The 71,044-nt window shown below is 39.5% G+C and overlaps 6 protein-coding genes across 6 annotated transcripts; 2 read left to right on the top strand and 4 right to left on the bottom strand.

The window, feature by feature from the left end:
* Window positions 1-12,405: 12,405 nt before the first annotated feature.
* On the bottom strand, window positions 12,406-14,962 carry LOC104433311 (clavaminate synthase-like protein At3g21360). The gene is made up of 3 exons (XM_010046001.3): window positions 14,522-14,962; window positions 13,636-13,889; window positions 12,406-13,048 (listed from the first exon to the last, which is right to left on the bottom strand). Exons 1-3 carry the CDS (start codon window positions 14,888-14,890, stop codon window positions 12,703-12,705), a joined length of 969 nt encoding a protein of 322 aa, XP_010044303.2. The 5' UTR covers window positions 14,891-14,962; the 3' UTR covers window positions 12,406-12,702.
* Window positions 14,963-26,978: 12,016 nt separating this feature from the next.
* On the bottom strand, window positions 26,979-29,364 carry LOC120289778 (clavaminate synthase-like protein At3g21360). The gene is made up of 3 exons (XM_039305125.1): window positions 28,935-29,364; window positions 28,015-28,268; window positions 26,979-27,422 (listed from the first exon to the last, which is right to left on the bottom strand). Exons 1-3 carry the CDS (start codon window positions 29,301-29,303, stop codon window positions 27,077-27,079), a joined length of 969 nt encoding a protein of 322 aa, XP_039161059.1. The 5' UTR covers window positions 29,304-29,364; the 3' UTR covers window positions 26,979-27,076.
* Window positions 29,365-35,086: 5,722 nt separating this feature from the next.
* LOC104433309 (protein CHUP1, chloroplastic) lies at window positions 35,087-40,890 on the top strand. The gene is given in 10 exon segments (XM_039307543.1): window positions 35,087-35,628; window positions 35,816-35,907; window positions 36,042-36,794; window positions 37,258-37,276; window positions 37,279-38,630; window positions 38,717-38,848; window positions 39,295-39,476; window positions 39,740-39,851; window positions 40,197-40,340; window positions 40,636-40,890. Coding segments are annotated over 10 exon segments (3,000 nt in total). The 5' UTR covers window positions 35,087-35,513; the 3' UTR covers window positions 40,735-40,890.
* Window positions 40,891-41,055: 165 nt separating this feature from the next.
* Window positions 41,056-41,903, bottom strand: LOC104435573. Its single transcript, XM_010048297.3, has one exon. It carries the CDS (start codon window positions 41,853-41,855, stop codon window positions 41,385-41,387), a length of 471 nt encoding a protein of 156 aa, XP_010046599.2. The 5' UTR covers window positions 41,856-41,903; the 3' UTR covers window positions 41,056-41,384.
* Window positions 41,904-49,107: 7,204 nt separating this feature from the next.
* Window positions 49,108-58,850, top strand: LOC104433308. The gene is made up of 14 exons (XM_010045997.3): window positions 49,108-49,603; window positions 51,459-51,549; window positions 51,670-51,754; window positions 51,980-52,049; window positions 52,434-52,503; window positions 54,401-54,470; window positions 55,121-55,166; window positions 55,259-55,508; window positions 55,623-55,828; window positions 55,927-56,001; window positions 56,759-56,819; window positions 56,981-57,061; window positions 58,190-58,269; window positions 58,590-58,850. Exons 1-14 carry the CDS (start codon window positions 49,464-49,466, stop codon window positions 58,672-58,674), a joined length of 1,410 nt encoding a protein of 469 aa, XP_010044299.1. The 5' UTR covers window positions 49,108-49,463; the 3' UTR covers window positions 58,675-58,850.
* Window positions 58,851-59,240: 390 nt separating this feature from the next.
* LOC104433307 (leucoanthocyanidin reductase) lies at window positions 59,241-62,912 on the bottom strand. Its single transcript, XM_010045996.3, has 5 exons — window positions 62,501-62,912; window positions 62,266-62,406; window positions 61,668-61,905; window positions 59,829-60,032; window positions 59,241-59,716 (listed from the first exon to the last, which is right to left on the bottom strand). The coding sequence occupies exons 1-5, from the start codon at window positions 62,690-62,692 to the stop codon at window positions 59,460-59,462; spliced, it is 1,032 nt and encodes a 343-aa protein (XP_010044298.1). The 5' UTR covers window positions 62,693-62,912; the 3' UTR covers window positions 59,241-59,459.
* Window positions 62,913-71,044: the final 8,132 nt, after the last annotated feature.

The following is a 71,044-nucleotide window of genomic DNA, read 5'->3' as shown; positions in this document are numbered from 1 at the left end:
TGAGGGACACTTGCGACTAGGGCAAGTTAGGGTGAGGCCTACCTCCACCTAAGGCCACATCCGCTAGCTATTGATGAGGCTTGATGGAGGGAAATAGAAAAATAATAAAAGGAAAGTAAAGAAAAATGATTTGTAAAATTTAAACAATTGCAAAAATTGTCAATGTCATCGCTAGTCATGCCACGTAGGACATTTGTCGCTAGCTATACTGTCACGTTAGCAATTTCTAGCCAAAATTGGATAGAATGACTAAATTGGCAAATCATCCAAAGGTTTAGGACTAAATTAGCATGATTTGAAAGTTTAGGACTAAATCGGCAAGTTGTCAAAAGGTTTGGGGTTTAATTGGCACAATTAAAGATTTAAGACTAAATTGGTTGCCATATAATAGATTTATGACTTTTTTTTTTTATTTCCCTCATTTGTCTATGTTAACACGGCCAGTCTATCGAAATAATTCACCTTTGCCCCATGTTAGTACCATGACCTTGTGGCTGGAACTTCTTCATTTTGAGAAAGAAAACCCTATGTTTTGGAAATCCTTCATTGAAGGAAACTTCTTCCTTTCTTTATGTGAGTGGCGGGTTTGCATAAATTGCTGTGTGTCTAGCAATTGTGACCCACACAAACAAAATTCCTAGCAAAGCACAAATTTTCTCCATGGTACCAGCATCAACTCAAGCAGTAGAACAATAGAACAAGAAAATAAATTGGATATCAAATTTATGTTATTCGATCAAGATAACCTATATTTATGGAGAGAGCAGTAAATGATAACATTATAAATCAAGTAATACAATGAAAATTATAGTCATACTCAATTCACTTGGACACTTTCAATATTTACCAAGTATCAATTGCATTTAATAATTTACTGTTTAGCCTTATAATTCCTCACGAAATAATTTTTCAATCTTCCAAAGAAATTAAACAAATCTTACACAAGATTTAATTGGCTTTGGCACTTAAATTCAACTTGCAAGATATGTGTGCACGCGCTCGAAAATTTAAGTTGGTCGTTTCCCCTTTTAATTTCCTGGACTGACTCGAGTAAAGATTCGTATATTTCCTTTTTCTTGTTTAGTTCAGACCAAAATTCAAACTCGTCCTTAGAGGTCAAACGATAATCCAAGTCCAATATGGACTTTCCTATTTGAGGAATCCACATTCGGTGATCTGAGAATATACGCTGGACTTCCGGTAATTTAATTTCGGCTTGGATTTTATTCAACAGGCATAAACTCGGGACATATTCAGACAATTTCTATCGTTGCCACTCATATCCGAGAAGACATGACTCCGATGCAGGACAATGGCAGAGGATGAGGGGAGGCGAAGAGAAGAAGAACTAGGATATGGGTGAGTATTCTAGATAAATTCCTCAAAATACTAGGACATTTTGGTCATTTTTAGGTAATGCATGTGTTGTGGCTAGAGATGATCGGTTTGAGTGTAGGTGGTTCCCACCCTGGAACCAGAAACTCATTAAGAATCGGTTTCACAAAATTGAAACTGGGAACTGGTCAAACGGTTTCATGGACCCACTCGAACCGGTTAGATGGGTCCATGGAATCGTGCTACTAGGAAAACCTGCAAGCATGTGCTAGTTCAAGATATATTTTGGAATGGTTCGTGCCCCGTGAAAGTATTGGTTTTAGCTGAGTTATAAATCCATGCATCTCATTTGTCACACCTACCAATCCTCTAGACCATGCGTCTCATTTGTCACACCTACTAATCCTCTAGACATTTCTGGCTTGTTTTTCCAAGGGTCTAAGGGTCGTTCTCTTGCACCTTTGGAAAAAAAAAAAAAAAAAAAAAAAACAGAACAGCACGAACTACTCTATGGTCCAGCTCTTGATTGCGTGGCCGCAAATCTTGGAGCAATCAACATTCATGCAATGGAATTAGGAATTCTCATTGTTTCAGTGCAGCGGCTATCTTCTTTTGGATGAGCTGCGCTGAAATTTTGACCCAGCGAGAGCATATTGCGAAATCTAACATAATGGGAAACACAGAAAGGAGTATAAGGGTTAAGAACTGAATAACAATTAAGAGGCGGGTGAGGCTAACTACGAGCGAGGGCCGGAGATGAGCCCACGACCGGAAGAGGCTAGGCGACTGACAAATGGAGAGCGAGATGAGGCAAGAGAGTTGAAGGCATGGGAGTGAGATGAGGAGTAGAGGAGGTGGAGACTTGGGTTTCTTTCTAATTTGACTCTGCGGACCGACAAGTAAAGTGAAAGGCATGAAAGACTAGAGAGATACTGAATCTGAGAGAGCTATAATTTAGTGTATATATATATATTTGTCTGGTCCAATTGGACAAGTAGGTGGTTCCACGACTGGAACTAGGAACCGAACCAATCCCAGTAAAAATCGCTGGTCTGATCTGGTTATAAGGAGTTTTCGACTCTTTTACGCATGCCTAATTGTAGTTACTCCCTAACTATAAAAGATCCATATCGATAATGGGGAATGACCAATCAAAGCTTGGATAATGTGAAATTGCTCGACAATCGTTTGATTGCTTTAAAACATATTAAGGTCTCGAGCCTCGTGTATGGAGCAAACAACGTAGGGAGTACCACCCCCTTTGTGAGTCCAACAATGCTCAATTCCGGATTTAGTTAGGGATACCTTGGATACTGGAAGGTCGTAGACCAAAAAAACTAAAAATTATTAAGGTCAATAACGTCTATTCACAAAATTTAAAAAAATTATCCATCTTTCAAGAGGTCACAAATTCGTTTTATGTCATGAGTGAACCTCTAAATTCCTCGTTTTATATTGCCTAGTTGCAGCTTGTATCTCATATAGAGAGAAATTCGGCATCTTAGTGAGGGTGAGGTACCGAATTCTCCGTGGCAGGTGCGAGACCCTTCTAATAACAATCGAAAGGGATCCCTGTCTATAGCGTGTACCTCGCGTTGAGAGAAATCTGGTATCTTAGTGTGCGTGCAACGATTGGCTTGTCAATTTTGAATCCTCGAATCACGGATGGTGTGGAATAATTATGGTACAATGCCAAATATTACATGGTGGGTACGATATCCTTATGATATCATTCAACGGGATCCTTATACATCCAAAAGGATCCCTAGGTTGGCCCCCTAGCTCTTTTGTTAATATAAAAATGTACCCAGTGTGTGCACGTGGCAACTTTCGTCTTTAAATATCTGTTAGGGGATTCAACTCTCCTATCCAACTTTCCTTCCAATCTCTTTCGCACTTAGTCACGTCGAAGCATGTTGCCATAATCTCCTAGCACAATTACCTGTCAAAATCAAGTGCGATGTGAGTTCGGGAACTAAAAGTCCAACCAACCGCAACTTTCTTAGGCAATGATTATCGCAACAGTGGTGTATTTTACTATTACAACTCGTATTTAGAAAGTATATAGAAGACTTAGAATCCATAAGATAATACATGCGTCTCAACTTTGTCAATCATGTAGCGCTAAACTAGGGAGTGACGGGATTAGTTTAGGTTAAGAGGACCGGTTGAGGAATGAGATCAGATAAGGATCAAGGAAGGAATAATTTGGTTGACAAAATAGCTTAAACACATAATATTTTAAAATTTAAAGAGGCGTCCTTCATAAGAAACGTAGGACTAGGGCGTAAAAGAACGGTGGTGATGAGGATGGAAAACTAAAATTTCATTCGATCTCATCGCTTGGACTTGGGGCCCAAGAACTATCCAAATCAATAGAAGAAAATTTAAATTTAATGATGAATTGGAGACCGAAAGCTAAGTTTCATTTCACAATTTGAAAATGCATCTCAAACTGGAAATTCAAAAAAAGAAAAAGAAAAAAGAAAGAAGAAGAAGAAGAAGATATCGCCAAGTTGTCCTAATTAATTGCACTATCTAATAGATGCAAACATCACAATGAACCATCTGATCCATTATATGGAAAGTGACTTTTACGCATTACATGTATCAAATTTCAATGGAGTTTTTTTTTTAACTTTTTCAAATGAATCTTAATAGTTTTTCAAGGCAAAAAAAGTTCAGAGGAAAATCTCTTAACAGTAAGTACTAAATATTGACATGTGAGAACGAAAAAAATATTTTTAGAAAAGTTGAAGAGAAGATTTAAAAAAAAAAAAAAAAAGTTAATAGAGCTATGGATACTACATCTATTTTGGAATATCTAAATTAATAAGTAGTAAAATTAATTCTATTGAGAATTTGAAAGTAATTATATGTATGATTAAGTAAATTTGACTCTCTCATACATGATATGCAATTTGAGATATTTATAGGAACTCGCAACAGAATATAACATAAAGAGTAAAATTATTTCAACTTTATCCAACACAATACTTATTCAAATACTATATAAAATGCTAGCATAAGGGTGCCGTTATTGCTCGGAAACGACGGTGCAATTTCAACCATTACTTTCATTTCAAGAGGAACTGACTATGGAACTTTTGTAAATAATAAATTAATAATCAAAGGGAGCCAAAAAAAAAAAAAGTCCAAAAAGGAAAATTAGAGCAATTTTTTGTTTCTTTTCATCGTGATCAAACATGTTCTCTCGATGTCGAGCCCATCTTCCTCTTTGGGAATTTTTATTGTCCGGGACAACTCTTTTTGCTAATCTTACGATATTTAGTACTTAATTGCTATGTAAAGCCAGAGTTATGGGTATGAAATCCACGCGACACATGGGGCAAACATACTAGTTCTACCACAAAGAAAAACTTTTTAGGGAGCTACTTCAATTAAGGGTATTATTTCTAGCCAGAATTAATGACGTGTTATAATTAGAAATACTGTTGGGGCAATATTGAGGATGATGCCTAGACGGTGTAGAACAAGGCAGTTATTCAAGATAACCTAAATCCCGATCAACTTCTAATCACGCATTTAATGGCTAATGAACTTGCGACGATTTCCGGCCATTCTTTTAACTATCGAATTCCATTAATCGGTATGACCCATATATTTACCTACTAAAATTAACGAAAAGGGGAGCCACAGGTCATTTGTGATGTTATCAAATTGGAAGGTTTAGAACTTGGTTTATGGCACTTCAATATTGACCGGCATTGAATGGTTTTCTGCGATTGGAGAGAACTTTGATCAATTTTAGTCGTCCAATTTCTTCAGAGTTGGTGTAAATGCATCTGGCGATTAATGAGAAATGCGAAGGAGATACGGTTTTAATGGGTCAGAGATCGGTGGATGCGGATGGTTGAAATTTATGGCTGATAAGTGAGTTTTGGACCTGGTTTGGTTGTACGGAGACGAAAATCTAAGTATATATTTGGCTCTGAAATTAACGGCTCTTCGAAGTTTGACAATGCGACAAGGTACTGACGTCCTAGTAAGGGAAACCCCCACGGGGGCCCGGCCACATGGGTTTTCAAGGGTAACCTCACCTGGATTCTCGCGACGCCTTCCCCTTGAAACACAGAGGTGTGTGGTATAGGGAAATGAAGGGTTTCCTACCAAACGGGAGGAGGTGGCCGGTCTAAGTATATATTCGGCTCCGAAATTAACAGCTCTTCGAAGTTTGACAACGCGACAAGGCACTGGCGTCCTAGTAAGGTGTCGCTCTAGGACTCTACAGACGGTCCCAGCATGGCAGCAAGTTCAAGAGGTGCCATAAATAACAGCCTCGCCTAACATAATTTTGGAAAAATCATTTAATCAATTATAGGTTCATTTTACAAATATCAATTCAATTCTTTTTTTTTTTTGTCAATTTAATTGTAAACCTCTATGTGAGATTCCAATATAGTCATTTTGACCAATTTTTGCTAGAAATTGTTAATGTGATAGTGTAATATGTAGGAGGCTGGTGATGATTAGACCACTGCGTTGGCGATTTTCTAATGAAAATAGACTAGAAGGATTGCATTATAATTTTACATAAAGGTTTGAGATTATATTGATAAAAATAAAAAATTTAAGATTGGACTAACATCCATACAAGAGACTGGGGACCGATTGGTAGAGGTGTCAAAATGGGTCTTAAACCCATATATGACCCATTTAAATGATAAATGGGTCATATATGGGTCACTTGTTTTTGATAAAAAGTAGTTAAATGGGTTTACTTTGATAGGTGGGTCTTAAGTGGGTCTTAAGTGGGTTTTAAATGGGTCTTAAATGGGTTTGATTTTAAGTGGGTCTTAAGAGAAAGACTCTTTCTTCTATTTTTAACTTTACAAAAATAATTTTTTACAAACACCGAAATTATAATTATTTTTTATTATAATTTTCTTTTATTTGTTTATTTTTTTCTTGTTATTTTCTTTTCTTTCTTCCTTTTTTTTTTTTTTTCTTTCTTCTTCCTCCTGGTCGCGCCGACCAACCAACCGGGCGAGCCTCAAGCTCGCCCGGCGTCAACGAGCTCTAGCTCGTCGGATCTAGCAAGGAAGAGGCCTTGCCGACGCTTAGCGAGGCTCGAACCTCATCGATCCGGTGATACTCGAACTCACCGGCATTGGGCGAGGCTCGAGCCTTGCCAGATTTGGCAAGGTGCGAGCTCGAGCTCACCCGACGCCGGCGAGCCTCGCCAGATCCGGCGATGGGCGAGCTTCGAGCCTCGCCGATCTGGTAAGACTCGAGCTCATCGGTGTCGGGCGAGGCTCTAGCCTCGCCGATCCGGGCGAGCCTCAAGCTTGCCGGTGTCGAGCGAGCTCGAGGCTCACCTGTGGCCTGGGCCGTCGGCCGTCGTCGTGGCCAGCGACCGGCCAAAGAAGAAGAAGAAGAACCAAAAAAAAATTGTATTTTAAAAATAAAAAAAAAAATTAATTAAAAAATTAATTTTTAAAAATAAAAATTAATTAAAATTCGATTTTTAAAATAATTATTTTAAAAATTATAAAAATTCTCCATTAAATTTAATACTTGATGATATAATTGGGGAAAGTTGGTAAGTTGCTCAAATGAAGAGTAGTAAATTCACATAGGAGTTTGGTAAAATTTCAAGCTTTTGTAAAGAACTTCATAAAAGCGATACTACTAAACTATACAAAAAAAAAAAAAAAAAAAAAAAAAAAACTCCTTAAAAGTGTCTGCACCGATAAGTTATTAGGAAATCAAGTGATCATTAATTTTTTTCACCAATGATATTTCAAACTTATCAATTCCTTAAGAAATATATACAAATGAAAAAAAAAAAAAAAAAACAAATCAGTTCTTTTAAACGGGATAGTAATTATGAAGAGTTAAGCTCTCATGTTGAAATTTCGACTGATGGGAAATATCCATATAAGCATAAAACTAGCTCAGCCTTTATAAGTTCTTGCATAACGATAGAAAATCATTTTCACAAGAAAGTTGAAAAAAAAAAAAACAAACATAAATGTACCTCACTAAGCCAGTCATGCATGAGTTCAAAAGGCCGATTAGTAGCTCCCTTTAGATAGTTCTAATCTTTTTCAGACACATTCATTCGGTGCAAAACATTTATTGACATTGTATATAGATATTTCAATAGCTAGACTAAACCGATCAATTCATTGGTGAAAAAGCTTCACGAGTTAGGTCGAGAGAAGGAGCGCCCTTCGACCTTTCCTTGTACGAGGAACCCTGAATTAGATTCTCATTCCAAGTAATGTTATTGCCTGCAACGGGATTCCCCTTTTCATTGTTTGAATGACCAAAAAGTTTGACATTTTTTTCACCAAGACTACATTCATTTCACAGAAAATAACTTTTAGGAAAGCGTTTTCCTGGTTTTCTATGTTTGTTAAACAGAAAATGAATTGATTAGGGAAAATATTTTCCATGAAAGGAAGAAAGTGTTCTAAGATAGAAGAAAATATTTTCCACTTTTAAAAGAGGAAAACATTTTACACGCCTTCTTTCACCTCACTTTCTTTCATTAAATATATTTTCCTTTTATTTTTTCTTTTATTATTAATTTTTAAAATCAATTTATTATTATTTTTCTATATTTTTTTTTTTTTTTTCTTCTTCATTGGCCGATCGGCGATTATGGTGGTGGTCGGTGGTTGGACATAGGCGAGCCGGCCCTATGGCGAGGTTGAGCTCGCCCAACACCAACGAGCTCGAGCCCTACTAGATCCAACCACCTGGGGAAGCTTGAATCTCACCTGAGGTCCCCAAAGTCTTGCTTGAGGTCCCCAAAGCCTTGCCTAAATGGTCGATCTAGCGAGGCTCGAGCTCGCCCGTGACTGGTGATCGGCCAATGAAGAAAAAAAAAGAAGAAAGAAAAGGAAAAAAAGAAGAAGAAAAAGAATAAAAATATAATAATAAAAACTATTGACATTGGTGTATGGAGGAAAAGATTTTATTTACCAAATAATGAAATATATTTTCTAACTCATTTTCAAGTTTCAATGAACACAAAAAATATAGTGATTTTTTTGAAAAATGACTTTTTGAGATATATTTTTTAAAACACTATATTTTTCGTAAAATGAGCTGAGCCCAAGTTATTCAACCGTTTACGCACACATACAAAGCCAGCCAAGTCTACTACTTATGTAATTTTAATAGAGTTCCTCGATCACGTTTCTCACGACTTTGGAGAAAGAGAAACGCATTCCTTGCCACATTCTTGAATAAATCAAGAATATTATAAGTTCTGTGGAAAAAGAAGATTTCTGTATGATTACGAGGAAAAAAATGGAGAAAGGGAAAGTGATGGGCCTCTTTATTCAAAATCATTGGGAAATGATTCTATGGCTTTCTTTTTCATGTAGTGAATTACTCACCTTACATGGAGAGGTGCATTTCTTTCATTATCTCCTAATCTGAGACAGTTAGGAAGACCCGACGATCCATTGAACATTTCACAGGACCGGTAAATCGATTAAGTTAATGTCTTTGACCAGTGCAAGCCTTCTAATCCAGAGCAATTTCTACATAATTAGTGGAATTTGAGCACATGACATCTAGTTTTTGCATTGAAAATTCCCTAACGTTTTAATCAATTGCGTAAATCCTAGGATTGGTTTCAATGGTAGGTTTTTAAAGTGCATTTCTGAGATGTCCCAGTTGTCACCTTTAGGCTGCGTTTGGTCGTCCAGATTTCTAAACGGGATAGGACTGGATAGGATAGAATAAGAAATCCATGGATTTCTTCATATCCCATCAACTGTTTGGTTGGTGGACTACGGATTTAAAGTCGGATATCCTTATATCCTATCCAATCTATTGTTTGGTGAATTACGGATTTAAAGTTGGATATGCTCATATCTTATCCAATCTATCGTTTGGTGAACTACGGATTTAATTTCGGATATTTTAAAAACGCTAACATTAGGCAAGTACAAATTTGCAGGTTTAATATTCACAAAATCATCCAAAACAATATATCTTTTTCAAATTAACAGATTCTCATTGAATTTCATGATTACGCATCGTAATCCTTTGAAATAATCTTTTGAAGCATAGTTTCGTATCATTCTACAAGGATGATAACCCCGAAACAGTTGGTTCTTGGTGGGCGAGGGCAAGAACTAGAGTCGCCAAGGTACATAAAAGGCAATCTTTTGAAAGAGCCCGTTTTGTTTTCCTACAATTTGCATCTCTCATGCGCGGTGGTCGTGGGAAAGGCGTTGGGGGAGGGAGGGGGTTGGAGAAGGGAGAGAAAAAGCACGGCAAGACAGGAACAATTGCGAATCTTTTGAGTCAGCCACCATAGGAATATTGTCGATTCTCCACAATTATTTAATTATCTCACGGGAGAGAGAGATGTAGTAGCCTTGGAAATCTGGGTATTGAAGAACAGAACCAAGAACGAACAATTCGCGTTGAAGATATCAAATATTTTGCACAAAAATAGAAAGGCCTTTATAAATCTACAAATTCAAAACTATCAAGAAGACGATCTCCAATCAACCAACAAAAAAACCTAGAACTACAATTTGACCTACATAAGCTGAAACATAGATGAAACAGGAAAACAATCCACAACTACTTTAGAAATCAACGTTAGAGAGAGAATGATTATTTACCTTTGAAAATTCGTCGCTTTCGTAAAATTTTGATGAGAATCGAAGAGCTATTGAGGAGAAGGCTTCAACGTCGATACTTTGGAAACAGAGAGTTGTCTGTGGGTGAACGACGGAGAAAGAAAAAAAAGCGTAGGGTTTTATGTTTCGGATAAAAGAAATCCTATCCGACCTTATCCCATCCCCCTCGGATTTTTTTATCTGATCTATATCACTTATATATCCAACTTTATCCTATCCTAGACAGCTACTAAACACAGGATAGGATAAAACATATCCTATCCTGGTTTTTATCCGGTCGACCAAACGCAACCTTAGAGATTTAGATTGAGATATGTGAAGTTATCACGCTATCTCGCATTCTTTTCGCGGTCAAATTTTATATGATTTATTAACTCGTTGCAGCCTTGCAAGTCCATCGTATTTGCCCTTCTTCAATCATTTCTTCTTCCCTTTTTCGCCCTAATCACAATTTTGACGGCCAAAAGCTCTTTTTCGGGCTGATTATATTATTTGGAAAAGCTCAAAGTTGACTAAGTTTCATTCATTAAAGTAATCTGATAAAGGTACCTTTTAAACGCAAACTTCATCTCTTTAGGACAAGCTGATCAACTCGCATATTCTTTTTATTCCTTTTGGATCAAAATTTTGGAAAACTAATGCATTGGGGTCTTATGTAAAGCGATTAGAAAGGAGAGAGGGCTTTGAAGTAGGGTTTATATGATGGCTTTGTTAATTGTATTATAAGTTTTTAAATTGTGACTTCTTTGAAGTTGGACTTTATAAAAATTAGGTACAGAATATTCACGATATGCATGTGACATTATAAAAATTTAAATTTAGTTCACTGAGAAGATAATTTTTAGCGTGCAAGATAAATTTCCCAAGCTGTGTTTTGGGAGGTTTACCCTTAAGAAAATTGAAAAAGCAACAAGGATAAACTCACTGAACTAAATTCTCCATACTTCCAGAGACATAAGAGTATTCGAGTTATAAACCCACTGAGCTAATGCAAAATTGGCCTTATTGAGAAAATCGGCCCAAAAGGAAAAAGGATGAAGACGCGAACTTCAATTTGCGACAAATGATTTTAATTGGTGAGGCCGTTTTAGGGTTAGGATGAGTATTTTGGATTCTAAGACCAGGTGGACTAATGCAAACTTGGGCCATATTAAATTAAAAACCGAGGCAGTGAAGGCCAGAAACATCCACGAGCAAACATCCCCCTTGAAGACCTGAAACTGGTAACACCATTTTAGTGGTTATGTAATAAAGACGAGGAGGAGGAGGTAATAATTGTATATTATAAGCGGAAACAGTACTGATAAAAGGCAATAGAGCGGTTTTTCATTCGTGCGGTGCCATATAAGTTTTCAGCTAGGCTTACTTCATCAATATTCCTCTCGTATTTAGACATGGAATTGTGTAACTGAGATAGTGCTTTTATTCTTATTTTTACGGTTTAATAAAATATGTGGATAAAGTGAATTAGAAACCTTAATATTTTTATTGCCCTTAAAAATGCGATTGGGTCATGAACTTTCGTATCATAGTATAACGTCTTGAAACTTGCCAAAATTATGCAATCGAGTGTCTCATTTAGATCCGCTCATGTCATGTGAGTAAGAATCTGAGGCTACCATTTTAATTGTTCTCTCTCCTAAATGGTTGTGAGACACTAATGGTGCCCCCAAACACGTGAATACAACGTCGTTTCTGATTTCTCTCAAACAACATGGAAGGGAAGCGAAGCATTTGAGAGCATGAATGGCGGTCACTTGCTATTTTATGATTACAGACTTCTGGACAAAGGATTCAAGAGATCGAACGTCCTCAAACTGTTACTATTTGTTCTCTTAAGAATCCAATCCTGATGCTGTCTTGCACCAGAGTCTTTTGTTGCCCGGCCGGCATGGACAAACATGACGCGGCAACAACCGTGGTGTGACATTGGAGGCTAGGGCTGGACGTCGATTGAGATAGCGCGCAAAGAGTTAATGGATTGGAGAAGAATGCAAATTTGGAGGATATTCTGGGAATTGCTGATGTCGTTGCGATTGTTTTTAGGGCATGGACGAGGTGCGGACCTCATTCCCTCTGCCACTATATGCAGATAAGCAGCGAGCATGGTCATCCCCATGTTTGGACGTGCCTCCGTCAACATCAAAATCAATACCATTAAGCATTGCATCACCCTAAGATCAGTTGGTGACTTGTCTAGCGTCCTCAGCAAAATTCAATATTAGAGCTCAAACCGGTATACCATGAGACCTTGTTTTACATAAATATGTTGTGAATGAATTGCGTAATTGAAGTAAAATTATACGAAACAATTCACTTCATTGTCGAGATCTTTTGACACAATTGGACGTACGTATCTTGTGGAGCTCTTTCATTTTACATGAGGAATTTGTATATGGATAATCAAATTCAATCATGAACACCATAGAGGAGGAAGCGACCAGCAATGGGGTATTTCATAAAGTAAAAATTCACTTATAAGTAGAAGACCTCATGTCGGCAGTCCTTGACCATGGGTTTGAGGCCGCCCGACGTCACGACCTCCCCCGCCGAGTTGCAGAGGAGGAACGACAACATGGGAACTCGCTGACACGGTGGCGGCGGATCGCTGCCATGATTACATATGGGATAACGCTTAAAACTAAATCAACGTTTATTCATATTCCACTTCTTCTTGGCTCCATATAACCTGTTTCAGAGCTTTCGAAAACACGATAGGCTCGGGACCAAATCACTTGCAAGTAGCCGCCAGCACTTTCCTTGGCGGGAGCGATGGCCTGCGTCCATGGAGCAAGGCCATGTTGTCGAAGAAGAGGACGTCGCCCTTCTCCCACTTGAATTGGATGCTCTCCTCCTCGAGGATCTCGCCGCATCGCTTCACCACGTGGTCCGGGATCTCGGTCCCATCGGCCATCGTAGCCGAGCTGATCTCCTTCCCGTGCATCCCCACCACCGCGTTGTACCACATCCTCCTCCCTTTTCTCCCCTCGAACACCCTCGTGAGGGTTCGTGGGCAGATGATCGTCTTCAGTCCACCGTCGGGCAGCCATTCCACGTCCATTCCCGTGGCCTTAACCCTACAAAATGTTATGTACGATGGAATGAAATTTGCATTTTACCTCGCGAAATTTTTGTGCAAAGCAAAGTGGAAATTAGGTAAGTACCGTCGTTTTCATTGTGCTGTATAGTCAATTCATCTATAGATTGTGTAAAAATCCAAATTATGTCAAGAGGTGTCCGAATCGAAATATGAATGGCATCATTTTCAATTTATCTACTTTTTTCTGGGAATAAAAATGATATTTCCACACGTGAGCCTCAAATATTACATATTGCAAGCCAAACTTATATTTGCCCTAAGGGTTTGATTATAGACACAATTTATGTGAAACTTGATTTATACGGGCTTGCCAGAATTCATGATAATAATTGTTATGAAGTTCACTTTAGAAAGGAAAGTAAAAATTTTGGATTCAAATAGTCACATAAATTAAATTTTTACGTAGATTATGTATAGACTATCAAAATCCTCTACGAAAAAATTGTCAATTTTGTTATACTTCAATTGCATACTCGAGACTGAGCTATGATCTACGAAAATTAATTCTTGTCACGATGACGAATAGAACATGGAAATAATTGTGAACCTTATATACGAGTATACCATCTCTCAGCTTCGGCTGGGTCAAGGGTGCCGAAAGCATCCTGCCAGCCGCGGCCTATTATGGAGGAAGTGTTATTCGTGCTCGAGGCTGTGAAGGTGTACATCAGCCCCTTCTTCTCCATTTCCTCCACTTCCTTCGGGAACTCCTCTAGCATCCGCTCCGTCACCCGGAAGCTTGGCACAAATGGTGTCTCCCCGCCCTCCGGTGGCGGCACTTCGCAGAATAGTATCACCTTCTTGGGGTTTTCCTTGAACTGTTGCATCCACAGTAGTTCGATGTTCATTTTATAATTAGATCCAAGTAATGGTCGCCGCTCAAAAGGAGACGACCTAGTCTACTCTTCTACCGATAGAGATAGTGCGCTTTCTAAATCCACAGAGAACTAATCGATTTCATTTTAAAGAATATGCACTTGAATTATCGGGCATGATTGCTGCTCGGGATTTTTAATTAGTGTTTGATTGAACTGAATAATTTGTTCTCTAACAAATACGTGAGAAACTGACAAGGAGAAAATTGCCAAGAAAAATGACATATACTTCTATCAATCATTGTAGATGTAAGAAAAATTAAAAATCGGAACCTCCCATTTGAATCCCGAGGCATTCCATTCGCTTAGCTATATCACTCAACCATGAAAAGAACTCATTCGGATCGGTTCTCAGATTTCTTCTAAGAGAAAAAACAGATCAACTAGAGTCAGTGATGCGATGATTGAACCGGCTCATGATTTGATATGTACTTTGAAACTTCAAGATTAAAAAGTTCGTAGGCAAAAAGCGAGAAGATGCATGAACATGATAATCTCGCAAGTGATATCACGTTAAGGGAGCACGTAATGAAAGATGTTTTCACTGCGATGCATGTATTGACCTAGTCACTCACCAGAATCATCTCATGGTGGTAGAATAAGAACTCCGACAGCGGGCCCTCGTTCGCTGTCCAAACCCGCTTGTAGATGTTAGTCCTCGGCGCGGGCCCGAAGTAGCGCATGTCCTCCCACCCGCAAGCCTCGACGATCTCGTTGAAGTCCTCGGCGTTCTTCACGTCGAAGCCGCGGAGCAGAACTGCGCTGTTCTTGATGATCATCTGTTCGAACCATTCCGGGTTCTTCTTCAGAGTTGCGACAAGGGACTCGGTGTCAGCTTTGGCGGGCTCCGGCGGGAGTAGGACGAGGGGCATCACCTCGCCGTCGACCACCTTCTGGCCTTGGCACTCGCCGATCTTGAAGTCCTTGCCGGTGGAGGATTCCATTGCCGTAAAGATTTGGTATGCTATTGCACTCAAAATCTCTCTCTCTGTCTCTCTCTCTCGGGTTGAACTCCTTTGCTGGGTTGTGTTTTGATGGAGTTTGATACTGGGGCGGTGATGTATTTATACAGGCTAGTTTGCAATGTTTTTCGGACGAATTCAATTGCGAATTTTAAGTAATTATTAGCGGGCGTGGTTTATGACGATCGCGATGATGATCTGGAATCAAGAGAACGAATGGCACGACACGTCGAAGATTCTTGGATTCTTGGGGTCGTCGTCTTGCGAGGGAGCCGTAATCGTTTGGGGTTTAGCGGAGCCTCAGCTAATGAGCCAAGTGTTCGATTCTTGGCGGCTCGGCTGCGCTCGTTTCTTATTAAATAAAGGCCTAATTTCGAGATTATTACAAATTCCCTTGTGGAATTTTCCGAGCTAGCTGTATTGTAAAAATAACAATTTTCGAGACACTTTAATAATGAAAAAATGTTCATCTTAACGAAGTCATGTTGACAGAGAGAGGGAAATGACGTGAGAGAGACGTGAGGAGAGAGGGTACTGTTAAGTATAAAGGAACAAAGTGTGCTGCGGAAAAACGAAAACAGAGGACTTGGCAGTACAGCAAAAACAGAGGACTTGGCGATACAGCAAATGACTTGGATTGCCAAGTCATGAGGTTAAATCAACGGCAAAGATCTTATAAAGAAGACCAGCCTGGATCGACGATCAATGAACGAGATGCTAAAAGAATCAATGACTCGGATCGCTAAGTCATAAGCGTAGTCAATTAGGTCTTTCTGTTAAGTAGTTGCTGTATTTGGTTTTCACTTGTAACCGAAACCGAGTTCTGTTAAGTTCTTAGATATAAATACTCGTCTGGCTTTACATAAGAAAAGTAAGGAAGGAAAAACAGAAAAGGGTGAGGAGAGAAGAGAAAATCAGGATCATCAACAGATGCTGAACAATCTCTGTATTGAAAGAGGAAGATTCAAAGAATAGTAGACAGCTGAAGATCAAAGTGCTGAAGCAATTCAAGTAAGATTGATCTTAAGAAGATAGAACAGAGGAATTGTATTCCTTTTCTATTTCGAATGTACTGAGTTACAATGATATGATCGTCATTCTAGAATACAGATGTTCTTCAGAGTAGATCGCTTGATATTGTTCATGTTCTTCATCTTTCTCATGGTATCGAGCATTAGGTAAATTGACTGATAGCTTGTTTTTGAGCTGGAAGTTTGTGGCAATGGCAATAAGAACACCAAAATATCATTTTCTAATTCATGTAAACATTTCGAATTTTGTCACAATCAAGCTCGTCGAAGATAATTTTCTGCTGTGGCAAGCTCAAATCCAAAGGTTTCTGAAAAGTCAAGACCTCTTTGGTTTTGTTAATGGTGATGTTGTTTCTCCTCCACGAATGTTACAAAATGATGATGAAGGATGTGACTCAGAACTTGTTAATCCTGACTATGTTGATTGGACAAGAACATATCAGTTGATATCATCATGGATTAGTGGGGCTGTTACGAGAACATTTTGAGTCTAATCATTGGTTTAGAGACATCCTTTGAAGTATGGCAGTCTCTTCTAAAGCGATTTACACAAAAATCAATAGCAAAGGAGTTCGAACTTAGAGGAAAATTACAAAGTCTGTCGAAACTTGATCAAACCCTCTCTACTTATCTCAGAGAATACAAATCTATATGTGATCGGTTGAATGCTATTGGTAAACCGGTGGATGAAATAACCAAAATCTTTGGTATCTTTGGAAGGATTAGGTCCGAATATGAGAATCTTCGAACTACCATATACTTGTTTGAAGCCTCAACCCGACTATGATGAAGTTATAGCTCAATTGGAGAGATTTGAATCAAGGATGAAGACTTATTCTTAAGTCGGTTCAATCCCGATTTGGCCTATCTCGGGCAAAGAAAGTCTCAAATGTACCCTAAAGAGAATGTTGATGGAGAATACCTTTCACAAACTTCTGGTTTTCTAGCTCGAGAGGAAGTTATAGGGGTGGCCGTAGCTTTAGTCGAGGCAGAGCTATTAGTAATAGAGGACGAGGTTTTGGTTATGTTGAAAGAAATCAAAATTACAGAGAAGATGCAGCAACTCAAGGGCAAGGAGATCAATATCTAAGACAAAGGAATGTCTTTTCTACAGCTACTCAGGGATTTCGACCTTATGCCACATACTCTCAAAGGTATCAAAACAACAAATCTTATCCTCCTCTTCAGTTAAACTCAAGGAAAAGTTTGCAGGATGAGAAAGACACAGGGGTTGCTAGATTAGAATGTCAAATATGTAAACGACCTGGGCATGATGCTCTCCACTGTTGGTACCGATTTGACAATTCTTATCAAGTAGAAGATATTCCAGCAGCCTTGACAGCAGTTCATATCGAAGATCCAAAAGGAAGTGAATGGTACCCTGATACAGGAGCTACTGCTCACATCAGTGCGAATCCTGGTATTCTTCATACTCTCTCTAAATATCAAGGTCTCGATACAGTGATGGTTGGAAATGGATCTTGTTTACCTGTTACTCATATTGGTAACACTTACCTAAAAACAGAAGTAAACACATTACCTCTTAATGATGTTCTTATAGTACCAGAAATAAAGAAGAATCTTCTTTCTGTGTCTAAACTTACTGATGACTATCCTTGCACATTTATCTTTGATAAACTTGGTGTTTATGTAAAGGACAACAATACCAAGGTGACAATTCAGCTCGGAAGGAAGACTAAGGGCCTTTATCAAGTTGATACACGGACTGCAGCAGCATTTTTCACTCAAAGACAGAAAACAGTCAATGCAGAAATATGGCACCAAAGACTGGCTCATGCCAATGCTCAAATAGTGGATCACCTACATCATCAGAAACTGATTCATATTAATTCAGTTTCTTCAAAAATTTGCAGCAGTTGTCAAATAGCAAAAAGTATAGCTCTATCATTTCCTTTGTCAGACTCTATATCAACTTCGTCATTAGAGAAGGTCCACTGTGATATTTGGGGGCCTTCACCAGTTGATTCATTTCAAAAGTTTAGATACTATGTGATCTTTGTTGACAGTTTCTCACGATATAGTTGGTTATATCCAATGAAGTTGAAATCTGAGTTCTTTGATATCTTTGTTCGATTCCAGACATTAGTTGAAAGACAATACAGTCACAAGATCAAAATTTTCCAAAGTGATGGAGGAGGAGAATTTGTAAGTAGGAAATTTCAAAAACATCTGCAAGATTGTGGAATAAAACAACATCTGTCTTGTCCTCACACTCCCGAACAGAATGGAGTTTCGGAAAGGAAACATAGACACATTGTCGAATTGGGATTGGCTATGTTATATCATTCCAAGGTCCCACTGAAGTTTTGGGTGGATGCTTTTGTTACAGCAAATTACATTGTAAACAAACTTCCAACACCAAAATTAAAAATGGATACACCTTATAGTAAGATTCATAACACTCAGCCACAATATGATCATTTGAGGGTGTTTGGCTGTGCCTGTTATCCATGCTTAAGATCATATTCAAAACATAAGTTCGATCCTAGATCTCTTACCTGTGTTTTTCTGGGGTATAGTGACTTGCATAAAGGCTATCGATGTCTTGTGCCTACTGATAATCGTATATATATCAGTAGACATGTGATCTTCGATGAAGCATTGTTTCCTTTCACCAAAACTGTGATCAATGAGTATGGTCAATATACTCCTTTGTATAGACAATGGATTGAAGGAGTAAAATTGCTTGAATCCTCAAGCACTGACACAACAAACAACAATATTTCTTATCAGTCAGTAAGAAGAAGTCAATATCATCCTGATATGGATAGTTATGACAGTGAACAGATGCACCAACATACTTCTTCAGCATCAATGCAGCTTCAAGATACTTCATTAATACCAAGGCAGAATGATGTTATCACCAACATATCTGGTCAGAGTTCTGCCTCTTCCTCAAGTACTCTGTCTGTCAATAACAGTACTGACCTAGAACATCATACTCTTGATCATCCTATGCAGACCCGACTCAAATCAGGTATTATTAAGCCAAATCCAAAATATGCTTGCTTGGCTGAGTATCAAGTTCCTATGGAACCAAGATCCATCAAGTCAGCATTAGCTGATAAGGGTTGGAACAATGCAATGCAAGAAGAGATGAATGCTCTGTATGATCATCATACCTGGACATTGGTTCCAAGAACAGACCAGATGAATGTTGTAGGCTGTAAGTGGGTCTTTAAGACCAAGCTCGCACCCGATGGTAGTCTAGAAAGACTCAAGGCTCGTCTGGTAGCCAAAGGATTCCATCAGGAAGCAGGACTTGACTTTACTGAGACATTCAGTCCTGTTGTGAAACATGCTACAGTTCGCATCATACTCTCTGTAGCTCTCACAAGACAATGGACAATTCATCAACTTGATGTGAAGAATGCCTTTCTTCATGGAGACTTGAATGAAACTGTCTTTATGGAACAGCCACCTGGCTTCATTCATCCTCAAAAATCAAGCCATGTCTGCCTTCTTCACAAGTCATTATATGGACTTCGACAAGCACCAAGAGCCTGGTTTGACAAATTCAGCAACTTCCTTCTTGAAATTGGTTTTTTCTGTAGTACAGCCGATCCATCTTTGTTTGTGCTCCATACTGAGTCACATACAATGTTATTGCTTCTTTATGTTGATGATATCATTCTAACAGGAAGCTCTCCTCAGCTCTTAACTGCATTAATCCAGAATCTTAGTCTTCATTTTCATATGAAAGATCTTGGAGATCTTCACTACTTCTTAGGCATTGAAGTTAAACGTACTTTACAAACCCTGTTCTTATGTCAAACAAAATATGCAGTAGACCTACTCAAACAAGCACATATGACAGATTGCAAGCCAACTTCCACACCTTTGCCACTACAATCCATTGTTATGGTTAATGCTGAAGTTCCTCTACTAGATCCTATTGAATACAGAAGCTTGGTCAGTGGTCTTCAATACTTGACTATCACTCGACCAGATCTAGCATTTGCAACAAATCTCCTCTGTCAGAAGATGCAACATCCCACAATGGCAGATTTTCATCAATTAAAAAGGGTTTTACGATATGTCAAAGGAACTATTCATCTCGGTTATTATCTTCATTCCAATAGTTTGACAAATCTCTATGGTTTTTCAGATGCGATTGGGCAAAAGTTGTCCTACTACTCGACGATCTACTACGGGATTCTGTACTTTCTTAGGTTCTAATTTGATTTCCTGGTCAGCCAAGAAGCAATCTACTGTTTCAAAGTCTTCCACAGAAGCAGAGTATCGGGCTTTAGCATCCACAACAGCTGAATTAACCTGGATCGGTTTTGTTCTACGTGATATTGGCATTCCTCTTACACAAGCTACATCTTTGTTTTGTGACAATAAATCAGCTATTTCCCTCACAGCCAATCCTGTCTTGCATGCACGAACAAAGCACATAGAAGTTGACTTCCATTTTGTTCGAGAAAAGGTGTCCTCTGGTTCGATTTCTATCCAACATGTTCCAAGTCATCTTCAAGTAGCTGATATATTCACTAAGTCACTCTCCCACTCAGCGCATCTGTATCTTCGCACCAAATTGGGAATAGGAACAATCCCCCTTCCCAATTTGCGGGGGGATGTTAAGTATAAAGGAACAAAGTGTGTCTGCGGAAAAACGAAAAAACAGAGGACTTGGCAAGACAAAGAAAAACGAGAGGACTTGGCGATACAGCAAATGACTTGGATCGCCAAGTCATGAGGTTAAATCAACGGCAAAGATCTTATAAAGAAGACCAGCTGGATCGATGATCAATGAACGAGATGCTAAAAGAATCAATGACTCGGATCGCTAAGTCATAAGCGTAGTCAATTAGGTCTTTCTGTTAAGTAGTTGCTGTATTTGGTTTCCACTTGTAACCGAAACCGAGTTCGTTAAGTTCTTAGATATAAATACTCGTACGGCTTTACATAAGAAAAGTAAGGAAGGAAAAACAGAAAAGGGTGAGGAGAGAAGAGAAAATCGGGATCATCAATGATCTTTGAACAATCTCGTATTGAAAGAGGAAGATTCAAAGAATAGTAGACAGTGAAGATCAAAGTCTTTGAAGCAATTCAAGTAAGATTGATCTTAAGAAGATAGAACAGAGGAATTGTATTCCTTTTCTATTTCGAATGTACTAAGTTACAATGATATGATCGTCATTCTAGAATACGAGATGTTCTTGAGTAGATCACTTGATATTGTTCATGTTCTTCATCTTTCTCGGAGTAAGTGAGAGGTCGAGAAGGCGATGTGAAGTGACGTTCGACCGTAAGAAAAAAATAAAATAAAAGGGGAGGCGCGGCTGATTTCATCTTCTCCGCGAGGGCCCCGACGCGCCGGCACCGCCTCCGCCGGCCGCTACCGCGCTTCCGCCACAACCGCTTCACCGGTCTCCCACGAAGCTCGCCGCGACGACTGTCGCTGCGCCTCGCTCACCGACACTCCTTGCAACCCGCCGATCGGACTCTGCCGCTCCACCAGCCACCACCTGCCCCCCGCAGCTCCGCCTCACCGCCGTTTGCCCGCAGCAGCTGCCGAAACCCCCTTGCCGGTGATCTCTACCCGCGACGACCCGACGCCGTGCCTCAGCGACTCGCGACCTAACGACATTCGCGCCCTTGCCGCTCCTCGACGCTTCGCCGGTCTCCCCACGAAGCTCTCCGCGATCGCCCGTAACTCGACGCCGTTGCTCCCTCCGCAGCAGCCGGACCAGTCTCGGTAGCCCGACGCCCCGCACCCGACGTTCTTTGCTCCTGCGCTCGCCGCCGCACGCCCGAACAGAGCCACCCGCCTCCCTGTTTTGCTGCAGTCCAGTTCGCCCGAACCTCGCCGGAGCTCCGACGGACAGCCCTGTTCCGAACGGCGACACATCACCGAACCACCATCGCGGCTCGGCCACCACCTTTGCTTCCTCGCCATTCCTCAAGTCAACCGTGAGTTAGACTAGGTAAATTTTTAGATATTCGGTTTCATATTTTCTTTATTTTATTCTAACTTGATTTGTTTTTGATTTATTTTTATCATTATCCAATTAAAAAATTTGTCATATTAAGTCATAATAATAAAAAATATTGAGTCGTGAGATGTCGAGTTAGATTTTTGATTATTTCGACTTTTCATGACAAATTCATGAATTTCTTTGCATCATTGAGATGATATGTCATTGATTTACATTAATGAATTTTCAATATGACATATATTTTGGTGTGTTATCGTTATTTGCTCATTACATATCATGCATCACATGTCATATCTAGAATTTAGGTATTTAGGTTCATACACATTTCATGTTTAAATCAACGCATTTTAATTTTTTAGATTCATATAGAATTAGGATAATTTTCCTTTAATAAAACCAAAACAAAAAAAGGAACAAAAATGTTATTTAGGTTATATAGAGCGTGTTTGATAACATTTACGTCCAAAAATTATTTCAAGGAATAGAAATAGAAAATAGAAAATAGAAAAAACTATTTATGTTCGAGGAACAATTTTTTACTAGAAAGACATATTTTGTAAACTTGTTCCGGAAATAAAAAATGAATAAAAATACGTTTGGTAAATTTATATTCTTTTTTATTTCTTTTAATATTTAAATATTTTTATAATTTTCTTTTCTTTTTTTCTTCTTTTGGCCGACAGCCTCGCCGTGGTTGGGCGAGGCCGAGCATCGCCGGTGGTTGGGCGAGCTTGGGCGAGCTTGGCCTCGCCCGGGCGACGCTCGGCCTCGCCGGATATGGGCGAGGCCAAAAGAAGAAGAAAAGAGAAGAGAGAGAAAAAATGTTCTTCAAAAGTGTTTTTGGAACAAAAAAATAACTTTTTTTTTTTGTTTCTCATTTCCGTTACAATTTTGTTCCGAGAACAAAAAAACAGATTTTGAACAAAAACACAAACAAACGTGTTTCTGTTTTTTTTTTGTTCTCGGGAATAAAAAAACAAAATTTTTGTTCATAAACAAGAAAAAAGAACATTACCATGTAGGGTCATAGATTTCATAATGTGCACACCGCATGTTGCGCTTTAGTTAGTGGGTCATAGGTTAACGTTTTAATATTCTCGTTGTGTAGCTTTTTTTTAAATTAAAAAGCCAAAGATTAGTATGGCGTCATTATGTTGTTTTTAAGTCATGTTAAAAAGAAGAAAACACAAAGGTCATTTCCTTACTTAGTAAATATGCCAGTTCATAATTAATCCAATTTTATGTCATCATTGTTTAGTGTAGGTTGCATATAGGTATTAAAAAAAAATCATTGTTGACACCTAATTTTGAAAAAATAAAATTACATTTTGAACAAATAAAAAGAAAAAAAATGAAAATTGGGGAAATTGATTTGATTTAATTATGCAAGGAAATATGGAATTTTGATGAATGTCCAGATTTTATTAAATGCAGCAACAATTTTGAAATCAAGTGAAAAATAAGCAAGAATTGAGCTGATTGCCAAATCATACAGATTTGATTTAATATGACAAGAAATAGTAACTCGAGAAATGCTATGTAAAGAGATCGTTTCGAATCACTATATAAGAGAGGCTCATTTTTCATGACTGGGGTGCGTGGACGATCTCGAGAATTCTCCGATTGGTCTATTGGATGGTGCAGTCCTCTTGATGACGTCTCACATTCATCATGCGTCATGGATATTGACGACAAGCATAAAGCTAAGTCGAGCTTCGTTTTTTAAGTTTGATTGTGTGCGATTCCAATTTGCTATTCGAACTAAGGTGATTTCATTTTCATTTCTTGCCTAGATTAAACTCCTACATCTCCGACGATAATTCCAGCAGCGAGACATCGAAGTGGCCAGTGTACCCAAGCACTGATTATCATCCAGTGATTTCACTGTGCTAAAACCGGGTTGTTTCTCTCCCTATTAAAGTTGTTCATTCCATATTTTCGGTATTTACTTTGTTTTGTTTTGATGTTGTGGTCGCAGGCAATTCAATGCCGAACAAAAGGCCACACAATTGATACATACAGCCACAATTCTGAAAAGAGGACTTCGAATACACGGCACATAGAGAGCGCTTTAGAGAGAAAAAGCCAAGAGGAGAAATCGTAGAGGCCACACAATCAATTCATACCGCCACAATTCGGAAAGGAGAGACATATATGTGAGAGAGAAAGAGAGGGACTTCTCTCGGCCGAACGAAGGAGCCCGTTCATTCACGAAAAAGGGGAGAAGTAAGGGTCTTCAAGCGTGAAGCTCGATGCTTACAATTTCGACACCCGCGACTGCCGATTCATGGTTCACCACCACCTACCGCTACCCCCAACTACTGCAGTCGCTGCTGCCCAGAGGTGCCACGAGCCCTATACTCTAAGTTCCAGCAATTCCTTCGAGGTCTTCGTCCAGTTAAGCAATCCTCAGCAAAGCCCAATCACTACTAGACAAGATCAAGATTTCGTGGCGAGCTTCATCCGAAGCCATGGAGCTTCGCTGTTAAATAAAGTTTTGTCATTTAAAGGAAAGGAAAGACTAAAATTAACATTTACTGGTAATTGAGGGATCACGTTGAATAGCTTAAACTTCGGGAATGACTCTGTGCATTGAGTCAACATTCAATAACCATTTACGTCATTTTCGCAAAATTGTAATAACACTTCCAAGTCACCTTTCCAAAATCAGCTTACTCATTCCGTAATCACTTGGGATCTTAATTTATGACTAATTCCACCACTCTTGTATTTTTTCCCTACTAATTAAGTCACTCGTCATGAGGCCATCAAAATTAACAAAAATGGCACCACCTTAATTAAAGGACATAATTGTATGGCCGGCCGGTAGGATACGTGACTTTCATTATTGTTAATTTCACAAATTGCATACGTCTGGTCTCCTCCAAACGCACCAAGCCCTAGTGTTGTCCCCATGCACTTAACACTAAGCAATATCCAAACCCCTTCCCTTACTTGTAAATCCCAAATGGTATCTTCCCTTTCTTTGCGCCCGATTGACATCAATTGCTACCTCTGTGTCGTGGCATTCGGTATCGAAATTTGTCAAAAAAACCCATTTCTCGACCTTATAGATCAACAATTAGTTAGAAAAAGGAAAAAAAGAAAAAAAGAGGAAGGTGCAATATCGAGAAGCCACGATGAGCGGGTTTTTGATTACCATGTGACTAGTTATCTCAAGATCACAAACAGTCTAGTTAACATGACCATAGGTAACCAATTTGTGACGATTGACATTTGTCATTCATTTGACATTTTCCTTCTATTAATTATTGATTCAAAAATTTCCTAAGTCAATGTCCACTAGTGGGATCTTAATAAATGTTATGTATATGTCACCGACAATAACATAAACAAGATCAATTATTTGATTGTGCCCCTTATTAGGGGTGAGCGTGGTCTGGGTTCGACCGGTCCACCCCCTAATCATAGGACCAACTTGCACAATGCTGTTCCTCAATTTTTGGGACCGATGACCGACCTTATTAAGCTTGAGACTAAGGACTAGACCGACCCGATAGGTTCGGTCTGGTTCCATGGTCAACCAGGGACCGACCGATAACTTTTTATTTCATTTTTTATACTCCTTAAAAAAGCGATTGAGGACTGGACTAACCCAATGAGTTCAATCCGGTTTCAAGGTCAATTTAAGACTAACCAATAATTTTTATTTCATTTTTGTACTTCTTGAAAAAGCAATTGAGGACCATACCGACCCAATGGGTTCGATGATGAGCAATGTTAGCTAAGAAAGGTAAAGTGAGGGTCAAGTGGAGTGAGCGTTGAATAGAATGAGCATCGAATGTCGAGTGAAGAGCAACAAACCAAGTGAGCATCGAGCAGCGAGTGGCATAAGTGACCCAAAACGAGCAAGGCGAGTGTTGAGTGGCGAGCGGAGAAGTTATTTTTTTCGATTTTGGAAAATTGAAGACTAAGAGGATAAATAAGACAAAAGAGAATGAATATTAGAGGAGGATGTTATAAGAAGTTGTTTATACCTTTTTGGATACCGTGAAGACTCTTTACAAAAACATTTTCCCTATTCATAAATTATTATTATTGACACTGTAAAAGATATTAAAAATCTAACTTGTTAAATAATAATGTAAAATTATTTGAACTCCTTACTAAAGAGCTGTTTAATATTATTGACGCCGTTTATTTTAAGATGTTTTATATATAAAAAAATTATAAATAATATTATATATGTTTAGGGTTGGTCGGATTAAACCGACCCGGAACTTTCAAGACCGAGGACCGACCCACACAATACTGGTCCAGAAATTTTAGGATTAAGGGCCGACCCAGTCTCCCTGAGAACTGGACTAGGACCGGCGGGGTTGGGTTGGTCTAGGCCCTGAACCGACGCTCACCCTACCCCTTATCAGTCGGTCACCAAAATCTAGCTAGGCTCGAACAAACCCTTTAATCTGAATTAACCAATGAATCAACTCCCGTGGGAAAGTCATTTTGGCTAAGAAGCGTCCTGTCAAATGTCACTCGATGGGAACCTAAATGAAATTTCTAAAGGAAATTTGGAAGATTCGGTGGCATGATGGGACTTTTTTTCTAAAAAAGAGAAAATAACTCGTGATTATATTCATGTAATTCGTGGCACAGTTGCGGAATTCAGGACGCGTTTGATGAATTTTCTTCATTGCTGAGATTTTGTTTTTTTTTTTTTTTTTTAATGTGGAGGGGACCCATGCACGCTGTGGAGAGGAGAGCATTTGACCTACCGGCAGAAGTCAATACTATCAACGGAGACGGACGCCTCCAGGATCTCAACGACCTTAAAACGTCTCACTTGAGGAATTGGTATATGAATAATCAAATTCAATCATGAACACCATAGAGGAGGAAGTGAACAGCGATGGGTATTTCATAAAGTAAAAATTCACTTATAAGTAGAAGACCTCATGTTGGCGGTCCTTGACCTCGGGTTTAAGGCCGCCCGAGTTCGCGACCTCCCCGCCGAGTTGCAGAGGAGGAGCGACAACATGGGAACTCGCTGACACGGTGGCGGCGGATCGCCACCATTATTACACATGAGTTAACACTTAAAACTAAATCAACGTTTATTCATACCTTGCCCTAGTTCATTCCACTTCTTCTTGGCTCCATATAACCTGTTTCAGAGCTTTCGAAAACACGATACGCTCGGGACCAAATCACTTGCAAGTAGCCACCAGCACTTTCCTTGGCGGGAGCGATGGCCTGCGTCCATGGAGCAAGGCCATGTTGTCGAAGAAGAGGACGTCGCCCTTCTCCCACTTGAATTGGATGCTCTCCTCGTCGAGGATCTCGCCGCATCGCTTCACCACGTGGTCCGGGATCTCGGTCCCATCGGCCATCGTGGCCGAGCTGATCTCCTTCCCGTGCATCCCCACCACCGTGTTGTACCACATCCTCCTCCCTTTTGTTCCCTCGAACACCCTCGTGAGGGTTCGTGGGCAGATGATCGTCTTCAGTCCACCGTCGGGCAGCCATTCCACGTCCATTCCCATGGCCTTAACCCTACAAAAAATTATGTACGATGGAATGAAATTTGCATTTTACCTCGCGAAATTTTTGTGCAAAGCAAAGTGGAAATTAGGTAAGTACCTTAGTTTTCATTGTGCTGCATAGTCAATTCATCTATAGATTGTGTAAAAATCCAAATTATGTCAAGAGGGGTCCGAATCGGAATATGAATGGCATCATTTTCAATTTATCCACTTTTTTTCCAGGAATAAAAAAGATATTTCCACATGCGAGCCTCAAATATTACATATTGCAAGCCAAACTTAAATTTGCGACATGGGTTTGTATTATAGACACAATTTGTGTGAAATTTGATTTATATGGGCTTGCCAGAATTCATGATAATAATTGTTATGAAGTTCATTTTATAAAGGAAAGTAAAAATTTTGGATTCAAATAGTCACATAAAAATTAAAAAATTTATGCAGATTATGTATAGACTATCAAAATCCTCTACGAAAAGATTGTTAATTTTGTTCTACTTCAATTGCATACTTGAGACTAAGCTATGGTCTATGAAAATTAATTCTTGTCACGATGACGAATAGAACATGGAAATAATCGTGAATCGTGTATACGAGTATACCTTCTCTCAGCTTCGGTTGGGTCGGGGGTGCCGAAAGCATCCTGCCAGCTACGGCCTCTCATGGAGGAAGTGTTATTTGTGCTCGGGGCAGTGAAGGTGTACATCAGCCCCTTCTTCTCTATTTCCTCCACCTCCTCCGGGAACTCCTCCAGCATCCGCTCCGTCACCCGGAAGCTTGGCACAAATGGTGTCTCCCCGCCCTCCGGTGGCGGCACTTCGCAAAACAATATCACCTTCTTGGGGTTTTCCTTGAACTGTTGCATCCACAGTAGTTCGATGTTCATTTTATAATTAGATCCAATGTAGTTTGGTCGCCGCTCAAGAGGAGACAGCCTAGTCTACTCTTCTACCGATAGAGATAGTGCGCTTTCTAAATCCACAGATAACTAGTCGATTTCAGTTTAAAGAATATGAACTTGAATTATAGGGCATGATTGCTGCTCGGGGTTTTTAATTAGTGTTTGATGGAACTAAATATATATAATTTGTTCTCTAACGAATACGTGAGAAACTGACAAGGAGAAAATAGATGATAAAAAGGACATATACTTCTATCAATCATTATGGATGTAAGAAAAATTAAAAATCAAAATCTCCCATTTGAATCCCGGGGCATTCCATTCGCTCAGCTAAGATCACTCAACCATGAAAAGAACTCATTTCGATGGGCCCTCAGATTTCTTTTAAGATATAAATCAGATCAACTGTAGTAAGTAATGCGACGAATTAAACCGACTCATGATTTGATACGTACTTTGAAACTTCAAGATTAAAAAGTTCGTCGATGCATATAAAAGTGAAATTTATGTCAAAAAGCGAGAAGATGCATGAACCGATAGTCTCGCAAGTGATATCACGTTAAGGGAGCACGCGATGAAAGATGTTTTCACTGCGATGCATGTATTGACCTAGTCACTCACCAGAACCATCTCATGGTGGTAGTACATGAACTCCGACAGCGGGCCCTCGTTCGCTGTCCAAACCCGCTTGTAGATGTGAGTCCTCACCGCGGGCCCGATGTAGCGGATGTCCTCCCACCCGCAAGCCTCGACGATCTCGTTGAAGTCCTCGGCGTTCTTCACGTCGAAGCCGCGGAGCAGAACTGCGCTGTTCTTGATGATCATCTGGTCGAACCATTCCGTGTTCTTCTTCAGAGTTGCGACAAGGGACTCGGAGTCAGCTTTGGCGGGCTCTGGCGGGAGCAGGACGAGGGGCATCACCTCGCCGTCGACCACCTTCTGGCCTTGGCACTCGCCGATCTTGAAGTCCTTGCCGGTGGAGGATTCCATTGCCGTAAAGATTTGGTATGCTATTGCACTCAAACTCTCTCTCTCTCTCTCTCTCTCTCTCTCTCTCGGGTTGAACTCCTTAGCTGGGTTGTGTTTTGATGGAGTTTGATACTGGGGCGGTGACGTCTTTATACAGGCTAGTTTGCAATGTTTTTCGGACGAATTCAATTGCGATTTTTGAGTAATTAATAGCGGGTGTCGTTTATGATGACCGCGATGATGATCTGGAATCAAGAGAACGGATGGCACGACACGTCGAAGATTCTTGGGGTCGTCGTCTTGCGAGGAAGCCGTAATCGTTTGGGGGTTTAGCCGAGCATCAGCTAATGTATCGTTTACACTAAAAAATGAAAATAAAATTAAAAATTAAAAAATTAGGAAATAGTGCTGCGACAGATTTTTATCATACCCGTTTGTGAATTTTTACGTTTATTTACACTAATGTATCATTTACACTAAAAAAATATACATAATATAATGTGAATATATCCGACTTTATTATTACAATTAATCAAATAATGGATGGATATAGGTAAATTCTAATATTTCATATCATATAATATTCAGTTTTATTCTAATTAGAAATCCGGACGACCAAACATAATTTAGTATTATATATATTAGTCTGGTCCCGGTGGACGAATAGGTGGTTCTATGCTTGGAATTGGGAACTGGACCAATCTCCTTGGGAACTGTCGGTTCGGTCCGGTTATAAGAGGTTTTCGGTTCTTTTACACATCCCTAATTGTAGCTACTCTCTAACTATTAAGGATCCATATCAATAACGTGGAATGACCAATCAGAGCTTGAATGATGTGAAATTGCTTGACAAACGATTGATTGCTTTAAAACATATTAAGGTCAATAATGTATATTCACACAACTTAAATTTCTTGAATGTATCTTAGAGTGACAGGAGATTTTGGAGGAAAAAGTTGACAAAACTATGATCAATGGTGAATAAATGGTTTCTGAATTTTAATTCAATATATAATAACATTCTCAAATTTCTATTTTTTTCAATATGGTCCCTAGACCATTAGTAAATGTTCAATCTAGTTTCTAAATTAAAAGAAAATAGTCAATATCGTCATTCCATTAATTCAAGTTAACAAATTTACTATGTGACTCTTGACTTGTTAAGTTTGGACACTGGTAACCAAAAAAGTTATATAAGGATTATGCAAATAAGACAATCTTCTTAAATCAAAATATAATAATTAACATAATCAAATAACAAAGGATATGTCAACGCTCAACTTTCTTTTCTTTTTATAAAGTAAATGGATAAAAAGATAGACAAGTTGAAATCAATTATTCTCAAAGGTCCAACTCAACACATAATAATTTATATCCTTAAATAAAGATTTTTCATTTAAACAAAAGAAGACTAAAATTAACATTTACCGGTAATTGAGGGATCACATTGAACAGCTTAAACTTCAAGAATAACATTGCACATTGAGTCGACATTCAATGAACATTTAGGCCATCTTCGCAATATTGTAACAACATTTCCGGGTCACCTTTCCAAAATTAGCTTACTCGTTCCATAATTGCCTTTCGGTTGATATCTTAATTTAGGGAAAATTCCAAATAAGGACCTAAAGTGAATATATTTTTTCAAATAAGGACCCAAAGTGAATTTTATGTCAAATAAGGACCCGAAATGGATCCATTATTTCAAATAAAGACCCAAAGTGAATTTTATGTCAAATAAGAACCCAAAGTGATCAAATTAATCTCTATTGAGGACCTTAGCTTATTGGCAGACATTTTCCGGCGATTAAAATAGGGGTAATTTTGTCAGAAATTTGTGATTGGAAAAAAAAGGGAAAATTCTAAATTAATTAAGTTTAGGTTATTCATTTAGATGTTTACGTTTTCTTCTTTCTTCTCCTCGGCTGCTCCTCAACTAAATCGATGCCCGGTCATCATCATAACTCGATTCTCGTCGCTCCTTGCCTTGCTCGACCAATGGAGAAATTGGGTCTCCGCAAACAAAGAAAGAAGAATCTGGTTTTGTTCTTGTTTTTTAATTCGTGCTTCAACCGGCAGAGAATTTGGGTCTTCGACTTTGCGGAGGATGGGTATAAGGAATGAGGAGAACTTCATCTTTGACTTTGCAAAGGATGGGTACAAGGAACGGGGAGACCGTAGAAAACCTAGAGTTTTTTGTTTATATTTTAGGATTTGTTAATTTTCCATAGATTTTTTTTTAACAAAATTGCCCAAACTCTGGTTGTCGAAAATGTCACATGCTTGATAGCTGGCGAATATTTGGCTGACCAGCAAGCTTAGGTCATTATTTGGAATTTGATTCAACCACTTCGAGTCCTTATTTGAGACAATGGATCCACTTTAGATCTTTATTTGACACAAAGTTCATTTTAGATCTTTATTTGGGAAAATTGGTCCACTTGAGATCCTTATTTAGAAATTTCCCCTTAATTTATGACTAATTCCACCACTCCTGTATTCTTCCCCTACTAATTGAGTCACTCGTCATGAGGCCATACAAATTAACAAAAATGGCACTACCTTAATTAAAGGACATAATTGTATGGCCGGCTGGTAGGATACGTGACTTTCATTATTGTTAATTTCACGAATTGCATACGTCGGGTCTCCTCCAAACGCTTTGTCCCCATGCACTTAACACTAAGCAATATCCAAACCCCTTCCCCTGCTTGTAAATCCCCAAATGGTATCTTCCCTTTCTTTGCGCCCGATTGACATCAATTGCTACCTCTGTGTCATGGCATTTGGTATTGAAATTTGTCGAAACGACCCATTTCTTGACCTTATAGATCAACAATTAGTTAGAAAAAGGAAAAAAAAAGAAGAAGAAGAAGGAAGGTGCAATATTGAGAAGAAAAAGGAAAAAATAAAAATAAAAAGAAGAAGGTGCAATATCAAGAAGCCACCATGAGCGGATTTTTGATTACCATGTGATTAGTTATTTCAAGATCACAAACAATCTAATTAACATGACCATAGGTAACTGATTTGTGACGATCGACATCTATCATTCATTTGACATTTTCCTTCAATTAATTATTGATTCAAAAATTTCCTAAGTCAATGTCCACTAGTGGGATCTTAATAAATGTTATGTATATGTCACCAATAATATAAATAAGATCAATTATTTGATTGGACCCCTTATCAGTTGGTCACCTAAATCCAGTTAGGCTCGAAAAAACCCTTTAATCTGAATTAACCAATGAATCAACTCCCGTAGGAAAGTCATTTGGCTAAGAAGTGTCCTGTCAAATGTCACTTGATGGGAACCGGATGAAATTTCTAAAGGAAATTTGGAAGATTTGGTGGCATAATGGGACTTTCGTTCTAATAAAAGAGAAAATAACTCGTGATTATATTTATGTAATTCGTGGCACAGTTGCGAAATTCAGAACGCGTTCGTTGAATTTTCTTCATCGCTGAAATTTTCTTTTTCTTTTTTTCTTTTTTGCATGCGGAGGGACCCATGCACGCTGTGGAGAGGAGAGCATTTGACCTGCCGGCAAAAGTCAACACTATCAACGGAGACGGGCGCCTCCAGGATCTCGACGACCTTAAAACGTCTCCGCTCTACGTAAGCTCGGTCAGCCCAGGGAGTCGATTTCACGGGCCGAACAAAAGGAAACCGGCCCAGAGACTTCAGACGAGGTTGGATCCGATTAGAGCTGCGGTTTCTGCAGTTAGGAATTGGCGGACCCGCTTCGCGACGATTCGTGTTTAGAGACGACGACACGATATTCCCTAGTCGATTTTTTTTTTGGTAAGTATATTCCCTAGTCGATTTCATGGCTATTATATCGACTATTATCTTGTCGGACGCTAAAATTTTGGATTTCACAAAGTTCAGATGCCTGATGGTGCTGGCGATGCCATGCCCGCACGACGCGTCGTGATGCCGAAGCCAATGCGGATGGGGCCTTCTCGTGATGCATCGTTCCTCTTTCCGGGCGAGCAAAATGGATTAAGGGTCGGCGATTAAGATGCTATTCAATGCGTTGTCCTGTCTTGCGCCCCAACGGAATGTAGGCCACTGAAGAGAGGAGGGGATAGAATTCCTTCGGCAGCTAGCCGTGGTGCCGGGCCCGGTTGGGGCCCGACGGCATTCATGGTCCGAAATGGACTCTCATCTGTCATCTCCCAGCTTTGTCTTCGATCGGTCTTCGAAAATGATGGGGAAGGAAGCCACCAAATTACTCGGCCGAATTCACTGATATTTCACTGTCCGAAACCCTCAATCCGCCCGTGCCCTGTGTCTGGTCCGATGGGAATGACTAATGTTTAGTCTAGATTAATTGAAGGGACATTACATGGACGAGGTACTGCATTTTCCTTTAGGTTTGCGTGTTCTCAAAATTTCTCAACGTGTGAATGAGCAGATTTTGGGGATTTAAATTAGATGATAATCATCTTCTTCTTCTTCTTCTTTTTTCTATTGGGCTAGGAAATTGACGCAGAGAAAGCGATGCTTGGAAAGAATTCCAAAATATGGTGTTTATTTTGAATAAAGAAGTACATATTACAGTATCTTAAGTGTCTTTTATAAGGAAGTCACAATTTAGAAAATAATTAAATTACTGAAATCTAATAACAAAATAAAGGAAGGGATATTGATAAAAAGGAAAATTATCAAAACACAACTACAAAAACTAAAATCTAATAACAAATTAAGGGAAACGTGTGAATCAAATATTATAATCCATTTGTAATCTCGAAGATTACGCAATCCTCTTTGATTTGTGGGACCGCCGGCTCTTATGACGCTCCAATATTTCTATAAAGACATTTGCATGTTGTTCTACATCAGAAATAAAACAATCCATATCCCAATTGTTTGTACATATTGCTTGGCGCTTCTGTCTAGTTCAACTGTGCAAATAAGGAACCATTTTGGTTAAAGAACTCCTAATGAATAAATCTCAATACCAGGTGAGGCTCGGTTTTTTTTCCCTTGAATCTTTCGAATCTTCTCATCGCAAGTAAAATATGGCAATAAAATGAATATATAAAAAAAAGAGTTAGTTCAAAACAAGACCACTCGTCCGAGTAAACTTGATTTTCTTTCCTGTAAACATAAAAAAGAAAAAAAAAAAAAAAAAAAAAGGCAACTTTGCACATGATGATTATTCATATCGTTGCCATCCACAAGGTTCCAAAAGAGAGCTGCCCACCATTTCACCGCAGAGATAAACCCAAAAAGCCAACCGAGACATGCTTCCCAGAGATGCCAAAAAGAGAGGCCTTGCCCCCTCCAAAAAGGCTTGGTTTCAATTGCATGCGTTTGGCTACATTTTCTCAGCCAATTATTGCTTTTTTGATCTTCCCCCTCCAACACTCCATGCATCTTCTGAGACCTGTTCAAACCCCGATTCGATTTTGATCATGTCTGTCCGATCTTGCTCCGACCCAAATCCCTGTGGGTCACCTCCACTGCACTCAATGGCCAAATTCTATCCATTCATTCGCCGTGCAATCGATTTCGCGGGTGAACTGGTTCTTCGATGATTTCGAGGATGAAAGAACTGCTCTAACGAGGAGACCAGAATCTGTCATGACTCCGTCTTTTAACAGCCAGTTAGGAACGGTCCTCCGGACAGGGACGACGTCGGGCAGGACGTGTCGGGCTTTTGTTAGAAAGGGAAAATAAAAATTTAACAGCTTCTGCGGTCGTTCTCATTCCTATATTCTGGCTTATTCTAAAGTCTGAAGATGTTTTAGTCACATGCTCGACACCCCCGTTTTTCTTTTATTTTCTCTTTGACGATTTGTTGGAGAAAATCAAGAAAGAACATGGAAAAAAACTGGCCACTGGTTATTGGTGGCTGCTGCGCTTCTTAGCGGGAAGTCTGTGTTGAAATTTCTACTTATCGGACAATTCGTCCCCTTTCAATTCCAAGCGGCGAGCGCCCGTGCCATGAAAACCCGATAAGGCGATAACGTTCCCCGCTTTAATACTTGGATACACGCCCTTTGTTCCTTTCTCGCTGCTTCAACTGCTTCAAGTCTGCAAATTTTCAGACTGCTCTGTGTCTTTTGCTTCTGGGCTTCTCGGTTGCTCCATTGGTCTCTTTTCCTGGGGGGTTTTGACGGGTTGAAGTGTCAGTTATGGGGTTGAGCAGAGATGGGTGTTGGGGCTATGTCTACAGGGAAGTGGAAAGTTGAATTCTTTATTATCAAGATTTCACGTACATGATTGTGAGGTTAGGCTTCCTGGTTGCTGCTTCAATTGCAGCTTATGCAGTTAAGCAGCTAAATGTTAGAGGCTCAAAACCACCGGCTTCTTCTCGCAAGGTCAAGCTTCTAGGTAATGTATTCATTTTTAATGTGTGTTGGTTTCCCAGCTATCTGTAGTTTCTGTACTATTCTTCCTTTTGTGAAGTGAGTAGATATGATATGTTTCGTCGTGTTGGTGCTTGTATGGTACTGACTATGCGTATCTGTCTTTTCCTGGCATCTTGTTCTGCTATTATGGTGATGATGCTCTTGTCCAGAGAATGGCGACACAGGCTTTGAAAGGCAGGGAAGTGAGGGAAGAGATGAAGAGCACTCTGCATATTCTACTTATGGCCTCAAAGAGGAGGAAGTAAGTGTAGATTGCAATTATTTCGTCTTTTGAGATGAATGTATAGGGCTTGAATTTGTCGATCTTCTTTTGTTGGTTAGCTTGAGAAAACTGGGACTAAAAGCATGGCTTTTTTTTTTTTCAATTTATTGCAGGAAAAAGAGGAGGAAGAGGAGGTTGAAGTGAAACTGATCAGCAGTGTAATTAACGCAGCTTCGAGCCATGTACCTGATATGGAAACTGAGGATATTTTGCCTGAATTTGAACGTCTTCTCTCAGGGGAGATAGAATTTCCATTCCCTGATGATAAGTTCGATGATGCGAGCAGAGACAGAGTTTACGAAATTGAAATGGCAAGCAATGCAAGTGAACTCGAGAGGTTGCGTAGGCTTGTGAAGGAATTAGAGGAGAGGGAAATGAAGCTGGAAGGCGAATTGCTTGAATATTATGGGTTGAAGGAGCAAGAATCAGACGTCATCGAACTGCAAAGGCAGCTGAAAATTAAGACTGTTGAACTTGACATGCTGAAAATCACTATCAATTCATTACAGGCAGAGAGGAAGAAGCTGCAAGATGAGATTGCTCATGGAGCTTCAGTGAAGAAGGATCTAGAGGTAGCGAGGAACAAGATTAAGGAGCTGCAGAATCAGATTCAACTTCAGGCAAACCAGACAAGAGGCCATTTGCTATTGCTCAAACAACAAGTGTCTGGACTTCAGGCCAAAGAGGAAGAAGCTGTTAAAAAAGATGCTGATGTAGAAAGGAAACTAAAAGCAATGAAGAAGTTGGAGGTAGAAGTCATGGAACTGAAAAGGATAAACAGAGAACTTCAGCATGAGAAAAGAGAATTGACTATAAAACTGGATGCTGCAGAAGCTAGAGTTGCAGCTCTTTCTAATATGACCGAGGTAAGAGTCCTGCTTTATTCTTTGTCCAATCTATTGCTTCTTAATTCAATGTTCTGCTGCATTTATCTATCAATATAAGAGTAGTTATTGTCCCACCACGCAAGGACCTTAATTGTGCAACTGTACAGCTTGCAGGTGAATAACCACAAAATAATCTCTTAGTTTCTGAAAAGCCTTGTATAAATTCATTCCAGTTTTGGCAAATCATCATTTCATCACCTTAGAATGCTGATAGATGATAAGAAATGCTGATTTTTGACGCAAATAAGAGGGTCCCAGAAGTAGTGTCCTACATACATTAAAGCATCAGTTGTTGCTTGGATTAGAAAAGGCTACCTTAGCTCCTCAATTTACTTAGCTGATACTATGATTGAGGGGCTGTCACCGTTGAGAACCTTGTGCTAACTGGATTAGCAAGTGCTGGACTAGAGTAGACATGTTCAATAATGCTTCCTTTGTGCAGACCGAAAGGGTTGCGTCCGTGAAGAGGAAGTCAACAACTTGAGACACATAAATGAAGACCTGTCAAAGCAGGTGGAAGGACTTCAAATGAACAGGTTCAGCGAAGTTGAGGAGTTAGTCTACCTCCGTTGGGTCAATGCATGTTTGAGGTATGAACTCCGGAACTACCAGACACCGCCAGGAAAGGTCTCAGCTCGTGATCTGAGCAAGAGCCTAAGCCCCAAGTCGCAAGAGAAGGCCAAACGGCTGATGGTAGAGTATGGTGGATCAGAACGCGGACAGGGAGATACAGATGTCGAAAGCAACTTCTCACACCCTTCTTCTCCTGGAAGTGAGGACTTTGACAATGCTTCTATAGATAGTTCCACCAGCAGATACAGCAGTCTCAGTAGGAAGCCTGGCTTACTACAGAAATTGAAAAAATGGGGTAGAAGCAAAGACGACTCGAGTGCTTTTACATCGCCAGCGAGGTCCTACTCAGGTGGGTCACCTAGCAGGGTGAGCATGAGTCTACGATCGAAGGGCCCACTAGAGGCCTTGATGATCAGAAATGCGAGTGACAGCAATGCCATTACAACTTTTGGTGGGCTGGAGCATGAATCTGTTGATTCTCCAGACACCCCTAGTACCCCTCAGCTTAAGGGTCAAACACCATCTGGTGATTCGTTGAATTCAGTGGCCAGTTCATTCCAGTTGATGTCTAAATCTGTAGATGGTGTTCTGGATGAAAAGTACCCTGCTTATAAAGACCGTCATAAGTTGGCATTGGAAAGGGAGAAGCAAATCAAGGCAAGGGCCGAGAAAGCGAGAGCTGAGAAGTTTGGTGATAGGAGTTTTAGTGGCTCGAGCAGGTCAGACAGGGAGAAAAATATCTCTCTGCCACCAAAACTTGCTCTGATAAAGGAGAAAGTAGTTGTTCCACCAGATTCAGGAGGCCAGTCAGGTGATGCTAAGGCAGATGATCCTCAAACAGTGAGTAGAATGAAGCTTGCAAACGTTGAGAAGAGGCCTCCGAGGACACCTCGTCCACCACCTAAACCATCAGGAGCTGCTCCTAGCATTGCAAATAATGCCGGTGCGGTTACATCGGCAGGCCCACCTATGCCTCCACCCTTGCCGGGCATGCCGCCACCGCCTCCACCACCACCAGGCGGGCCACCTCGTCCACCCCCTCCACCAGGCAGTCTTCCTAGAGGAACAGGAAGTGGTGAGAAGGTTCATCGGGCTCCTGAACTAGTGGAGTTTTATCAGACACTGATGAAACGTGAGGCAAAGAAGGATACTTCATCTCTGATTTCTTCCACAGCAAATGTGTCAGATGCTAGGAGCAATATGATTGGGGAAATAGAGAATAGATCAACATTCCTTTTAGCTGTGAGTTGTGTTTCAACATTTGCTCATGCAAGTTTGCTTCTTTTGTTGTTTTAAGTTTATGGAGATATTTTCTCTTCCTGTTACAGGTAAAGGCAGACGTAGAATCCCAGGGTGAATTTGTCCAGTCTTTAGCAACAGAAGTCCGAGCAGCATCCTTTGCCAAAATTGAAGATCTCGTGGCATTTGTCAACTGGCTGGATGAGGAACTTTCCTTCTTGGTAAACAGATTTAATTTTGTTTTGCTGAGTTGGCTTCGCGCCCTCTCTATAGAAAAGACCCTTTGACATCCCTAGTATATGGATTAGGCATCTGGATTTGTGTCAAGCCTGTCAATGAATCTGAGATCTGAAATTCTAGTCTTGAACCTGAAACCTCTATACAAGCTGAATTAAACTCTGCAAAGAAAAAGGAGAGAGAACGAAATTGAGATTAAAAAGAGTTATTGTAGTTCCTTCTGCTCTTCTGTAAGCATTACAAATTTAACATGGAGGAATTCAAGAAATTTTCAGTCCTGCTTATTTGAAAATCCCTCCAGCTTCAAGCATGTAATTATGCATGCAAACTCTCCGAACTATTTGCCGACTTCTAAAAACTTCTTGAGTTAATTATGCTTCTTAGCTGGCAGAAGTTTCTAATCCTTTTTTGTTTATCTTCCATTAACAAGGTCGATGAAAGGGCAGTTCTGAAGCACTTTGACTGGCCTGAAGGGAAAGCAGATGCATTAAGAGAGGCAGCATTTGAATACCAGGATCTGATTAAACTGGAGAAGCGCGTTTCTTCTTTCAGTGATGACCCAAAACTTCCTTGCGAGGCTGCACTAAAGAAGATGTACTCATTGCTTGAAAAGTAAGTACCTTCTTTAGCGCACTCGTATAATAAGAAATTATCCAAGTTTATTTGCAAATGGACAAGATTTTGGCATTGGAAGTGAAAAGAGGAACTGGCTATTCATTTGCTTCAAAACAATGGACCGTTTATTCCTTTTAAGTGATTGGCTCCACAGAAATAGCAACTGCCCTAAGTTTTCCGCTAGAGTTAACAGCAGAGTGATGTGAGTTTTTTTCTTTTTTCACGACATCACGTGATTCATTTTTCTCTTCCTCTGGCAGAGTGGAACAGAGTGTCTATGCCCTCTTACGCACAAGGGACATGGCAATGTCACGATACCGGGACTTCGGAATCCCAGTCGACTGGTTGTTGGATTCAGGAGTAGTCGGCAAGGTATCTTCAAGCCTGAGTTCAGTCTTCAATGTTCTTAAAGAGAATCTGAGATGTTTGATTTCTTTTTTCTGTTACATTTAATTAGTTCTGTTTGTCAACAGAAAAATAAGAACTTTATCCTGGATCCACATTCGATACATAGCGAATCATCTGTCCTAACGTTGTAACACTATAATGCTACCAGTGTAGCTGGAACCATCTTTATTATAGCCCAGCAAAACTTGGAAGCCTTTGGTCCTGGAAGAATACATCGTCTGATAAATTTGCTTCTAACGAAACTCTAAATGCCATCTCATGGTATATGTTTTGTAAAGCTTCTCATCTGATGATTTTCCATATTTGCAGATCAAACTCTCTTCTGTGCAATTGGCAAGGAATTACATGAAACGCGTAGCAGATGAACTTGACGGATTGGGCGGTTCTGATAAGGAACCAAACAGAGAGTTTTTGCTTCTGCAAGGAGTGCGATTCGCTTTCCGTGTGCATCAGGTACATTTTCTTTGCTACCTAGTCTTGTACAATTTTGAAGGACAGTGCATCTTTTCTTGATTGTCGTCTCAAATATTCACTCTCCAATTTTTGGCAAAATTTAGAACAGTCATCATGGGAAGTCAGTTCTTCCTAGAATTTAAGATTTGAGAACTTTGTAATGCTTCTGCTCTCTCCTTTTCATGTGAATCTTCTAAAACTTTAACTTGAGCACTTCCATGCCTTGATACGAGAATTCAGATAACATCTTCTAAATGGACATTTTGAATGATGACCAAATTATGGCCCCTTGCAGTTTGCCGGAGGTTTTGATGCTGAGAGCATGAAGGCCTTTGAAGAATTAAGAAACCGGGTCCGTTCGCAGACAGAAGAAGAAACTAAGCCGGAAGCTTGAGTATATGATTTCTTCTTTTTTATATCTTGTTTCTTGATCTACAATTCAATTATGTATATGTTACCCACTTAGCCACGTAAATGATTGGTATTTACTTCCGGGGTTCCTAATCAGAATAAAATCCAGAAAGAGAATGTATTTACACTATTTTTGTCACATGGATTTATACAAAGGTCGATTTTCGGTGCTTTTTCCTCTTGAATAAATTCAACCATCATGCGAGTTAGAAAGGCTATAAGACCTGAATAATTAATCCCAGGGAAGAAGAAAATGCAGATTAAAATGTTCTCTTTCTTGACTTTCCATAAACTGTGCCTTGCTGCAAGTCTTGCTTGCATTTAGGGGATGATTTGCATAGAAATTTGAGTGCGTCGCATTGTCGTCGAAGTGATCTCAATGGAAGATTGTAAATTGACGGCGTCAAAATGGTCTGTAGCCTTAAGCTCTAAAATCACTACTCGATGAGTACTTTTTGTGATCAACTAGGATAAGGAGTGATGGAGAGTAAATGGAAGGATCATATGCTCTGCTTGCAAGACTCACAGGCAAAGAGTCAGCAAAGAAAAACGCAACAGCAAAACCATTTGCCTTTCTCTTTCAAGTCAGTATAATCTACACAACATTATATGTATGTACCAGAAGACGCAGATTTATTCTTTCGCTACAGAAACCAGAAAACTTGGCAAAGGACTAGCCGCCCTCGGCGACTTGGGTGGCTCCTGCAGCTGATTACCGTAGCTGTCATAATATATCGCGCCTGAAAACTCTGGTGGCCTGCATTTATCTCCCATCAGAATTGCCCTTTGCCATAGACCCCCCTCTCCGAATCCTTCAGTGCCCTTATCATGATCTCCACTGGTCTCGTATTCCGGATCGCCTTTCTTGGTGATAGCAAAAGGATTGGCCTTGTTGCCGATGGCCCCTACGGGATGCCGTGGCGATGCCAAAGGTGATTTCTTCGCAACTCGGGGCCTGCCCGGTTCCTTCTCTTGGACTTTCGGGATCCGGCGTGCATGCTTCGCGCACAGCGCCACTAGAGCCACGACCGAGATGAACAACCCAACGGATAGCGCGACGGATTCAGGATGTTCGATGGTGTACGTTGAGACGGGACGCACCATTCTGTAGTGTTTCTTCCTCAAAATTGAGAAATGACAGTAGCTTTTTGATTGAAAATTTCCGATATTAAGGATGACTAGCACGTATATATATATATATATATACAATGTCATGAAGGATGAGGATTGTTGTATTGCAACTTGTGATGGCCGGTGGAAGGTGGGAGGCATTTCCCGGGCCATTTTCTTAGTCCCATTCACGGCAGTCGGCAACGACCCATTAAAGAATTCGTCGGTGGTTAAAGACAGCAAGCCGGATTGTCATTAGGGTTTGACTTTTCATCAAAGTTGCATCGCAGTCTGTCCCAGTCAAAGATGATCTAACTAAGCGACGGAAGCTCTTAGACGTTTTACAAAGACATTAAGAAAGAGGTGGAAATTGGCAAACAAAAGATGAATACATAAGTACACGTACGTGCATAATCCGATAGCAAGATAAATGATTCTAATGACGAATGCATAAGCGAGATGGATTAAACATTGTTTGGCCTTCACCGTGCACTACCATTATCAAATTTTGGATTTCTAACGATTAGTCAATAGAAAATCGTTTCGTGCAAATCGATTTGTTAAAGTGGCCTTATGTGATCATTTTGAAACATTTTATATCAAACGTAAGATGTCAACGTAAGAATTACAATGGTTCATACGTCTAATGTTTAATTAATTAGTAACGGGAGATTTACATGAATCATTCATGTGAAGGAGGAGAAAGAAAAACCTAGAAAAGTATACTTTTTCTGCACATTAGCAATACATTTAGACGAAGGGTTGTATTTAAAACAAAGTGGTTGGCAAGTCGATCCCCAATTATGTGACATATGCTAAGCCTATAGTCATGTAGACCACGTCTTCAATTACTCAATTTTCTTCCATTCATATTTGGCTGACTTTAGTTTGAGGGATGACGGGATTCATGTGCAAATGCACGTTCCCTGCACATCAATGGCCCGTTCAATCAGCAATATGACTCGTTCAAACGTTCCAGCACAAGTTGTGCAGCACAACTTGTAGTTGCATCTAACGATCCTCGTGGTGATGACAATATAATTAGGGTTTAAACTATTATTAAAGACGCCCAATTCGCCACTTTGGTTTAGCAAAGAGCACAAGCTCACCGTCACGAGTTTCAAGCTCAAATTTCTCAAAAATGTAACTAAGCAGAAAGGGTTACAAATCACATATGTAACATCTGCATCACTGTGAACTCGGAGATAATGGTGACGGCGACGGTGATCTCTATCGGATGTATTTGGTAAACAACATTATGAATCGCCAAATACCGACACTCCAGCACTATCATATTGCCTGCCAAATAAACTTATAACGCGAGGATGTCAAGTATCGTAAGACAGCGAATCAATCGTACGGTTTGAAATGAATAAGGTTACTTGTGATCCCGAGCTTGGCAACTTCTTTCACTTTGACATAATAACTAGCTCAACATGTAAACGAATCGCTAGTATGAGTGCTTCAACATGCGCAACTTGACTTTGCGAACCCAACGTTCTCTGAAAAAACAGGTTAAGAAGCATCATCAAGCTTGCGAGAAAACGCGGATGAACATGTTCTTGGTTCGTGGGTTCTTTTCCAGACGCGTACACAGCTTCCTGGGCCCAAATTAGGTCAATTCCCACGTCCAGAAAAGTCATTTTTGTTCCTGGAAAGCGGCAACTTCTTGGACAATTGCTTGGTTAGTATGTATGAAAATGCCTGCGCAAGTTCGAAGAACATGCAGACATTACATTGCATCCTGATTATATGACAGCAAAGCTGTACAGCTGTGCCGCGGTTCCAGCTTACCTTGAGGCGGTTTGGTTCGGCGGGTTCATGTGGGGGCTTGGCACTTCGCAGTTCGTATGGGTGATGATAACTTCTCAATATGCGAGAGGGATCACAAAATTAGCATGCATCGAATAATTTGGCAAGATCTTATTGTGTGTAGAACTTCACTTATCATAATACCTAGCGTGACTCATGAATAATAATGGTTGATGCATTGAGATAGATTCATGGGATGCAATATGCATGGTTTCTAAGAAAGTTGGAATTAAAATTGAGATTAATATCACGAAGAACTCTAAATTAATGCACTTTTGATAATTTTATCCCAAATTAATTTCTAACTATAGAAAACTCTTATATTGATACATTTGTGATAAATTTACTCCAAACCGATACAATTGTAACATATATACCATTTGTTAGTTTCTATTAGATTTTACTATAAAACTATTAGGTTGGATGATACGTAATAATTGAGTGGTGTATCGGTTTAAGATTTCACTCTCCATTTGTCATAGTTTTACCAATTATATGATTTTTTATGGTATTAATTCAATTTAACGGAGGATATATTTGTCACAAGATTTTTTAGTAATAAAAAAATTAGTTTAGAACCATTGCCATCAACGGCGCAGTTGGCTCGGGCTCTCTCCCCCTCACAAAAGGGAGAAGTTCGAACCTCAAAGATGTTGTTAGGGATTCTTACTTAAAAGTACTGTAGTTGTGGGTCTTGCAGTTGCTCTTCCAAGATTTGCTTGCCAGTCGTTGGCTTACGGATTTCATGGGTTACAAAAAAAAAATAGTTTGGAATAAATTTATCATAAATATACTGACGGCTGTATGACGGATTCCCAGTTACCAAAAAAAAAAAAATTGGAATAAATTTATCATAAATATACCGATATGAGGTTTTTCGTGGTCATTTTGAGTAAATTAATCACACGTGTATAGGCTTGAGCTTTTTTTATGGTCAAAAAATTAGTTTTGATAAAATTTATCACATGTGTACTAGTTTGAGATTTTTTGTGATCTTAAAATTAAGGGGAAAAGACCTCCGCTGTTCTTAATTGGGTTTCGATGATCTCAACTTGGCTTTGAGTTGGGCTTTTCAGCATTGTCAAGACGTGGTCCATCCCAAACCCTCCAAGTGAACTTTCATGATAGTCCAAGTTCATCGCAACCATGAAATCCTCATTCTCACATGCGTTGGTGGAAGAAGCGGGGCTATGGCCTAAATTAGAGAGGACACGAGACATTCTGAACCAAGTAGCAATCTTAGTGAATAATGTCCAAAGGCTTATAAAGCCCATTAGGATCATCATCGAATGATGGTCTTAACGGAGGGGGAAAGAAAAAAGAAACACCAGGGCTACGTGCAGATCTGAAGGCCTAAAAAAGCTTGGACAGCCTGCGTGCCTGTTCGAGCTGGCCCAGATCAGGCCCATAAGAACTTGGAGCTGAAGAACCCTCATCGAAATTTCCAACCAATGTCCTCAAATTTCTCGAACAGCAACAGCCCATGGGGTGCTGAACTTCTTGTTTGGATTTCTAGCATCTGGCTCTGCTCAGATCTCGTTGACCTTCTCTTGCAAAGATAAGACGGGCTTTTGGGCCACAAAGTCAATGCCCGGGGTAAGCGAAAATCCAAGACAGAAGTCCAGAAGATCGTTTCGCAACATCATCTGTCCGGTTCCCGCGGCGACAAACGAGGGCTTCTACGTTACGAACGAGGAAGCTTCGCGGGCTCTGTCCGTCCTCGTACTTTGTGACGAATGGAAAATTGTGCCCTCTCAAATTAAGGTACTTTGAACGAGGAAACGACAGACGATGGATGCCGAAGCTGATACATTGAATGAATATTATAAGATTAGGAAAATCCCCATTAAGTATTGTTAAGTCAACTTCATTATCCACTGTGTTAACCGGAAAAAAAAATTAATAGAAGTTTCTTTGTCCACTAAAATATACTATACTCTCGGAATAAATTTAAAGTAAATGTAACCTAACTAGAATATAGAAAAAGTAAAAATAAATCCAGACGTGTGTAAAAATTATTTATGCGAATCAAGACAAAGTATGCATGGTGAGCATTTGCGGCACGTCTACGTCAACCAGGAGTTGATCCATGGAGAGGGTGAATAGTTCCAAAACCTACTCCCACCTTTAAGCACTTTTTTCCATTTACCTCTCTTTAATTTTCGTGTATCTCGTGTAATTTATTTATATATTTTTAGTGATCCTCAACAACAACAGATTGCGTTACTGCTATAACGTGTTACATCATACCATGACTTGTTCTTAACACATAATTAACACATTTGAATTCACAATAATCAAGTGGTGTCGAAATATATATATATATATATATATATATATATATATATATATATATATATATATAGAAGAAATGTAATTCTTGTCCAATATGAAATGCGATTATAATACTTAAAGTTCATCTTAGCATGGAATTTCAAAAAGTGTTCTTGCAGGAACCTTTTACTGTGTCAAAATTTATGTCAATAGATCATTGTTAATTGGGTGCCTTAGGAGTAATTTATGCATTTCCAAACGTGGATTATTAACTACGTGTGACAACTAGATTGTCAATTTAAAAAAGTAGTGTCTTCAAACTTTTTTCAATTGAAATAATAATAATAATGCATAGTATTCTAATCGGGTTGAGGGGTAAGCTCACCGTGAATTACTCTATTGTGTTCTTTGAACGTGACGTGATGTTGATTGAGAGTTGATGGGTCGTCATTTTCATCATTGCTAAACTTAGCTAAGTAATCTTTTTTTTAGTGTTTTCTTTTTATCAAGCTTTCTTTTTAGTTTTGACTAGCTACCTAACCGATCATTATTCTTATTGGCACAAATTGTGGAGATCCAGGAATCTCTTGTATCTTGTTAGTTTGGAACAATCATTAGTTAACAATGGACTAAGTTACCTAACATTCTCCTCAGGGGTCCTCTAGAGTTAGGTAAATTGGACAGGGTCAGATTACCCCCAATTAATTGTAGAAACGCATTTGCGCCAAAATACACTCAAGCACTAAAGCTTTCGATTATTGTAATCAAATCTTGAAACTCTCTTTTTGAAGGGTCATTAGAACCGATTAAGCATTCAAATCCAAATTTTTTCTTTAAAAAAACTGGTTTGAACACATAATTGAAAACAAAAAACTCTTAGTTGTGGAGCTTATTCATGCAATTAAATTTTACTAACCAAAGAACACACATGCAACTTAATTTTCACCAAATTAGATCCAAAAGAGCATACGGATATAAGATTATGTCAAATGACGTGTACCTGTTCTATTCCAATGCCACCTACAAAATGCAATAAATCGTCTATGCTCGTCAATGGGTCTTCTATCCCTTCAATTAGCTAGAAGAAACTCGAAACCATCATGGTTGTAAGCTCCTAATTTCTTTCTTTGCTAATTTTTTAAAGTTTTCTCGTGGTTGATGTCACGTTCATTTAGCATAACGTAAAAATAAATTTGCAAATCATAACAAGGCACTAATGTTGAACTCAGCAATCCGATTATTCACGGTAGCAAAAATTGACCAGGAATAGGAAAAAGTTAAATGAAAAATAATGGCACATTACGAAAGTCTAAAAATGACTTTGAACATAGAGATAGAGAAGGGGGGGATGGTTTTGATTATCAAATAAAAATAGAGGGATCCCTAATGACATTAACCCTTCCTAAATTGACCTTCATTTACCTCGGCTTATTCTCTTGTCTATCTTGTGTCGTTTTATTATGCGAATCTATACCGTCCATAAATGTTCACTCCGACAACCTCTTTTTCACTTTGTTTTTCTCATCCTCTCTTCTCTCCTTCCTCGGGACATTGAAGTGCGACCGTTTCCTTCCTTTAAGCATCGATTCGTTGTTCAGCTCTTTTAAAAACGCTAAAAGCTTGCCGTTAAATAAATACGCAATTTAACAATTTAAATATTTCGGCTTGTCCCGACTTAGATGGGATCGAATATAATATTATATCGCTATTCTCTTCGATGTTTAAATATAGCGAGCATTACCCGACTAGATATTTGTCGGGCGCGCGATAGAACGATAAACATTCGATTTTTGGAGAAAATAAAAATGTGAATTTTTTTCTAGCGTTGTGGGGGCGACAACTAATAAATCAATCATGATTGGTCCGTCTGGTCCACGTCACGTGCCATGGTGCAAGACAGGACAGCAAAGCGGATTAAAAAAAAGGGAAGGAGAATGAAAAACGGGGGGGGGCTGTGGGTCCCACCCGCCGACCCCTCACCAATGGACAATCAAAAAAGCCATGAGTGCTGGTGCCACGTGTGCCGCCGAAGTCTCCAGCTCATCATCTTATGTCGGATCGCTATTTCTTTCTCTATTTTATTTTCCTTTTCTTTTTCGTGCCTAAAAAAGAGAGCAATATTCTCTCTCTTTTTTTCTCCTTTTTTTCTGACGACTTTATTTCATTTTTCAGTTGACCCTACCCCAACACCAAATACCGACGGCGACCGGGCTTCGAAGAAAAGCAAAGTAAAAGCTTCCCCAAACAGAAAAAAAAAATAATCAACATCTAAATCTGGAGTTCAAAAATTGCCTTATTTGCCCTCAAATAAGGCAATTTTCAGAGGCCCAAAATAATAATAAAAGTGTACTTTACTTCATAAAATACTTAGAAGCGACATTGATTTGCTCGACAGGAGTCCTAGACAAATTCAATTTCAGATATAATCTCTCATCCTCTGTAATTTTGCATTTTTTATGATTTTTCATGGAAAAGCAAATTGTGGGATTTTAGGAAAAAAAAAAAAGAAAGAAAAAATGCATGCATATAGCCAAACGGAAGTTGATGTCTCGAACCAAACCCCCTCGCAATTTTTGACTCATTGGATTTACGTTTAAGATTTTTGTGAGATTATCATCTAAAGCATCGACAAAATTCAATTCTCAAGAAGTACGTTTCTTTAGTTTTCACTATTTACGGTTGCTTAAGAAAGTAAGTGAACATAAAATATTTTCATGACCGACAAAATTTTATGCTTAAATTCTTTTAAAAAAAAAAATCAGTAATATATATTGTTACAGTTACCATTCATTTTCCAATTACCTTCGCTCATGGCTTTCAACACTTGATTTAAGGCTTAAGGAATGTGGCTCACGATTCGACGCCCGAACTCGAGACTTTTAAAACTTAATCGATATCCGCTCGTTACAAACACTTATGTGGCCACGATTCGACGCCCGAACTCGAGACTTTTAAAACTTAATCGATATCCGCTCGTTATAAACGCAATTACAAAATTTAATTTGACGCAACGAAAATAGAAAGTATCTCCAACGAATGGACCCTACCGCGTAATGCTTCATCTCACTACTGGAGTCTCTCGTCTTTTCCATAGGGACGAGCTCGTTTTAAGTACATTATCATGTCGAGAGGTCCGGATATGGCGTGACGCGAAAGGAAGAGAAGAAGCAATTCCTGAGTTTTGTTATTACGTAGCAATAATTGCCCAAATCCTCTCTTTTTCTTTGCTTTTTTTTTTTGGGAGGTCGATTTGGACAAGTGGGTGCGGCAGTGCATGTTGGGATTGAGAGTTGCACTAACGAAAGAGCTTCGAATATTTTTACGTGGGAGAGAGAGAGAGAGAGAGAGAACGAGCGTAGACAGAGGTCGTCGTCGGTGTCTTCCCCCTCGAAATCTCCGGCGAAACCTCTCTTGTTTCTCTCTCCTTCTGTTCAGTTCTCATCGCCTATATCTCTCTCTCTCTCTCTCTCTCTCTATCTCTATCTGGGTATCTGCGACAGTGCTTCGGCTTCGGGAATGATGTACACGGACATGCGGGTGATGACATGGAGGCGGGTCGCCAAGTCCGTGCAGGCGCTGGCGGCGCACGCCCTCCTCTTCGCCTTCGTCCTCCTCTTCGTCCTCAAGCTCGACCGCTCCGTCCGGTGTCCCTGGTGGTCAGTCTCTCTCTCTCTCTGTGAATGAATCTTTCCCCATTCTCTTCGTTCTTTCTTTTGCTCTTCCGTTTGGGTCGGGGAGGAAAGTTTGGATTTTTTACTCAGACGCCCGCCGCGAGGGCCCACTATTTCCCCCTGTCCTTCGCCCGCTTGCATTTTACGGAAAGAAAGCCGAATAATTGCCTTGCCCGTCTCTCTCGCTCTCTTAAAAATTTGATTTTTTTTTTTTCCCGGCTTGGTTCTTGTTAAGTTTCGTCGAATTGGCCGCGTTTCCCTTTCCTGGTTCCGCGGATGAAATCTTGATCCATTTCCTGTTTCTGTTGCTCGCGTTGGTTCTGTCGATTGTTGGTTTTGGAATGTTTAAGGTGATATGGATTCGGTTGTTTGTGTCTTTTGGAAACTTCCTTATCTGGGTTTGTTCAGGTGCTCTGTCTGTCATTATCACTGGTTGTCTTAGATTTTGCTCTATCGCTTGCTTTAGTAACTTTCCCTGTAATGGGTGACCCTGTTCTTAGTTCTGTACTGAAAATTTTAGCGCGAGAGATTGATGTTGGTTGGCATTGGTTGTATTCTGCCCTTGAGATGGCATGGACCCAGCACTGATCAAGTGCCATATATGGAATGAATGATTCTGCGTTGTAAAATATTATATGCCTTTGGGCAAGCGGAAAATAGCCAACAACAATGAGGACTAACTGGAGTGTCATTTTTTTCCAAAAGGCCTCTCATGGACAATGCAATTTTTATGCTAGGCATAACATTGGCGAACTTAAAAGAATTTGAAGTATTTGTCCAACCAAAGAAATTGACTGGTCGCATTATATGTCAAATGCTGGTCTGACGGCTATGTAGCCATTGGATTCCCGAGAAGTGGAAAGCCCAGAGTAAGCTATTGAAGATGGATGAATCAAGTCTCAAGGAAGGAAAAGTCTGAATCACGTAGATAATAAAAAATTCATTACTTGTATGTTGCAGTATTTGGAAAGATTATGAAGGCAAATAAAAACTGAAGGACCAATTAGCCTGAGTTCGAGGTCCTTGCCTGAGATGTGCCTGTGCTTTAGGAGAACGGGCCAGTCAATCCTATTTAAGGAGTGGTCCACATGCTTTGATGGAGCTTACGAGTGAGCAAAAGCACATCTTTGGTAAAAACTCCTGCTTTGCAGAGAGTTAGTAGATTAGCCGGTCATCTTGGACAGGCTTTTAGTGCCAAGTTAGAATAAAGAAATTCTAGAGTTCCGTCTTGATTTTAAGTTACGTAGTGAATTTTTTCTTGTTCCAGATGCCATATCTCAACTTTCTTCCTTATTGCTGATCTCTGAAGCTTGTGCTGGCTTTATTGACACATTGTTATCTAATAATTTGAGCACGCGGATTCTTAGCAATGCTAATTATTCCTTCATAACGAGTTTGATCACTAGTTCTAGTTATGGATTCATACTGATACCATTTGCTGCCTCTTCTACTCCAAATACAAGATCATTTTGTTCCACCTCTTCTTTCTTGCTTGCTTGAAAGTGCTTATGGGGTTTAAATGTTACTTGCATCAACACTCCTTTGGCCAACAGTTTCTTTGTAGGATGAATTCTTCGACACCTATTGTGTCTATATATGTTCATATCTGTTCGACATGTAATGTATGCATTGAAATTTACGGACAGCTGAGTGATAGATGTGGGAATTCCACTGTCATGGTACAATATGTGCATTGAATTCAAATTTCTTTTTGATGCATCGATTTAATCTTTTCTAAGTGGATTATTTGACATAGGTTGTTGTATGGAGCTATTGACAAGAATGGTTTGTCTGGTTTTTGGTCATTAAAGATTTTTTCTTTTTGGTCATTGTCCTGCAGGGTCATTTTTGCCCCTCTATGGCTATTTCATGCTGTTGTAGCACGTGGCAGATTCTCCTTACCGGCACCAGCCTTGCCTCATGATCGTCATGTATGACACGTCTTGTGCATTAATCTTACATGAACATTTTCTTTTTAATTAGTGTCTCAAATCTCATGACTCCTACAAGCATGAATGTATTCTGACTTCGTGTCTTATTTTCTTGAACAGTGGGCGCCATATCATGCTGTCATAGCGACCCCCTTGTTTGTGTTTTTTGAACTACTTCTGTGTCTGTATCTTGACAGGACCTATGGTATGCAGGAAACTCCAATAGCAGAATATTTAGTTTGTTCAACATTAAGAAGATAGTTGGTTTTTCATGATTTTGCAAGTTGTTACAGATGGAGTCTGTTTCAAATGATCACTGCACCTGTCTCAATTTTTTTCCTATTACCAGACATCACTGGGTCTAATTTTACCTACTAATATATCTTAGAAGACCGACTGACATGTTCTGCAAACTTGAAATATGCTACAGTTGTGGACTTGAAGATTCTCTTTCTTCCCATACTGGCCTTTGAGATCGCAGTCTTGGTCGATAACATCAGGTACTTTTCTTTCAATTGATAAGTCTTTTTGTTGACAAAATGTCAAAGATTATTAAATGTGGTCTTACTACAAATTAAAATTCTCATATCCATTGGCTGGCTGGATTTCTCTTTAAGTCCCCAGATTAAGCTAAAGTTCTTATGAATCACAAAGGCAGGTTCTAATGAGAGTTACATGTTCAAATATTGTCAGGTCATGCAAAACTATCTTCTAGTTCGTTCAGATGCTTTCGAATAAATATCTCTTTTTTTTTTGGTCATGCTTTTAAAAGCATATGACGAATTGCATATGTGAGTGTCTAAAAAAATTCTTTGATCACGGATTCTGGAATTGGTTGATATGGCATTTGCGTTCAAAGTTTGACCATCAGCAGCTTGATGCAGGATGTGCAGGGCCTTAATGCCAGGAGATGATGAAAGCCTGACTGACGATGCAATATGGGCCACCCTCCCTGTAAGTTTGTAACTCTTTCATTCTCTAAATCATGATGCTTGGGGGAAGGTTCTCCATGATTGTTATGTTTGTAATGCCTTGATGCTATTTTGGGTAAGATCTTCTCATTTACATGCAATTAGTTCATTTATGCTGGCTGTCAAGCAAAAATGGCAGAAAATTTAATTTTTTCCTAGAGGGCTTGGGATGTTGTTGCTGTTTTTCAATTGTTTTACTGGATGGGTGGCTCATTATTTTTCATGGCTGAGTTAACAAACCTTTTTGGTACACCTAAAAAAATAGAGGAAAGATTAGACAATATGAGAACTGGGAATAGCAAAGGTTGATTGGGGATCGTGATTCAAGCATATACATACAAATAATCATCTTACGTTGCTCTCTATAAGTAGCCAGTGAGTTTCCAACTCAGAGCTGGTTAATGACCAGATAAGTTCACACTGTAGGAAAGTTCCATTTTACTGCTTTTATTTTCTTTCATTGTTCTCAACTATTGGCAGCAAATATTTCCTCCAATACATGTAAACCTTCTCTTTTCATCCTATCTACTATAAAATCCATCTGGACAATTCCTACTAGCTGAGGAGAGGAAACCACGATACTTTTTCCAGAAAGCTGGCATTACTTGGATATATGGAGGCTTCGCATGTTCCCAATCCTTTCAAGATTCATCGAAGATCCATGTTACCTTAGTCCTTTTAGCTAATTAAAGTTTCCAATAGAGTGAATACCAAATCTGCTCTCTTTTTCGCTTGCCTTTCCTAAACAGGGTGTTTTGAAAATCAGACTGACTAGCCAGTTCAACTGAAACCACCAATAGGATTGTTTCCTTCGAACTTTCACTCAAACGCAATATTTGGAAAACTGGACTAGGTCACCATTGACCTTTGTTCTATGGTAAAACCTGGCATTGTCATCCATCTATCTCTTGATCTCGGGGTCTCTATGGCTAAGAAGCACTTATGGAGTTGAATTGACTCAAGCAAATTGTCTGGATGGAATGCCGACTTTAAAACCCTTTCTGTTCTTTATCTAGTGATTCATCATTATAATCTTGTCATCAGTGAAATGCTGATAAACAAGCTTTGGGCAGGAGAGAGAGATGGGGTTTTCACACTACTTTTGGGGTATCTGATGGATTTTTGCTAGATAAACGGATGTCCTTAATGGTTTCACCTGTCAAAGAATTGGAGGAGAGGGTCTACCAGGGGTTGAGGGTCCTCTCATGGTCTTGTGCTTAATTAGGGTTTTATGTTGATGAGGAAAGGCATTAAAAAGGAAAGTCTCCTAAAGTTTAGAACCAGGGAGTTGATTCTTAAGAATTAATCATCTTCTTTTCAGCTAGAATTTAGTCTTGGTCAAAGTTCTGCTGAGTAATTATTGAACTGGGTCTGGTAGTTGAACCACAGACCTGCAACTTGATTGTTCCTTGACAGATACTTGTGTGCAGAATGGTGGTTGTGGAACGTGTGCTAAATTGATTATTGAAGATACCTGTGTGCTACATGATGTGGATTTATTATCTTTAGGATCAAGCCTATTTGAGTTGAGTCACTTGACGATGTAATATTTGGATATTCTTAACATTACCTTTCATTGACTCTGCTAATTTTGTTTGTGTGATTGAAAGACGGAGGATGCAATTTTGGTTTTGTTCTGACTATTAACCTATTCTCTAAGTCTCCGTCCCTTTTCTCCTAGTCTTGCTGAAGTCGTACTTTTTCCTTGACTAGCTTTCTTGTTCTTTTGTATTTGATTTTTGAAGAACTTCTATTAATGATGATGGGACTTGTGTCTCTTGATAGTTTATGCTTCATTAAGCATTTATTTATGACTAGTGATGTATCATCTTTCAACCAGTAGTGTATGCTAATTGCTTTTCTGATATTTTTGCTTCTAGCACTTCTGGGTTGCAATATCTATGGTCTTCTGCATTGCTGCAACAACATTTACTCTTCTAAAGCTATGTGGTAATTGGCTTTATTTCTCTGCAGTAGAATAACTTACGTCCTCCTCTTACAATTGGTCTGGCGTGATTCATATTCATGAAAATTCAAGCCAGTGTATGCATTATTTTGATTTGTCTTAGTGCTGGTGTTTCTCCAGCCTATTTCATTGTCATGGAACAAACATAATACAGCCCATCAGGCCATTCTTCAAATATTATAAAGTGTGTTGAAAAAAGTTGGGGGAGGTTGCCCTAATAGTGGCAATGAGTTTAATTTCCACCCAAGGCATTATTACTTGCCCCAATAATGCCCCTATTTTTTTTTTAATCCCTTATCAGATTTTACTGGTCATTAATTGCTTTGCTTGGATTTGCGTTTGCTAATCTGCGGGAACAGTTTTCATTTAGGTGAAGTCAGTTGTTTTTGGGACTATACCCGAAGCCTAATCTCACTGAAAAAAGTTTAGCTACTAAGACTACATTCCGATTACACTTCTGCTCAAAATGTATGACCTGCCTATGTTAGTCATAGTCATCTTTTGGCATCAAGAATCTATATCGCATAGCAGTACATCCTTGGATGATTTTACGCTACAAATTGACATGCTTTAGTATTAAGTATCTAAGCGTGCTTACCAATGATTAATTGGACGTATTGCCAACTTCATGCAGGTGATGTTATCGGTCTAACTTGGTGGGATTTGTTTATAAATTACGGGTAGAGCTCAGTTAGTTTAGTACTGTAATTGACAATGTCTCCTTTTCAAGTCCCTTTGCCTATTAAAGTTGATGCTGGGACTCCTTCCACAGAATTGCGGAATGCTTTGCCTTCCTTGTTTGCACGAAGTGGGATAATCCAGCTATTCATGGGCGTTCTTACATAAGGGAAGCGGGTCCATCCTCAATGGCCATCAGATACATTGACTGGGAGAGACAGTTAATAGTTTCTTCAGAAGAAGATCAAAATTTCAGAATTTGCAACAGCTTGCAAGACATAGGAGGTCATGTTATGAAAATTCCCATAGTTGTCTTCCAGATCCTTCTGATCATGCGTTTGGAGGTCTGTCATTACATTTTGAGAAGCTCTCAGCTATTTGATATGATACAATATTATTCTTCTTTGTCATTGGCTATGTGCTGTGGACATACTAACTCACTTTCTCTTAAATTGCAGGGAACACCTCGTAGTGCTAAGCAAATGCCACTTCCAGTTGTTTTTACTCCTCTTCTTTTGGTGCAAGGAGCTGGACTCTTGTTTGCTGCATATAGATTGATAGAAAAGATTGTCTTTATGTTGCACAGTGGAGCTTGTTCTAGCAATTACTCCCTGATCTCATTGAAAATTCGTGATTGCTTTGGATTTTTGCATCATGGGTCACGGTAATTTTTTTAAGTTGGAAAGTATGAGAACCTAATTTATTCACATCATAGATGCATCTTCTTAAAATTAATCGACAAGGGTTCGATGATGTTAACAGGTTGTTAGGTTGGTGGTCGATAGATGAAGCCAGCCAACAGGAACGAGCTAGACTTTTCTGTGGTGGCTCTTCTGGGTGTGTATTCCTATTCCATACAGTCTGTTATCTTTGTAATGTTTTTCTTGCTCTTGTTTGTTGGTGTTGACCGAGTGATTTGTTGGTTTGTGAGGTTTTTGTTGCACTGACAGTTACTGTTGTCATCACTGTGTGGTAGTGACTGCTCACAGCATTGCAGTTCTGGAAGCACCTTTAATATGGTCATATGGACCGATTCCTGATATATAGACCTCTATTTGCTGTGATTTAGATTACTTACCTTTAGCTTGGATTCTGCACATTTATTGCAAAGATGCTCTTGTAGGTTCAAATTCGCATGGACTTATACAGGTGTAATGTCGTCACGTCTTCACACAAGTTCTAGGGTGGCATTACAATAATCCCATCTATGTCCTCATTTTCAGGCTCTAAGAGCGAGAGGGTCTTCTTAGTTGATAGCTAACAAATCTGTAATTGTCTTTGCTAGCAAAGCATATATAAGATGAAGAAATGCCTCGAATTGTATCGACACCGTTTGATTTATTTTTTCCCTAATTCATTGCCTGAAATTTTTCTCATGTTTTCTCGTGTATATAGATTGGTAAGAACTCACATTCAAGCGTGCAGGCTGCCACAGCCACTTGTGTGCGAACCTCAAAAAACATACTCGAATGTGCACCACAATGATCGCAAGCTTGTTTGCACATGCATGCTGACTTTTGCCCCCACCCCTCTCCTCTACCCTTCTGCTCTTGGAATAATCTGCTAACTGTTGTTTCTTTCCATGTCTGGTCAGCTACAATACTTTTTCGCCTGATGTTGTAAAGAAGTTGCCTAAGTCAGATCTTGTTGAGGAGGTAAGAATTGTCTGTTTTCCATGTGATGCAGTCTTAACTGTATCTCATATTTGTTTTTTCAGTTGTAGGAGATTCTATGATTCTTTATGCTACTTTAATAGAATAAAATTCATGCGTGTAGCTTTTTTACTTTTTCGTGTCTAAACTTCTGTTGACCTCAGATATGGAGATTACAAGCTGCACTGAGTGAGCAGACAGAAATAACAAAAAGCAGCCAGCAAGAGTATGAGAGACTTCAAAATGTATGTTTTTGTTGAAATATTATCCCACATTGATTAACAACAGGTCCTAAATGCTTTTTATATTCATTTGGTCTTCCTCCACCTATTAGCTTAAGCTTTTGGATTGGACTTTCTAATATGGTATCAGAGCCAGTTACTCTTTATGTGAAGATGTGTTTCCTCGTAATCCGACTTGCACAAAATTCCACATGTTTCCTCGTAATCCGACCTCGTAATCCGACTTGCACAAAATTCCACATGTTTCCTCGTAATCCGACTTGCACATGAGAGGGGGTGTTGAAAGGGTCATAAATGTTCTTTGTATTCATATGCTCCCTTCACCTAGGATGCTTCAGTTTTGTTTTTTCGTTTCCTCGTAATCCGACTTGCACATGAGAGGGGGTGTTGAAAGGGTCATAAATGCTCTTTGTATGGTCTCCCTTCACCCAGGATGCTTCAGTTTTGTTTTTCGTGGCTTTCACCAAGGAATCAGACGATTGTGTTTTCCAATCCAATACTTTATGGTCCACGTTGATGTTACTGTCTTCATTGATAGTTCAAGTCACTTGCATGGAATCCACATGTTTCCTCATATTCCGACTTGCACGTGAGAGGGGGTGTTGAAAGGGTCATAAATGCTCTTTGTATTCATATGGTCTCCCTTCACCTAGGATGCTTCACTTTTGTTTTTCGTGGCTTTCACCAAGGAATCAGATGATTGTATTTTCCAATCCAATACTTTATGGTCCACGTTGATGTCACTGTCTTCATTGGTAGTTCAAGTCACTGAATGGCATATCTGAATATGTTCCATGCAAGTGCTGGGTAGCAACGATGCTACAGAATGTAGCATAATCGAAGTAGATAGATCAACAGAAATGGAAAAAACAGAGTTCACTCATCTAGCTAGTGTCTACCTTGGATGAGCTGTGGTCTCTCTAGAACGAAGTGATGCTCTTCTGTGTTCGTCTCTGCTGCCTATATCACTAGACTCTATGTACAAATTGAAAAGTTGTTTATCAAATGATTGGAATTGATGTTCCAGAGATAAGATGCTATATTTTTTCTTTCCAAATGCCTGACATATGTCATGTTCGAGATATTCTGGATATACTCCTCTTTCACTAATGGAGATGGTGAATTTTGTAGGAGAAGATCCTTTGTAGAGTTTGCTTCGAAGATCAAATCAATGTGGTCATGCTTCCCTGCCGGCATCATGCCCTCTGCAGGTATTCGCATTTTTATCAGTCCACCATTAGTCATTATATACCGGGGCTTCTAACTGGCAGGCTAGGGTGACTCAGGGTCATGCGAAGTTCATGCGGTTTATAATCCTGACCCCACAATTCATAAATCATCTGGGCTTTTGGAACTGGCTTGTTGTGATTTGTGAAACCACATTCCAATGATCGTATCTTTCAATGTGATTTTTAAGCGGCAAAGAGAAGAGAAAAACCTCCAAGTAAATCTTGTGTTTACGCTAGAGCAAACCTGGGATGAGTGTGGGTTTGCTGCGTTGTGACTCTTTGCTTGCTGTTGTGCTCCACAGGTCTTGCTGCAACAAGTGTAAAAAGTGTCCCATCTGCCGCGTATCCATCGAAGGGAGGTTGCCTGTGGCTGTACATGAAGTATAGATCTTTACATCCGTCAATAGACTGGACGATATACCAACATTCGTAGCACCCCCGCGCTTGTGATTTTAACGGAGCAAGCGTGATACATTGCACTGTAGTCCAACTTCAAAACATTTAAAATAAAATAAAAACTGTACATATACACAGGATTAATCGATAAAATCTCATTCTGGACAGGGCGTGCATTCTGGGCTTTCCTTCTGTCAGGTAGATTTTGTATTTCCTATACGTAGGTCTTAGTCATTTCCGGTTAGTCAACGAAGAAAAAGGCCTGAAGACAGTGCAATTCTGGCCCTGAAGGCAGAGATTAGTGGGCTAATCTACGTGATTATCTAGTTGGATAGCACATGGGGTTAAACTTAGGTGAAGTTTTGCAGCTCTGCACGAAGGATTATTTTCACAGGAGAAGATTCTTCTTGAGCACCGTGATCAATTTCTCGATTTGGGAGGTAACCCGCTTGATTTGAGGTTAAAGAATTTGGTCACGTGTAGGCGCTGCAAGCCGAAGTTCCCGGATCCCTTTTGCGATTAAGTGGAGAACTTTGAAAGGAGATAGAGAAGTAAGATTCGAATCGACAAGATTTAAAAATGGACTCCATTTCTAAGCTGTTGCACTCTTAGCTCGGAGCATAGGATTCCAACAAATACGGACCACACGAATCATCCAAAGCTGCAGACAGGACTTATTAGACGCTTCCTTTACGGGACGCTGGACGAGATCAATTGCAATTTTTGTTCCACCTAAATTGGAAATCGCAAAGATGCTTGCGATGCGAAAACACTGTTTACGAACACGTTGCTGCGATCGCAATGGATTCCATCACGGGGTTCTGCGCGGCGACCTCTCCTTTGGGATTGACCTTCTTGCCCAATTTGGCGGCGAATTCAGTGAAGCACTCGTCGACGGTGCGGAAGGGTTCTTCCGGGTAGAGACTGCACACTTCGACTTCGTTGGGGCCGTCGACCGAGAAGTTAACTTGACAGCCTTTTATGAAGATGTCGTGAGTGAACGAGGCAACGATGCTCTGCGGGATGCAATTCTCTGCAGCAAAGCCAGTTGGTCAGGTCTTTATTGTCATCGACATTTCACTTAAGTAATTAAAACCCCCCCAACTGCACGTTGGGCGCGATATCAACTCGGAGTAAGTTTGTACCTGCGGCAGCAGATAGGAGGTCGTCTTCGGTGATGATGACACGAGGGAGGGTGCATCCGAGCTTCGTTTCCCACAAGGCCGCGAGCTCGTTCATGTTGTATTTGTTGCGAGGCGGCCGGAAATGCACTGACTTGTTCAGAGTCCGGTCATCATCCGCCGTCATCATGGTGAACTTCCCGATGTCAGTCCCAGCAATAAAATAAGCTGCAAAATGCATCCAAAACATAACATCAGACAACACCCTCCCTAGTCAAGTTGATGGTGTGCAAGAAATGTGACATGTGAACCACCGAACGTTCGCTTTCGTTCGTTTAATCATGTCATGGTGCTTACGATACTTGAGGGTTATTATAGCATGTTGCTAGGTCTTATCTGGTGATCATGTCAATGGGCCAGCGGACTTATCTTAAGCTGCGGGCAGTAGTTGGAAAGCAAAAGAATACCGTCTATATCGGCGCTTTCGCAAGTTGGTGAACTGCAGTTGAAGACGGATGATTAGCTTTTCTTCTTCTCACCCTTGGATATTATGCTAACCAGGTATCGGCACGTCAAAGAAAAGGGTCGCCTCAAAGATCTCTAGGAGCCTGTTCGATACAATTTCGCGGCAAACAACTTCGGCCACGGAAGCTAAGACGCCGGGCTCAAGTTTCGGGATGACTAGTGTACAGGCTTTTGTTTACTGTTCTTCTCACTTTTCTCCTACACTAATCCCTGTTTTCATTATAAATAGATGAATGGGTTTTTTAGCTCTCTTCACTGGGAAGCTACCACATGTCTATCTGCAAGTCAAAATTCTGATGGCGTCGTGTTTTACTACCGCGTCTAACATGACGTCCTGGATGTCTGTCAAGCTCGTACGTCCTGCTCGGCGCTTGAGACATCCACGTGGGGACGTCAGAAGCACGAGCATCATAAGGTAAAATTTCGCGTCATTTCTAGGCTGCTAATCGAGAAGGATTCATTGGAGGGGCGGGGGGCACGGTCTTTCCTTATAGAAAGCAAAAAATAAAATAATATCATTGACCAATACCAAATCCTTCAGCCAATCATCACCTTGTCTGGTTCATTGTCCGACGTCGATCGACGGAACAAAGGCCAACAAGACAGTGCCACCTGTAATCCTTGTCGTGATGCATAGGTGCAGTTTTCCATGCACCGATTATTAGATACTTTAGAAATGAAGTCATTTCAAAAAAAGTATACTTAATCGGTCTCTCACCGACACTCTTAACAATTCCTTAATATAAACCATGGTCGTTTAGTATACCAGCGCATTTGACGTGCTTAATAATTGTTCAAAGGTGAAGAGTATCCATCCATGTCTCTTTCCTTTGGCGTTTCGTGCATTATCAGTGTCCTAGGAAAGCCTGCCGCCTAGGTCATAATTCATCAACGACTATAAATTGACACGTGGCAGGGACATTGGCCCCTGCCGTCCCATGTTTATAATAATTAATAGATAGTATATTAAAGTTAAAATTGTTATGGTGAAGTCATCCACTTTCATAGATGTAATAGACTGAGATATTTGTACCATAACTTAATTTCAAATTTCATTATATTTCTCTCTTTTGTATTTGCGGTGTGATTGGTTGTGACCTTTATGACATAAGAATAAATTTAAAATTTACGAAAAAATGTATGTAATTTTACTCATGGTGGGATGGGGCACCGTTGCCCCATGGGAGCTGCCCCGTCCCCGACGCACTGTTGAGTCATTGAGGCAAATGCCGGGGATAGACACAGGCAGCCTCACCGTGGTGGCCCGTCCCAATAAAAGGACAGTGCCGAGTGCTGTGTTAGGTGAGAAAGGCGGACCTACTTTGGTTTGGCGCATACCTTTGACGTTCCCGTCTCCGTAGATTTGGAACTGGTCCAATGGTGGGAGGACCTCAGCGGGGTGTCTATTGTCGTAGTAGGGCCAAGAGGCGATGGAGTTGCAACAGATGTAGGTGTAGGGCAGATCATGCTCTTCTATCAACCGTCTGACCTTGCGCTTCTCCTTGTACATGGTGAGACCCGGCTCCACCGGTTCGGCCCTGTCCACGTCGTGCCCAAACTCTGACGGCAAGAATCTCTGAAATCGTAAAGCAGAGATTTTAGAGAACCCACCAAATCCCGCACCTTCCCGACTCATATGTACTAAATGATATCAAATATCTCGATCTCTCGTTAAAAGTGCTGAGTATGGATAATTTAATCTTTATAATATGGATCATGCATTAACCTATAAGAAATTGATGCATTAGAAATTGCAAAACTTGCTTACTTGGGTCCGTGCGATGTGATACTTAGCTAAACAGGTAATATTACATAGATATTCGAGGACAAAGATAATTTTTTCCAATGACATTGACGTATATAAAGGTACGCCAGTGTACAGTTCGTGCATAATGCTAATTGGGCACTTAAATGAAGGATCTTTTTATGCATATACCTTAACGGTACCGACAGATTTGATGGCCTCCACCAAAGTGAGTTGATCCAAAATGTCCGCGCCACCAGCAGCCGAGATCACGATCTCTATCTCATGCTCCTTGAGTATTGCTTCCATGAGACTCCTGTCATTCATCAAACCCTAGCAAATTCTCAACAAAGACAGAAGACCAGAATTAGAGGGTTCTCCAAACGCTGTCGATTTTCTTCTTTCTGATCAGATGCCAAAGTCTTACATGTATGACTATCGCGCCTTTCTTTTCCAGAGTCTCGGCGGTGTTCGCCTTGGAGGAGCTGCTCGAGCGGGGCCTGACGAGGATGTATGTCGGCCGGCCCTCAGCGATGCTCGCTTCCGTGATGAAACGGCCAATGAAACCGGTCGCCCCTACGATGAGGACCCGGCCTGAGCCTGATGTTGGCGCTGCCATGGTTGAAAGCCGGGGCTTGGGTTTCGGGTTCTTCTTCCTTAAAGAATATGAGCGGACCGAGGTGGCACAGAAGCGCGAGGGGTCTCGTCTAGTTCATGCCGTTGGGTCAAGAGATAAGGGGGGGATGTATGTGTGGAGATGTTTTAAAGAGGACTAGGTTTAGCAACTTCGTGGGAGGAGACTGGAGTTAATATAGCGAGGCTGCAGGGGGAGATTGATGTGTAGCTCATCTATGTTCACACATATGGTCGTCCTCCAGCTACCTTTCAACCAAGAAAAAGAGGCCTAGTTGTTGCCCTAGGTCTTTATCCTCGAATGATGTTCAAGGTATCAAACCCTTTGTAAACTCGATTTACCAGTCGATGTCAAAGTTAATTATTGAATGTTAGGATAGGACATCTATTATTTTTTTTTGTGAACCGCCTTCGGATCTTTCAGATCTCTCATCATACAGATCAACATGCATGTACCGTCGAACGGCTTAACTTTAATATGTGCAGACAAGAGATATTACCTGTCGAGTGCCCAATGGTTCTCGGGAAAAGTCTTTCTAAGATGCTAAGTCGGAATCTGATAAAAAAAAATGTCCCCGTCAACCTAGGGTTTGTTGTTCAAAAAAAAAAACTTAGGGTTCATATGCTGGTATGCTGGCTGACCCATAGCTAAGTTCTCTGTTTAGTGCCTTGACTGATAGCTGAGTCATAAAAACCTGAAGGAAATAGTCCCTATTTCGTGTGCGCTGTCTACGCACTCAATTTCTAGCAAAAGGAGGAGAGACCAACTTAAAGAGTGAAATGTGTTCCTAATTCGACATCCGCCATAAATGCTCGCCATGCTTATTAGGGAGTTGTCATTATGTTAAGGTCTATGGTGCAACCAAGCTGGGACACAATTGACTATTGACCTAGAAAGCACTGACACTCTTCGAAAGTTTTCGTGTCGTCGTGTCGTGTCGGACACTCCGACACGTGTCCAACATTCTCGGACACTCTCAAACACTTGATCAATACGTGTTAGAAAATTCAATACATGGTCAACTTTTCTAACACTCTTCGACACTTGAGTCGGAATTTTAATATGCAAGTTTCCGATATGTGATTTAAAAATTTTCAATAATGAGAGTTCAAAATGTATATATGTTAAAAAAATAATAAATGGGAAAAGAAAAAAAAAACTTAATTTTCTCTTCTAACTCTCATTTCCCATGATACATAATTCACCATCAAATTTTTTTCTTCTCTTTTGACACGTTTGACATGCAAGTCTAAAATGTGAATTGCTTACTTTTTTCTCCAAGTTTTATGATTTATTGGAATGGAGTTGAATTTGTCAAACTGAAACGATGAATGATATTAATAAATTGTGGATTAATGTTTTTAATGTAAATTCATTCTAGGCTTTTTATTATTTATTTATTTGTAAATTTTAATCAAATTAATTTGATTGAAATAATTATAAAAATAATAATTTGTTATATTTATATATAAATATATATTTAATATACAATATGTCCCAACGTGTTGGCATATTATATCGTATCGTATCGCGTGTCGTATGTCAATATCAATTATACTTAGCAATCGACCACACCGAGTCTTGTCCATGAGTTGGTAAGTTTTCGTACCTAGGCATATTTATCATAGCCCTAATGTAAAGTGCCGTGCTGAGCAAATATTCTCATGGAAATGAAAGCGACTTCCTTGATGAGTAAATGATGATTAAATTTCTATCAACGTGTTAACATATAAAGCGTGTTGAGAAATGTCATAAACTCACAAAATACTTTGGCATCCAAAGAAATTTACCCATTTTTTGATTGGAACCATGATGTAACTGCCTAGCCATGGTCAACATGATTCGCGAGAGGAACAAATGCTTGTAGGACCACAGAGGCACCTCACCTCGTCATCGTACCGGATGCTTATAATTGAGTTCCAACTTCCTCACGAGATTTGACAAGTATAGGCTTTGCTTAATGGAGAAGACACGGGTGTCGACTCTATGTCACGGTTTCTGCCGAGCCGTCCTTGTCACAAGCGCTCAAGCCGGGAGATGAGCGCAATCGCTAAGCAAACTACGCGGGCGCGCCAAGTGAAGCTAAGCGACAACCAAGTTAGGGGGTCATGTTCGATGGGTCATGATGTACCAAAGATTTGTGGAGCTTGCGACCTATCCACAAGTTTTGGGTAGGTCCAGGACACGTGTTAGCTAGAATTAAATGCTATGGTCGGGACTATCCTGACTACCCAAGATCGGTTTCTGACATACGAGGTTACAATATATTCACGTTCATGCCACGATTGATTTCCATATTATCTGCCGGTTGCGAGATATTTTATGGTTCAGCGAATATTAGACGTGCAACTACTGCTCTACAATTAATAGCAGATATCGACTGTATAATGATAAGCTACGATTGATTAGTTGGCTAGGAGATAATTGCATTTTTAGCCGCCACAAAGTCTGGAACCTCTGTACTAGTTCAAGGAATCGTTTGAAACCTCTATGTAAAGTCTGATATAATGATTTGGTGTTCTCCGGAATGCGCGTGTAATTGGAGATAGATTTGATTTCACTAGAAGTTATAAATGTGAATTGCTTGAAAAGTGTCTTCACTTTACTCCCATGTCAATTTGACTTCCCACTTTAGTCATAGTTTTGTTTTGGTTTAACACATGCTCCTTTCAATCCGCATTCATAAGATAGGTCAATCGGGGTATCCATTTTGAGCTTCTTAATTATTTAATTATTGTTTCGATACTAGACTTGGATTACCGGTTTAATTAGCCTGTAGTGAAATTTTATGGGATTACTTAAATTGGGTTGTGTAAGGATTTGAACTTGTGCAAACTCTGGTTCCTCAATTGATTAAAAGCCTACTGTCTATGATAAGATCAACAGAGGATCTCAGGCAGGCCTTTTTTATTTACCCCTAATCTTTGATGGCAAAGTAGTCAAATGGTGAAAGAGGGATCCTATGTCTATGTACCATTCATAAATGTCTTTTTCTCACCAACACCTCAGCTTATTTGGCATGAGGTGCCGTGGCTTCCACAACGCATTAGACAAACTTTTCACGGATACAGTACATTGACAAACGCCACGGTTCTTATGAAGCCGCCTCGTCTACTTTTGGAGGTGCCGCAATCTTTATTGACAAAATATATATATAACTATGGCATTCCACTTTATGGTTGTTACTACACCAAACAAGCACGCGCATGAGCATCTCTTGCGTGATCTGGAGACTAGTTGGCCTGGCAGATTAGGGTACAAGGTGTTTGTTGAATTGAGAATAACAATATGTTATTTATTTTACCATCGTTTTCCGGCAGACACATTACAATAGTTTATCCTAGTACAGTATGCATTAGAACTTTCCGATCTTGCAGGATTCTTTTCCCCTTTCTTTCGGTCCCGCACTCCGGCACTTGGTAAAGACAGCTCCACGGGCGTAGAACAACTTAAAGAACTTTTCTGCAGAACAATCCAAGGATTAAAAAACAAAAAAACAAAAAGAGTTCAATGCAAGGGTGTCCTACATCCATGTGTATGTACAAATGGCTTTTGTCATTGGCGCCTAGAGCTTTTTATTTTTTGTCCGTCATAGTTTAATTCTTAATTCATATTCAGACTTTTGCCCTATTTCTTTGTAGAGCGTAAAAGTCAAACTCCACATCGGAAACTAAACATTCCCATTCAGAACCCCACAAAAAGGTGGGGATCGAACTTCTCACCTCTCTCTTCCAATGTGGGAGGCGTAGCCATTGAGGCAATCCCCATCGATTGCTGATGTACAGAGCTTATTAGGTACAACTTTCTTGCTAGCACTTAGCCCTGAAAATGGAGGTTGTAACTATTATAAGACATTCGACAGAGCAGCACCTTCACAACCGGAATAGCTTTTTGGAAGCTTCCTCACCTACATTTTGAGTGTCCGCAATTTACGGCACCGGAGAAGCATGTGCTCGAGCATCTCTTGCGTGACAATTTTGTCCTTTGAATTGTCGTCATTGGTACCAACTATTCTCAGCTTTAAAAGGCTATGCAACGACAATCTTTATAATATCACTTCGCTCAAACATCTGCATGGATCATGAGATCATGTGACTGAGTGTTAGATCTTCATCGTCCGGAGACTGACTGGCATCGCAGAGTTAGGTATAGAGGTGTTAATTTAATCAATAATGTCTGATTATTATATATGGTGCATTGGCTTATTGAAGAATGAATTATTTATAAAATAATTTCCCCAAAATAATTGCTTGTATCACTTGAAATAATTAGTTAATGAAAAATATTTTCCATCATTGACAACAATTTACAACTAAAACTGTTTGTGGATGATGAATTTTTTTTGTTTATTTAATTTTGTAAACAATACAAGCAATCATTTTTAGGAAAATATTATTTAAATTATTTGTTCTATGTGAAATAGACATTTGCTTGATGCAAAACCTATTTTCAAGAATTGTTTTCCAACTTTCTAGTATTTAGATAATGGAAAATTGATTGATCTATGGAAAACAATTTTCACATACTCAAAACAACAAGTTTGATTAAGGTAAAACGACTCCTCCCTCTGGCAAGAAGGAAATAATTTTCCCTAAACTACCAAACAAATGAAAACTAACAATTTTCCTTAAAAATGATTTTCATAGAATATATTTTTTTTATTATGAAATTTTTAGTAAAACAAATGCATTTGCAGACTCCGTTTATTTTGCAAAAATTAATTTTTTGCATAACATTTTCATAAAAATCAGTTGCTCATATCGCTTATAAAAAAATAAATGAACAAAAAATATTTTCATCGACCATGAAAATATTTAGACATAAATCATTATCGGCAATGAAAACAGTTTTCATTGGCTAATTATTGAAGTAATAGAAGTGATCATTTATAGAAAAATATTTTCAAAATCATTTGTTTTCCGCAAATTAAAGGGAGCCTAGTTTAATTTCATTTTCCAGTCAGATTATTATAGTTTTATCCTAAGAAAAATTAGAACCTTGAAAGATTTCCGCCTACCCGTTTATGGCCCCAGCATTAAATAAACTCCATGAACACAGCACAACTTTTAGGACTTTTTCTGCATAAAAGCCAAGATTAACAAGAGTTCTCCACCTTGACCTCCTGATATCGACTCTAGTTGTTTGGTTCGCCCAAAATGCATTCACCTAACTCATCATCGTTCCCATATATCAGGCTTCCCCTTCCAGGAACCACTCCTGCGTTTTGCTTATGCAATCATGTCGTCCAGATGGGTTTTTTTATCCATCGCAGAATGGTCGTTAGATAGTGCGAAGCATGTTTGATCTCTTATCATAATTTTAAGTGGCTCTTTCATTCGTGGGTCCTTGTCGAAGCGTTTTAGGAGAGAAAGATCCGCTGGTAATTTGCTTGATTGGGTAGCTTTACGGTCTGTTTTGAGCATTTTTTTTTTCCCTTAAATGTAGCAATAGTTAGTTTATGGCGCGTGGAGACTTCCAGCTCACTAACTGGAAGTCGCGAATTCATATCTCACAAATTACGTGTAAATTGCTCCATGCTATACCATGTGCACACGCCAAACACTTGCACACGCTAAAAACCTAGCCTTAACCAATTGGTAGCTTGTATAATGCTCCATAAACTTTCAGGTAATTAGGCCTTTGCTTTCCTGCAGTTGTGCCCTTGGATCATCACAAAAGTTGGAGTGAAATTGGGTTCAATTGGATGTTCTAATGAGTTAGAGTTTGGTGTTCTTTTTCTGATTCCACCATGAGGTAATTTCGTAGTGTTTTCTGATAAGTGTTATTAAGGCATAAAGTTGCATGAAATACAAGAGTTGTGTGTGCATTTTGCACAATCTCATGGATCGCTGCAAGGTTTGCCCTCCTAGTTTGGTCTATGGGAGGAAACCGAGACATTGTGGTGCAGTCGTGAGCCCTCTTGGGTTATGTTAAAAATTTGATTACACATAAGCATGATTTTGATATTAATGACAGTTTGTGTTTTGATGTGTGCAAGCACATGTGAATGGTCTAGTAGATGTAGAAATGAACAAGATCAATACATATAGATGAGTATTCAAGGGATACACTATCAGTATCGAAATATAGTTTCATAGTTTTTATATGGAGTACATAGGGCGTAGTTGGAATGATGAGGGAGCAAGAGGATATGCATTTCAGTGCACGCTCCTCCCCACACATGTGGTGGAAGGCTAAACCCCGCACTTTTCTTACATGAATGAGCTACGGCCTTTTCTCTAGGCATTTGCCCTTACTCATAGAACATATTAGAATAATTAAATATTAAATCACACATTCATCTAATAATTTAAAATTTTTGAACGGTTAGTAGTGGTCTCATAAAATTTAATGTGATATCAGAGTAGGTCTTAAGTTTAAATCTTACCGGGCTTAGTACTAGGAAAAAAATCAAATTAAGCATAAGAGAAAGTACTAGAATAATTAAATATTAAATAACGAAATATTAAAATATATCTCTATATAATAATTTCAAATTTAAAATTAGTTGATAATGTTTTCACGAAATCTAATAAAACACAGTTTTTATCTCTTTTTATAAATGCAGCCTGCCACAGGAATATTGTATAGCACAAGTACAGCTGAGTTTTCTTGTCCTGTCAAAATTTGTGAACCTTTTGCCTTCCAAGGGTGGGTGTTCACACACGTGGAATCTTCAAGATTTTCTTGTCGATTAAGTAAACTTAGCTGCTAAGGTTTTGCCTTCTACTTGGACTCTTCAACATTTTCCAGTCTTAATTCTATGACTTCTGTTCTTCCATCTCGGACAGTTCTTGTTTCTTCATGACTAAGTTAACCATTCTCGAGAAATCTAGAGAACGTGGAAAATAAATCACAGTTTCCAATAGGTTAATTGAAGAAATATGTTGGAAAAGATGAAAAATAAGAATATGTAAAACCCAGCAAATAAATAGAGAGAAATTCTTATTTTTGGTATGTTTTGAGTATGATTTGGAGATTATCTTTTTAGACAAATGAAAGAGACGATTAATTAAAGAAACAAACCAAATCAGACATTACAAAACTGTTACAAATTACATGGCATTCAAATTTTCAAAACTTTTCAAAAATAACATAATTATATTTGAATGAAATCCTAGCCGCTAGCCTCCTCTTCTACTCTCCCTCTCATTTTAACACAACTTTATTCTTCAACCTCTATAAGGAGAAAGTTTGAGTTAAACCTCTCCCTCCCCTCCCTTTTTCTTTGATTGATTTGGTTATTTGTTTTCTTTTCCTTACTTTCCTCCTGTTTGGAGAGCCTTTCTCTTCTAACTTAATCAAGATCTAGAAGATTCTTTCTCATGTTTCGAGGAGGAATCCTAATCTAATCTAGATCTAGGGATTTTTGTGTGTATGTTTTTAGGGTTTCGCTTCCCTCAAGTTCTGTTGGTATACAAGTCTTTTGCAAGACATTTGAGAAGTTTTGTGAAGGCTTTGCTCTTATAGTCAGATGTGTGCTCAATCGACCTTTCTATTCTAAACGGCGATGGTGTTGGGGATATTGAACCTAGGTGTGCACTGCCGAAAGGCAAAGCCATAGCAACAGATAGAGTTCTTAGTATGTGCTCATTACTAAAGACCGATTCAGTAATTGATTGCCGATTTTGATTCGAAAAAGTCACAAATATGCTATTTAAGTGCGTGACCCATTTATTCATATGATTATTTGGAGCATGTGTTGTTTTGAAACTGTTTAGGATGTATCTCAATTTGTAGTTGAACTATGTTTTTTCATTATTATTTGTTTTTTATGAAAATGAATGAAGTACTACTTTTGACGAAATATCCAACCGTTCAGTACGATAGAATCTTCAAGATTTTCCAATCTTAGTTCTTTGACTTCTCTTCTTCGCCCTTGGACAGTTCTTGTTTTTTTGCATTTGCAAGTTAGTTGACTATTATTGAGAAATCTAGGAAACGTGAAAAATGGACCACAATTTTCATAGATTTGATGACTGGGATGGGCGCAATCCATTTGCACCACACGAATCGGACACGAGATAAAACACGAACAAAAGAAGAAAAATATCCCCCGGATACTATACACTTCACTTCATGCGTTATTAATGATCGACACGTTTTTCAAACATATTTCAATTATTGGACACTTGGAATCAAAATCTATATGTTGTAGACCAATATGAACCGACACGAGGAGCACACACGTTCAGGACATGCCAACACCATTGCGACCGAGTTTTAATGTGGCTGTTTTGTCTCCGTAAGTCCTGGGAGACTTCGAGTTTGCAACGGGATGGTTTTCCAACGTCCGAAGTCCGGCAACAGAAGGATCGACTTGCTCCTCAAAAGGAG

Source organism: Eucalyptus grandis, chromosome 2 (assembly GCF_016545825.1).
Source record: "Eucalyptus grandis isolate ANBG69807.140 chromosome 2, ASM1654582v1, whole genome shotgun sequence".
Taxonomy (NCBI): Eukaryota; Viridiplantae; Streptophyta; class Magnoliopsida; order Myrtales; family Myrtaceae; genus Eucalyptus; species Eucalyptus grandis.
The sequence above is the reverse complement of the archived record's forward strand: the minus strand, read 5'-3'. Positions and strand labels throughout refer to the sequence as shown.

Bases quoted from the DNA above. Each gene is read 5' to 3' on its own strand.
- LOC104433311 (XM_010046001.3), bottom strand. From the start codon at position 14,890: ATGGAATCCTCCACCGGCAAGGACTTCAAGATCGGCGAGTGCCAAGGC. The intron at 13,890-14,521 runs GTGAGTGACTAG...TGGATGCAACAG, and splicing joins ACCACCATGAGATGATTCTG to TTCAAGGAAAACCCCAAGAA. The intron at 13,049-13,635 runs GTATACTCGTAT...AACATTTTGTAG, and splicing joins CCAGCCGAAGCTGAGAGATG to GGTTAAGGCCACGGGAATGG.
- LOC120289778 (XM_039305125.1), bottom strand. From the start codon at position 29,303: ATGGAATCCTCCACCGGCAAGGACTTCAAGATCGGCGAGTGCCAAGGC. The intron at 28,269-28,934 runs GTGAGTGACTAG...TGGATGCAACAG, and splicing joins ACCACCATGAGATGGTTCTG to TTCAAGGAAAACCCCAAGAA. The intron at 27,423-28,014 runs GTATACTCGTAT...AATTTTTTGTAG, and splicing joins CCAACCGAAGCTGAGAGAAG to GGTTAAGGCCATGGGAATGG.
- LOC104435573 (XM_010048297.3), bottom strand. From the start codon at position 41,855: ATGGTGCGTCCCGTCTCAACGTACACCATCGAACATCCTGAATCCGTC.
- LOC104433308 (XM_010045997.3), top strand. From the start codon at position 49,464: ATGATGTACACGGACATGCGGGTGATGACATGGAGGCGGGTCGCCAAG. The intron at 51,550-51,669 runs GTATGACACGTC...TTTCTTGAACAG, and splicing joins CCTTGCCTCATGATCGTCAT to TGGGCGCCATATCATGCTGT. The intron at 51,755-51,979 runs GTATGCAGGAAA...AATATGCTACAG, and splicing joins GTATCTTGACAGGACCTATG to TTGTGGACTTGAAGATTCTC.
- LOC104433307 (XM_010045996.3), bottom strand. From the start codon at position 62,692: ATGGCAGCGCCAACATCAGGCTCAGGCCGGGTCCTCATCGTAGGGGCG. The intron at 62,407-62,500 runs GTAAGACTTTGG...AGAATTTGCTAG, and splicing joins AAGGCGCGATAGTCATACAT to GGTTTGATGAATGACAGGAG. The intron at 59,717-59,828 runs GTACAAACTTAC...GCTTTGCTGCAG, and splicing joins CCTCCTATCTGCTGCCGCAG to AGAATTGCATCCCGCAGAGC.